This window comes from Sapajus apella, unplaced genomic scaffold, assembly GCF_009761245.1.
Source record: "Sapajus apella isolate SASKATOON/1434 unplaced genomic scaffold, GSC_monkey_1.0 scaffold29, whole genome shotgun sequence".
NCBI lineage: Eukaryota > Metazoa > Chordata > Mammalia > Primates > Cebidae > Sapajus > Sapajus apella.
In genome coordinates, this window is record NW_022436969.1 from 4,813,603 (window position 1) to 4,885,691 (window position 72,089).

Below are 72,089 nucleotides of genomic sequence, written 5' to 3' on the forward strand. Positions count from 1 at the left end.
TTGTCATCCTGTATTGTAATTAGTGCCCCAAAGAGAACTGGGCTATGCATTGTCTTCAACAAACGTAAGCCCATATCTCAGTTTTAATTGTCAAAATGTCAGTTTAAAGGGAAACAGATTCTTCTTATGAAATGAAAAGACTGACTTGATTTCATCAATAAATGCAGAATCTTAATTTTATCAATGAATGCAGAATAAAAGCAGGATTTCTCCGTTTCTCTCAAGAAATCCAGTCTCTAAAATTTACTTATTTAAAAAAAAAAATGAATTTAAATTTTAGCACTTGGCTCCTGGAAAAGTTTCACCATATTAAGCCACTCCAAGATTTCAATGTCAAAACTTATCACAAAGGACTTGAGTTTTATCTTGTTGTTCCAAAAGCCGATATTATGGAAACAGTCACAGAACTGAGGAATGAGAGCAGCTGAGATTTCTCCAGTGACCTGCAGTAAGGAAGACTTGAGAAATTCATATATAGATTATTCAGCCCTGTGGTGTTAGTACGTTGTGGTTAAATCATTCATATTCTTTGAACTCTAATAAAAAATTCTCATCAAACAATGACATTTTCATCTCATCAAAGTTTAATCACAAGACTATTGTAACTCTGATTTTCTTCACCTCCGTTCAAATTGAAAGTAATTGTCAGACGTCACTTAATTCTAACCATTACATCCATTCTTATCTGTTCTAACTCACATTATTATGGTCCATTGTGCTTTCTAAGAGGCATGTCATGTTTTTTCTATTATTCAAGCAGTTTTAAAAGAACTTTGTCACATACTTACAAATAGCATACTTACGGTTTATTTTTTAAAATAATTTGAGATAACACGTTAACATGAATGGAAAATGTTTTCTTGAAACACTACGAGACATGAAGGGTAATAAAGTCTAACTATTGAATTGTTTAATGTGAAAAACCACTTAATTGCCTGAACTTTTGACTGTTTCAAAAACATTCTTAGCAACCCCCAGAATTATGGACTTAAAATGCACAAAAGCAAAGAGGAAAATACAGCTTGTTTAATTTTCTTCCATTGATGTTTGATGGAAAAACTCTCTGCTCTCATCCTGAAATATCCTGGGATCTGGCTTAAGAAATAGGATAGTTTACCCAGTGGAGACAGAGAGGATTGCCTCCTTCCTGGTGGTGGCATGTGAGTCCTCATCACACTTCCAAGGTATATGGAAAGCTAAAACAAAATCCAACAGGACTACAGGATTTGGGGATAATATGCATGCTGTATTTTCTGTTTTCCACAATGGACCTGTGATACTTTTAGAACCAGAATGTAAATGAATGATATTAAAAGAGACCTAAGAGCCCCAATTTAAGTATATGGGCCACAGAGGGAAACAGGATATAATGTGGGACCTTTTAGATAGTAATGCTTCTCATGTTTAAATCTATTTCAAAGACCAGAAAACTTCAACTAAGGCAGGGGTCTTAAGCTCAAATTCCTACAGGGGTAAGTAGGCAAGCCATGGAAAGGAGTCAAGAAGGCCATGGTGAGGCTGGGACAAACAGGGGCAAACTCGGCTCTACAGATTTTTGCCGCCTGAATTCTTGGGTCCATTGTAGCCTGATCTGATTTTTCAAACTTAAAATTAAAAATTGTATACGAAGTCTTCAATTCTATAATTTACCAAATCAAAGACCTCTTAAATTCTTTTTGCCTCCATGCTTATTTTCTCTAACTTGGTTCAGGACATTGCAATAGATAACTCCATTAACCTCCAAGCTCAGTGGTTCTCAAGACAGGGTCCCTTGCCCACCAGGAAATACTCCAAAATGTCTGGAGACAATTTTGGTTGTTTCAATTCAGAGTGAGTTTCTGGCACCTAGATGGCAGCAATGCTTCCAGACATTCTACAGTACAAAGAGCAGTCCACCACTCCCAACAAAGAATTATCTGGCCTAATATGTGAATAGTGCTGAGATTCGGAAACTGTATTAGTCCATTTCATGCTGCTATAAAGAACTGCCTGAGACTGGGTAATTCAGAAAGGAAAGAGGTTTAATTGACTCACAGTTCTGCATGGCCAGGGAGGCCACAGGAAGCTTACAGTCATGGCAGAAGGGGAAGCAAACACATCCTTCTTCACATGATGGCAGGAAGGAGAAGTGCCAAGGAATGAGGGAAAAGCCCCTTATAAAGCCATTAGATCCCCTGAGAACTCACTCACCATCACAAGAACAGCAGCATGGGGGTAACCACCCCAGGATTCAATTACCTTCCACTGGGTCTTTCCCATGCCATGTAGGGATTATGAGAACTACAATTCAAAATGAGATTTCAGTGGGGACACAGCCAAACCATAACAGAAACCCTGCAACTGATCTACCTGCCTTCAATTTTGCTTCACACCAATTCATCTTCACACTGCAATCAAGGTTATCTCTTAAAAATGAAATAACCTTCCTTTAGTAAAACCTGGGAAATACTATTTATTTTTCTATCCAGATCCCACACACATACTTACTTGCAACAAGAATCATTTTGCTTAAGAGAAAAATGTGTTCTCAGTCCCAGGGAGTCAATCCTTATTAGGCTTACTCAATGGGAATAACTTTATTGTCCTTCCCAGTGACTGATTTAGAAAAGGGCTTGAGAGTAACTCATTGACTATGATTTGAGAAAATATTTCTTACTTAAAAGGGGACTCTGATAGGTTTATTTGAAAAGATGGCCATAATAATGTATACCATTCCTATGTGTGTGTACCTTTGAAATACGACTTTGCTGTTTTTCCCATCATGTGGTTAAAATCTATTCCTAATTCCTTGAATTTGAGCTGGCCACTTGCTTCAACCAACAGAATGGAGCCAACTGGGTATTGTGGGATTTTGAGACTAGGCCCCACGAATTCTTGCAGCTTGAGCTCTCATTGCCTTGGAACACTGTTTTGAGATTGCTATGTGAAGAAGCCAAGGCTAGTCAACTGAGGGATGAGACCACATGAAGCAGGGAAGCCAGTTGCCTCAACCATGCAGCTGAGGCCCCAGATCTATAAGTAAGGTTATCTTAGAACCAACACCACCCCAGCTGAGCCACCAATTGACTGACTGCAGGTGAATGAGAGTCTAAGAGGAAGGAACAGAAGAACCACCCAGCTGAACCCAGCCCACTCTTCTGAGTCCCAGAATAATGAGCATAAAATGGTAGTTGTTTCTGCGCATTAAGTTGTGATTGTGATGTAGTAGGTTTCAGTGTAGTAATAAATAATTGATATAGAAGCATATGGATGTTTCTACCCTTTGGATGCTGTTGTATTTAAAAAAAAAAAAAAAAAAAAAAAAAAAAAAAGCAACATCTGGCTTTTGCAGCTATTCTGAGGGGCATACTTGGCACCTGAGAAGAGGAGGGTAGAAAAAAGAAATGATCCTGATCTTTTACACTGCCACAGAGAAGTTAACCACCCTACTTCTAGGCTTTTTTTTTTTTTTTTTTTTTTTTTTTTTTTTTTTTTTTTTTTTTTTTCTGAAACAGACTTACTCTGTCACCCAGTCTGAAGTACAGTGGTACAATCTCGGCTCACTGCAACCTCCGCCTCCCATGTTCAAGTGATTCTCCTGCCTCAGCTCCCTGAGTAGCTGGGACTGCATGTGTGCACCACCATGCCTGGTTACATTTTTGTATTTTTAGTAGAGAAGGGGTTCTGCGATGCTGGCAGGCTGTGGGCAGGTGATCTGCCCACCTCAGCCTCCCAAAGTTCTGGGATTACAGGAGTGAGTCACTGCACCAGGACTATTTATTTTTTAATAGACAGGAGCTCACTCTGTCACCCAGTCTAGAGTACAGCAGTGCAATCATAGCTCGCTGTAACCTCAAACTCCTGGCTCAAGTGATCTTGCTACCTCAGCCTCCTGAGTAGCTAGGACCACAGGCATGCATCACCATGACTGATCAGTTTTATTTTTAATTTTTCTAGAGGTGGGGGGTCTCACTGTGTTGCCCATGCTGACATCAAACTCTTGGCCTCAAGCAATCCTCCCACTTCAGCCTCCCAAAGTGCTGGGATTACAGGTGTGAGTCACCAGCCTAGACATCTTGTTATATGATAAAACACAGTAAAATGAGATCCTTTATTGTTTAAGCTAGTTTTGTTTGAGCTTCCTCTTACTTAAATGTCAAAGTGTTCTTCAATGTGAAAATGTTCTTTGGATTTTCATTGTCCTTAGGATACAATTAAAGCCCATTCATGATCTAGACCCTGCTAATCTCTAGCTTCGTATCTCATTTCTGCCCTTTTCATCGTCCCGACCACTCCTCTGCCCATCACACTGATATTGAACTTCTTTTGATTCTTCATATGAGCCATTATCTCTTTTTCTCTCTCTCCTGCCCCCACCCCCACCCCAAGGACTTTGACCCAATCACCACAATGCCATCACCTGAACTTTCATTTTCAAAAAAAAAAATGTAGTTCTTTTATACAGAATTTATCTTAACAGTTCTGCAAAGTTTGGCCTACTGGTAATAATGCCCTACTGTTTCTACTCATTTTTCCCTCCTCCCCTAAAGGCAGTCACTTTCACCTATCTTAACTATATATTTTGGTAATTACCTCTATGTTTCTAAATAATAGATTTGTGCTGCCACTTGCTGATTTTGTTAGCTCTGGGTTTTAGACATTTATCTATTGACTTGACACTATTAAAGAAGAAGATTTATTGTGTTTCTCTCCCTTGTTTCCAACACACAAATATATACATATACACTGAGCCATGCAGTTAACCCTGGTTTCTTTGCTTTTTTTGCACAGTTTTTCTTTTCCCTGAAGTTAATAATAATATTAATTTTTGTTTTCCTAATTTTTTATGTGTCTATCAGTTCAACCTCCAAATCCTTCATCAAACTGACAGAATGTTTTGCTATGTCCAAACATTAAAAAAGAAAATACTTTTCTCTTTTAATGTTCGGACATAGCAAGTATTAAAAGAGAAAAACATTTTCTTTTTTAATGTTTGGACATAGCAAATATTCTGTCAGTTTCACCTTCCTAAAGAAACCTCTCCGACAGCCTTCCTGCTCCAACCTGGACTGGTAGAGCTTCCGTAACTATCTGTCATCCTGGAATCTCCCGTCACCATCATCTTGGGGATTCCTGTTACCCCTCTCAAGTGTTTCTCTTATTCTCTACTTTCCTCCTTCTTTGTTTATCCTGAAAATTGATTTGTAGTTTTGCTGAGTATCAAAATTGAGTAGGCCTCTGGCTTCTAGCTGATGAGAAATCTTATGCCATTTATCTTTCTAATCCTGGATCCTCTCTCTCTCTATCTCTCTCTCTCTCTCTTTCTCTCTCTTTCTCTCTCTCATTTTTTTCTTTAGTGCACTGAAATTTCATAATGATATGTCTTGGGCCTATTTTCATTCATTAATTTTGCCAGGCAGTCAGTGAGCCTGTCAATATAGAACTCAAATTCTTTAATTCTGAGATATTTACTTGAATTGATCCTTACATCCTACTTTGCATTTTCTCTCTCTCTCTTCTAGAGCTTCTGTTATTCAGATACTGGGCTTCTTGCACTCTATTAGATGCTTTACTCAGACATCTGGTTATTCTTGCCTGCTCACATTTAAGTGGGGGACCAAATCCTCCAAGCATAAGTATATGTAGAACTTATGAACTGTGAACTTTAGGGTAACTGATTGGGCAGTTCCCCCAGCCATCAAGGTTGGGAAGCCTTTATGTCAATATTTGCAGGTCTTTGCTTACGGGTGGTCAGGTTCCTCAACTAGACCTTCTGCTCCCTGCATGGAAGGTGAAGGCCAGGCTGCTGGACATCTGGAAGCTGAATGTGGGAAGGCAGCTAGGAGATGCTTTCAACATCCAGTTTTGTGTATGTGCACTTAATCTCCTAATTTTTTATGATACCTCCATCTTCAACTGAGCCCAGTGTCTCTGGAAAAAATAAATCCACCTTTTTCTGTCAGGGGTGGGAAGATCTATTGCCTGGCTTTATGAAACTGGCAAGGTGACCTGGAAATCTGAGTACTTCAAAACTTTCCATCAATCCTCCTCATTTTAGTCCTTCTAAGTACCCCCACTTTTGGAAGTGCTATGTGCTACTTATTTCTGAGCTGTCAATCCTGAGGAGGAAAGTGCATTGGATTTCACCTTTTTCAACTTTAGCTTAGACTTCAGTTCTCTCTGGTCCTTCGCCACTCACACACCTACTTTCTAGGCTACAGAACTTTGCAGTTATTGACTCCTTTTCATTGTTCCCATCCTTTAGGGTTTAAGACATTTTTTAAAATCACTGTATAGTTGTTTTATGGAGACCTTGAGAGGGCATGAAACTGTTTAACTTGCCAACCTTGCACAGAAATCCTCTTATCTCTTCTGCTCTTGGAATAATGTTACTCCCTCTGAGAAACCCCCAAACCCAGGAAAAGTGCCTCTCCAATGTGCCCCCTGTTAAAACCTTGTGTTCCTCCCAAAAATATGTGGATGTGGGTGTGGATGAAACCAACACGCAAATTTATATTTGTCTATTTGTATCCCTGTAAACTTGTATTCAGTGATGATAATCTCCTCTATCTCTAAGGAAAGTTGGTGGATCCCCATCATTTTCTGCTTACATGCAAACAACAGTCCTATGATCACATCAATTCACAAAATTTGATTCACTAACTGGAATGTGTTCGCCCAAAATATTAAGCAACTCCTCAATATTTCTTTGAAGTGAAGAATTCTTCCTCCCTCCCTTGCTAAGGCCTACAGTTGGCAGCTGCCTGCTGCCAGGGAGGGGTGTGACCAGCTTCTGCTCTTTCCCTACTCTCCTCTTTCACACTAGATAGCAGCTCATTCAGCTATGGACAGGAAGGAAAGGAAGGAAACAGAGTTGCCAGATTTAACAAATAAAAATAGTGATTAGGTGGCTTTGAGCTATCTGGGTCTAGCGAATTATTAGAGCTGAACTCTTTCCCTCATGGGTTGGTGTTCTGTTTTTAATTTTTTAGAATTCTCATCCTTAGGGAATCTCATTACCTGTAGTTCTCAAGATGATAAGGGGATGCATTGATCTCTAAGTCCTACCATCCGTCCTCTTCCTTTGGTCCACAGGAATTAAGATGGTTCCAGCTCGGCCCTTTCTTCCATGAAAAACACTCACACACGTCTTCTGGTGAACTCTAGGCACCCACGCTAATCCCTGTGCAGCATCAAAGCAGCTTGTCATCCTTTCTGTCACCTTCTGGATTTCCCAAGGAAGAGTGAGACCCCAGGGCAAGATTCCCTAAATTCCTAAAACCCGCAGAAAGCTCTCCAAGTGAACCTATTAAAAGATTGAGGGAAAGAGTGTGGTGATCTCTTCCCACCCTACCCCTTTGAATAGAAAATTAGAGGCTCCTAAGTATCATTTCCTCTAAGAAAATCTTCCTCAAACCCATCCTTCTGCTCTGCAGACTTATACAACCTTCATCTGGATGAGGGGTCCAAATAGAAATCCTATGTCACAGGAAACTTGTTTCACACTGACTTTGATTTCTCATGTCCATTATGTCAATGTCTTGATCAAAACAAAGACAGAAGGGGTTCATTTTCAAAATTCTTTTTTATTTTATTGCTATTGTCTCCACCTGCTAGTCTATAAAACTCATTAAGGATAAGGATTAATAAAAACGTCTCTACAATCCAGCACATGCATAGCACATGACGGCAATCTATAAATATTTACTGATTGAAGACTGAATTAATGAATGGGTTGGTCTTTACTGGTTTTCCCCAATAGGCTGTTATGCAACAAATGGTCAATTGCTTTTCCTCTCCCTGCTCAATAGCGGTATGAATTTTAGCTTCAATTTGCAGATGTAAATTAAACAGAAAGAACAGAAATGCTAAGTCTTGAGGCAAGTTATTAATGAAGGTCTTTAAAATACCTTTTTCAAAAGATTTTAACACGGAATCAATGTTCTTCTATTTCAAGTAGTTTAGGTGTTGCCCTGAGTAGAGAGTCAAATGAAATACCCAACTGCTGAGATTGCCCAACATCACTATTCTATAAAAATACAATTTAGAAAGTCTCATTTGTAAAAAGAAATTGAAACTTGGCCAGAGCAGAGTACGAGTCTGAGGCGGAGGGAGTCATGGCACGACAGGCATTTAGAAAGTTTCTCCCACTCTTTGACCGAGTATTGGTTGAAAGAAGTGCTGCTGAAACTGTAACCAAAGGAGGCATTATGCTTCCAGAAAAATCTCAGGGAAAAGTATTGCAAGCAACAGTAGTCACTGTTGGATCGGGTTCTAAAGGAAAGGATGGAGAAATTCAACCAGTTAGCGTGAAAGTTGGAGATAAAGTTCTTCTCCCAGAATATGGAGGCACCAAAGTAGTTCTAGATGACAAGGATTATTTCCTATTTAGAGATGGTGACATTCTTGGAAAGTACGTAGACTAAAATAAGTCACTATCGAAATGGCATCAACGTGAAGTTGCCCATTCCACTGAAGTTCTAAAATCTTTCATCATGTAAATAATTTCCATATCTCTCTTTCATAATAAACTAATGATAACTGATGACATTTAGTGTCTCCAAAATTGTTTCCTTGTACTGATATAAACATTTCTGAATAAAAATATATAAATGAAAAGAAAAAAAAAACTTGATTAACATAAATTAATTTGGCCAGGACTCTTACTGTTCACATTAAGTGAAACATGAAAAGTAAACAAATTATATCCTATTCTAAAATGTTATGATGCTATGATATGAACAGTGGAAAATAATTTGAACTTTTCAAATACTTCCAGCAAAATTTTGCAATCTCTAGTTAGCATTTGGAACATAATTTATATTAGAATTTCCATAATAAATGGTTCCCACAAGAATATTGAATTTGCTTTTATTATTCAAAAAGGAGTGAAGCAGTCTACACAGGATCACAGGGAAAATTTTGGATCACACAATGTTTACCTGAAGTAAATATCACCTAAAATGTGTGTTCTTTCAACTCTATTATTATGGAATTCATACATTTATTATATGTGCCCCTGCCCACTTCCTAAAAGGATTTGAGGTAGATTTCAAGTTTTAGAATAGATACCTGAGTACACAGGACAAAGATAAGAAATAACAAAGAATATCGACAGAAGGATGATTGTATATACAAAGTCAGAGATTAAATATTTGCTGCACTTCGGCACTAAATTTAGCTCTAAAATTTCTGGTAAGCCAAAAGAAGAAATGCAGTAGCCTATATTAAATCTACCATAAAGTAAAAAATATTTATACCAGCTCTTCAAGAGTTACTATTTTAGTTTTTGTACCAAATTCCAGGAATACTTTGTCCTATGAGTCCTTATAAAATAATAGCTAACATATATTGAATATCTACTATGTGCCAAGCACTCTCCTAAACTCTTCATATGTATTAATAATTTAATCCTCATAACAGTACTTAAAGGTAGATTACTACCGCTGCTTTACAGGTTAGAAAACAAAGGCACAGAGAAATAATTCACTCATGGTTACAGCTCAAACGAAGCAGCAATAACCTGGTCCCAGGCAATCTACTTTCAAACCCCTGCTCTGAATTGCCACACTGTGCATAAAATCCTCATCAGCGGCTCCACAGATGACCTAGAAGGTCTCCATTTCTTAAATCAACACTCAAAAAGAGCCAAGGGCATAATGTTGAACTTAAAGCATTTTCACTATTAAAACTTAGCTAACAGAACTATTGGAACTTAGCTAACAACACACAAATTGTTCATTACTCAGTCCACTATAGGAGTAGAGAACAGCAAACCTAAAGGAATCATTATTAAACTCAACATTTATTGAATGCTTACTATATAGCACGCACTGTGCCAAATAGCTTAGATGCATTATACAATGCAGCCCTCAATCAAGCTTACAAAGGAGGTATCTATTTACCTATTCACTCAAAAATATTGGCTGCATACCTTCTATGTGACAAATACTATGCTAAACTGGGCCACAGTGGTGAAAAAACAGGAGCTAATAATGATCTCAAAAGACACAATTATGAACACCACTGTTCCAAATGTTGAAATCCTGAAAATATTATTATGGAAAAATAATTTTTAAAATCATTTTAACTATATTTACTTACATTTTTAAAAGGAATTTTATTTGAGAAACATAAAAACATGAAAGAATACTTCATAGGCCACTCTGCATAATAAAAGAGGCAATAATAACATAATATTTTTGCAAGCATAAACACTCAGGTATACTAATGACAGTCACATGGGTATAATAGTTATAAGCAGACAAACCATATTCATAAAGAAATAGATAAGTGAATATTCAAGTTTTAGAATGGATATCTGAGTACACAGGACAAAGATAAGAAATAACAAAGAATATCAAGAGAAGGATGATTGTATATACAAAGTCAGAGATGAAATATTTGCTGCACTTCAGCACTAAATTTAGCTCTAAAATTTCTGATAACAAGTCAAAAGAAGAAATGTAGTAGCTACATTATATCTACCATAAAGTAAAAACTATTTATAACAGTACACATGCATACCACTATGATAATTGTGTGCCCTCAACTTTATAACTACAGTCAGCTGAAATACTATGACAGACAACCTAAGTCTTCTGAAGAAATCAATCAAAACCTGTGATGGGTTGCCACCACATCACCACCACACATCACCCAAAGAGCCAAGAGTTCAAGAAATCTTATATTTCACAAATGTAGATGGACAAAAAGGACATCTCTTCATTTACTGAAGAAGTTTCAATGTTTTTATGTCCATGCACAATGCTGACACACAAAGCCAGTGCTGTAACAATGAACCTTGTGGAGTTAAATTTGCAAAAAGAAATGCATAAAATGAATGAGAACTCTCTGAAAGTCTTCAGTTTATAGCTCCAGTATTGAAATGATGCAAAGATGAAATACATAGCATAGTAAATTGTAAAAAATAATGCTGACAACTTAAAATAGTAGAAAACAATTTGAAAAAAAGATAAAAGCTAGAAAATAATACATATTTTTAAAAGTGTATCACAGTGACAAATTATGGGCAGTTGCACAGAGCTAGTCCACAAAAGCTGGTTGACTTTCACAATCATTAACTTTATTTTGAAGTCTTGCATCCACATCTGGTTTTTTTGTTTTTTGTTTTTTTCTTCTTTTAGGACATGACTCTCTTCAGTGAATACATTCACATTCATTTTCAACATGGCTCTCCCCTTTCTGGAATTCTTCTATAACTTGATATACATTGATATCAGCCTTCCTATTAAGTTTTCCCATCTTCTGTGCTCTGCTTCTATGTTGTTTTGAGCGTGCAGAAATCCATTTTACATGCACTCATATACAGACCAATATGTCGGAAACAATACTGTGATCCAACAGCAACACCGTTCCCTAAGTGTGCTCTTATCTTACTGTGCATATAATTATTTTCTAACCAGTCAGTAACTTCTCCAGCGTCTTCAGCCAAATGTGGTTTTAATTTATTAAAATTTCCTGCAATGTCATCAGGAGGAAGAAATGCCAATGCTCAAAAATGACAAATTTTTAAACTAAAGTTTTTGTCCTTGCCATATCTTATAACCAATCCATTCATTTGAATTTTCCACCAAATGCATTGAGCTGAATGGGAAAGACAAGCTTCACTGTAAACAACTAGAAATTCACCTTTAGTAGCTTTTAGTATACCTAATTCCAAATCTGTCATTATGGTTTGAGGATTCCATTGAAATTCACATTTCCTGTGACTGTGATTTTCAGGATTTTAGACATTAGGGATTTTAGACTTTTGGGAGTTTGGTCTTTCAGAATTTCAACATTCGGGATTATGGCTTTCAGGGTTATGATCCAAACCCAAACAAAACAGGGTAGTGCTGGAGGCATTCATAAATTAATCACAGATTAAACAGAACTACAATAGAGATGCTCGAAAAAAAGGCACAATGTGTTATGATATCATTTTCATGATCATTTTGAAGGGGCATTTGAAATGCTATCTGAAGGTTGTATGGGAGGTAAGTAGGTGAAGGGGGAGGAGGAAAAGGCTCTGGGACCTGAGGATGCGTGAAAAAGCCCAGAGAGAACAAGAGTGAGAGTAAAAACCACAGACAGAGATTAACTTGCCCAGCACCAAGAGCTATTAAGGGAGAACGTCTGGATTCAAGTCCAGGTGTCTGCCACATCCAAGTTCAAGCTGTTAACCCTCACGTTACGGTGCTTCCAATGTCTGAGTGTGTCTCTCTTATATAACTTTTGAGAGCTAAATGGCAGTCAGCTCAAAACTGAGTTTTTGAATAGCACCTACAATGTACACATTGTAGGTGTTCTTTGGTATTTGACAAATATCTCTCCATTGGAGCTGCATCATTCTTTCACTTAATTTTCACTAATTCAATTACATGCACTGGCACTAAAAATTTTTTTAATGTATAGTTAATAGTAAAAATGGCTTCACCCAGCATTCCACGCTGAGTATGAATGTCTTAGAATGAGAGTGAATAGGCAACATGAATCACTTATCCTGTCAGTTTCACCCCAGCCAGCCTCTCCTGGGGAAAGTCTCTCATTGAGAGATCCGGGGCTGCCTCTCATTGAGAGATTCAGGGCTCCGGGGGTTCTGGACACATATTTCTGCAACATTTTCCTTAACCATAAACTGCATTTCCAGAACAAGCACTGTTCTTTCCACCTACACACCCTAGTGTAGGCCTCTGTGCCCTCTACCTGGGGGCGGTCCCTCCACTCTGCCTCTGCCAAGCAGATTTTTTGAACTTTTATCCAAGGGCTACTTTTTCTCATCACTGTTCATGCTGTCTTCATTGGTCTGCACAAACTTGCTGGGTTACGTGTTTGTTCCCACACTAGACCTTGAGTTCCTCAAAAGCACTATTGATGCTCCAGAAGCGCGTCGTCCTAACACCAAGCAGATAGCAGGTCTTCGATAAATGTTTGTCAATTGGTGAGAGAAAAGGTATTTACATTGATCATCTGTTTCTCCAGGGAATTCATGGCCTTTGTGTGGGCTACAAAGAGACTCTGAGCACACCAGTCATGTTAACAATGGGCTTCCTTTTCCTAACCAGAAAATATTCCAATGTTGAAAGGAATTGCTTGTCTGTTAACAAGCCTATGATCAAAAGGCTCACAGGTCAAATTCTAGAGTCTAGTTAGAGCCTGAGAGACAGTACCCACCAGTGTGCTTCCCATGTAGAGGCTGGGCACACCCAAGGCACTGCACCCCCATACCAACCACGGCAATTCCCAGGCTGCAGTGTGGGAGGGGCAGGCACCAGAAATGACAAGGCATTGCCTGGGACCATAGAACAGAAATTTTGGAGCTTGTGCTAAGAATGGGCACTCTGGCCAGGTGTGGTTCACATCTGTAGTCCCAGCACTTTAGAGGCCAAGGCAGGAGACTCACTTGAGCCCAGGAGTTTGACACCAGCCTGGGCAACGTATCAAGACCCTGTTTCTACAAGAAAAAAAAAATTTAAAATTAGCTGGGTGTGGTGGCACGTGCCTGTAGTCCCAACTACTTGGAAGACTGATGTAAGAGAAACACTTGAGCCCAGGAGTTCGAGGCTGCAGTAAGCCATGTTTGCACCACTGCACTCTAGCGTGGGTGGCACAGCAAGACTCTGTCTCAAAAGAAAAATAGAATGGGCACTTTTGGATGAATTTTATGCTTAAGGACATCTGCATTCTGATCTTTTAGAAATCAAGGTTAAAAACAACGCACTGAGAGCTGAGCTGACATGTCACCAAGAGAAAGAGAAAAGGAAAATAACTTAAGCTTTTAAAATCTTTCTTCTCACAATGGACCAAGATGTGGAAGGAAGAATGCAATCTTTTCTAGCAACTGAAAGACAGAGATAGTGAGAGGTGGATCCTGGCCCTGGGGCAGGAGGAAATGTAACCAAAAATCTGGGCCTCGGCTGGCAGTGATGTTTGCATTTGATTCAGCTACAAACTTTGCTGTTGCTGAGTTAGAATCAAGGAGCTGACCAGGCCTCAAGCCCCATGATCCCTTGAAGCTTCTCCTAATGCAGAAAATAGTCCAACCTGGCTGGGTATCAGCAAGGACCGCATCACACAGGGGAGGAGAAAGACTGGAACCAGGCCAGGTGTGGTGGCTCACGCCTATAATCCCAGCAGTTTGGGAGGCCAAGATGGGCAGATCACCTGAGGTCAGGAGTTCGAGATCAGCTAGGCCAACATGGTGAAACCCTGTCTCTACTAAAAAAATACAAAAATTAGCTGGGCATGGTGGAACGTGCCTGTAGTCCCAGCTACTCGGGAGGCTGAGGCAGGAGAATTGCTTGAATCCAGGAGGCGGAGGTTGCAGTGAGCCGAGATCACACCGCTGCACTCCAGCCTGGGCAGCAGAAAGAGACCCTGTTTCAAAAAAAAAAAAAAGACTGGAACCAGGCAGGAAACCTCCTGCTCGAGGCCCTGGGCAGAAGAGGCAACCCCACAGCAGTGGGCTAGGTCTGTCTCCCCCAAGTGGTTTAGGTCTGTCTCTTCCATGTTGGTCTAGGTGTGCCTCTCCACATGGTTTAAGCATGTCTCCCCCACATAGTTTAGGTGTGTCTCTCCAGCGTGGTCTAGGTGTGCCTCTCCCGTGTGGTTTAGGTGTGTTTCTCCGGCAGGGTCTAAGTGTGTCTCTTCCACATGGTCTAGGTGTGTCTCTCCCATGTGGTTTCAGCATGTCTCTCCTGCCTAGTTTGGTAACCAACACAATATCATCTTGTACACTTTTTTGAAGAAATAGCTGCCAAGATTCAAATTTTGGGAAATTTTGTATAAAAATTAGATCTCTAAATTCTTAAAAATTAGGAAATGAGGCCACACTGGACCTCCATCCTCACAGGCAGCCATCAGTTGGAGTCCAGTTGCTTGTGGTCCCTTTGTGTGAACTGTGACTCTGAACACACACGCTGTCCCTCACTCCACACTGCCTCTTCCACCAGATCCTCTCAACTCATGTACGTCACCTGCCAGGTCCCTAGAAGCGATTGAGATCGTGTTCACAGTGACCAGGAGGCAGTAAGGCAGGGCTTTAAGCATTCAGTTAGAGCTCTGGTGCCACCAAAACATAAATGAACATTTGGTTCTGTCCTTTTCCCCTTTGAGAAAGAGTTTATGAAATTGATTTGCAGGTGCAACAAATATATCTAAGTGCAGACTAAAACCAAGTGGAGAAACTGGAATCCCTTTCAGGGATGGCTGCCCTAAATGAGACAAAAAGGAGAAATTCTTCAATATGCCAGGAAGAAAGGGAAGAGCAGGAGTGAAAGGGTGGAGCTAGCAGACCGGGGCGGGGAGGGGGAAGGCTGTGCCCTATGATGTGACTCCTCCCGGTGACCCACCAAATCGTCAACATCTCCCAAAAAAGTGAAAGAACGGTGGAAGTGATCAGGGGACAAAGAAAGAAGGATGAGAAGGAAAAGAAAAGGAGGGAGAGGAAGTGTGAAAGGACAGGCTAGCTTGATATAAGAGCTTCTTCTAAACATAGCTAACAGAGGACGAATTATGCATTTAGGGTTTCACTAAACCTAGCAGAGCAGCCAACATCCATGCAGGAGCCCAGAGACAGAAGGACACACAAAAAGACAACTGTAGAAACTTGCAGAAATTAAAATGAGGCTTCTGGATTCTCATGGCCTCGGAGGTAGTGTTTCCAGCCAAGTTTAAGTCAAGCTGAAAAGCACAGGGCGTCCCAGTGTTACCCTGACTCATAAGGCAGTAATTCTTATAAAGGAAGCCTACTCTCCACTGAGCCTCAAGGAGGCTCACAGGGTCGACAGCAGGTAAGAGAAAATCAGTGGATAACAGTCTCTTAAACTATTTTGTTCATCTCTAAACAGTTTCCAACATTTCATGAAAAATTCCTTTAGCAATATTAGAAAGCTTTAGATTCATAATTCTCCCCTCAACCCACCAACACACACACAAACGCACACACACATTCCTTCTCTAAAAACAAAACAGCAGTATCGGCAACCATGTCTCTTTTGGAATCACAACAAACTTATCTCTGTATATTCTGAAAGGATTACAATGACTTGATGGGGAAATTTTTTAAAAGAGAAACATAAACCTGATGTAGGATAATTGCACCACTGGTAATCTCTTGGGATTTACATTCCTTTTTTTTTTTTTTTAACTTTTCAACTGTTTTGAGGACGCATTCCCCAGAGGCCAGGTGTTTAGGATCAGGAACTGACTAACCGACAGTCAAAATGATGTTGAGGACAATAAGCAACAATAGTCATCAGAAGAAATAACTGTGATGATAGTAATAATCCTGGAGGTGCCGTCAGAGCCAAATGTTGCCATGGAAACTGTGAAAATGAGAGGGGGTGGGAGACATAGAAAATCTTTTACGATGGAATGCTGTGTTCCTGGAACTTCTGAGAATGAGCTCATGTACTGTATCCCAAAGAAGATTCAGATAAATATCAATGTTTCATGATTATACAAAACAGAGTTAAGGACAAAATGACTTATCAAGATAGGAAAGGACATGCTGGGGCAATGGGTATTTGGGGTGATGGGTATTTGCCTTCAGGGTCTGCCTCAGAGAAACAGCTGCACACCATCTTTTTAGAGAGAATTCAGACCAGCTGCACTGCAAGGAATGTACACAACAAAATGAAAATGTTTCAAGCATGGTAGTTCTTTTCCATCTGCACAGCTGTCCAGAGCAGTTCAAGTTATAATAGTGGCACATGTCGCTCTTTAAGGGACAATATAGAAGCTTTCTGAGTCCCAGGATTGAAATCTGAACAGCTATAAAAACCTCTCCAGCTATTTCCAAGAACATAAAGAAAATGTTGGTGCAGAAAGAGGTCAGAAAATCCATCTGGATTGCTTTTCAGCTTGACAGTTCTGTCTCTGGGGTATTTTTGTTGTTTAAAACTGCTTATCACAATGTTATATAATTATATACAAAATTATTCTCTGATTAGGCCACACCCTGGCTACTAAAACTTGCAAAGAGAATCACTCTCATTTCTTGGGATCGCCAGCCTGCCTACATGTGCGCCACTCTCAAGCAAGCCCCGGAGAAGCCCTTCCAGCCATGGTGCTCACACCCCAGAGGACCTCCCTGCGTATGATAGCTTCATCAAGCACAGCTCGCCATAAGCACCAGAGATGAATACATAGAATAATCAGTGATCTAGAAGTTCCTTCACAAACAAGAATAGTCTTCCCTTCTGGTGGGCTGATACTTTGTGTCAGCGTAGAGTGTTCTCCATTCTGCATTATTCCTACATGTGAGACAATAGCTACTAATTTCTCATCCTTTTCCTTGTGATGGTAGAGGTATGATATGTGGTCAGCAGCATGCAAGCTAATCTTTTAATAATACAGTAACTAAAAGTATACATGTTTTTATTTTGCTCTTCTTCCCAGAAATTTAAGAAGTTAGAGGGAATATTATGTGCTTACAGTTCTCTAACTCAAAGTGCATAATACAGAATAATTCTTTCCAGTGACACTCTGAGTTATACATGTCTTTTAGTGAAAGCCAGTTTAAGCAGCCAGATAGAACTGCACTTAAATCCAATTCCAGCTTTGTCACTTGTCAACTGTGGGAACTTCATCTTTCTAAACCTCATTTCTCTCCTTCATAGAAGAAGGATGATGAAATTACTAAAGATATTGAGAGGATTAAAGGAAAGTACATATGTCCCATGCCTTGTCCATAGTAAGTGTTCAGTGTTTTTATTATAGGTGACAGGTGGATACCTGGTAATTTGTTGTAAAACATTTGTTCACCCTAATGGAAAGAAGAGTAAGGCAGCATGATACAAAACTAAAGAGTTTTGTGCTGACAATGCCTTTTCTAGCCATGAGAAGTCTCTTCCACTAGAGCCACAAAACCGGCTTCAGAGGGTCTGCAGACTAGGAAGTAGGTGGCACCCAGAGGGTCAGCCCAGTGTGGAGGGGGGAGCCTTCTACCCTTCCTGCAATAACCCCTGGAAATCTCCAAAAAGACACAGCATTTCAAGTAAGACATTGTTTTTAAAAAGAAAAAAAAAAACCCTCTACAGACAAGAGCCCACTCTCATTTGTTGGTGCCCCAAGGCATCTGACAACAATAACAACAAAAAAAAAATAGCCGTCACCCCAGTTTAGAAACATTCTTAAACCACAGACCTGGCTCCAGGTTGCTTCTGAGGTCTCACAGAGTGATGGCTTCCTCGGAGCCCTATTCCGCAAACAATCTAGAACGCAGGCCTCAGCCCTCTTCATCACTAACAATTCAGTTTTCACACTTATCCAGCCAAGTTGCAAGAAGAACCCTGAAGTAATCTAAAACACATATCCAGTTATCAAAGTTTTTGGTCCTCAAGTCACTTTGATTTTACTAAAAGCAATCATTTGAAGGACATCTTGTCAGCTAGAATCCCAAACAAACAGAAGTGCGTCGAGTGATTTGAATTCTAACAGTTTTCCCTTGGAACAAGCTTTGTAGTAAAGGTTGTGATGCTGAGAAAAGATAAAAGGGAGCACAGCTGCAGATACAGTTCAGGATGACTTAAAAATCAAATATCATCATAAAATGCTAGAAGTTTAGCCAGACGAGCGCACAGGAACATCGCAGTCCTCCCTTCTTTCATTAAGATTTCTATTTCATATACTCTGAAGGTTGATGTCAGAGGGTGAACAAGCACCGAGGAGCCCCTTGGGGAAGGTTCAGAGGGCTCCTGGTCAAGGTTGGCCCTATCATTAGGTAGAGCAGGCAGTAGCCTAAAGCCAAAGACTATTAGGAGCAATGAAAACGTGTAGTGACTAGATACCCTTTGGCTGACTTCAGGCTTGCAGGCATCACAACATTTTCCAGTGTACCTGGGGCAGTAAAAGTCTTCATCTCCACCTCTCAATTCAATCGGGGACATACAGTATTGATTTCCAACATTAAATTATACCGAGAGTTTTTTTGTTTTTTTTTTTTAACTATTGTTGAATACAGCTATTTCCCATTGTTTATAATGCATATCTCTTTTAGGAAAAAAGAACAGAAAAATAAATGTGAAACAGCTACATAATTTGAGATACCATCTACTCAAAAGTCTTGTAATAAGCAGATTTTGTTGATTTATACATTTCTCTATTGCCTGAATAGATTCATTGAATCTGCAAAACAACACTGGATTTTAAAGTGCATTTACTTAAAGACAAGGGGCATTATTGAAGGGCTGCCATTCTGTATGTTGATACAGCTGTTGAGCTACAAGAACCTTCATACTTGATGATAATAATTCAGAAACTGTCTCTTCACCAACCTCTATTCAAGTAGGAAAGATTGGAGCTCTTGCTGCCTTCTATAAAACCTGCTGGTTAGTACCATGGAATACCAAATTCTCACAACTGCTAGGCCACTCACTAGTACTGTATATCCATACAGTTCTGTCCCAGACCCTGTCTTGTATGCCTAGCAACATGTGAGGATTTCTACTTTTTTTTTTTTTTGAGACAGAGTCTCGCTCCATCGCGCCGCTGGGGCACAGTGGCGCCATCCCGGCTCACCGCAACTTCCCTTTTCCGGTTTCAAGCGATTCAGCCTCCAGAGTAGCTGCGACTACAGGCAGGCCCCACCACACCCGGCTAATTTTTTGTATTTTTAGTAGAGACGGGGTTTCACCATGTTGGCCAGGATGGTCTTGATTTCTTCTTAATCTCGTGATCCACCCACCTTGGCCTCCCCAAGTGCTGGGATTACAGGCGTGAGCCACCAAGCCCTGCCGAGGATTTCTATTTCTAAATCCAGTAATGCCAGTTGTACTTATTACTGTCATTATGCAGTTTCATTAAATATTATTAAAAGCAATTATGAATATGAAGAACAAAAGATCTACCTCTGAAAAAAACAAATCAAATGCTTTAAAAAGAGACTATAAAGTCAGCTCACCTTAAAAAAAAATACCGTCATCTTAAGTTTGAGCAAGACAGCCGTAAAAGGTTGAAAGAGGAAATCAAATCATTTCAAAATGGGAAGAATAGTAGTTTTAGATTGCTTTGTAAGTTTCTCTAAGTTCTTCCTTCGCCTAAGAAACAAGTTTCACATGGTCAGTGTGGGTGTCCAACTTGTCTGTGAGAGCCAATAAAGAACATGAATTAGAAGATCCAAACTCAAGGACAAGGCCTTTTCCTGTTTCACAAAGCTGGTGAATTGGTATTTTTTAAAGATGGAGTCTTTCTCTATTGCCCAGGCTGGAGTGCAGTGGCACAATCGTGACTCACTGCAGCCTCTGCCTCCTGGGTTCAAGGGATTCTCCTGTCTCAGCCTCCCAAGTAGCTGTGATTACAGGAGGCTACCACCATGCCTGGCTAATTTTTTGTATTTTTAGTAGAGACGGGGCTTCACCATGTTGGCCAGGCTGGTCTCCAACTCCTGACCTCAAGTGATCTACCAGCCTCAGCCTCCCAAAGTGCTGGGATTACAGGCATGAGCCACAGCACATAAGATTTGTGTAAGCTATTTTTATAATTCTCTATGTTAACTGACTTTTTTGATTGGGTGATCCACTAAGGGTTTTATTTTAGTCAAAGGAGTAATTTCATTTTGTTACACATAAAATGATATTTTGGGATGATATTGAGGTAGTTTCTCCTTTTTTATTGTCAGGGCCATCTTTACTTTGAAAGATACAGGACTATGTATATCCTTGCTTGTGATCTTCCCAATCAGTAGCATCTGTTTCTAGATCAGATAGCATACAATTCCTTCCCCTGCTAAGAGTTTTGTGCCTCCTGCAAAAGATGTAATAAAAATAAGACTGAATATGGTCTTTTAATCTTGGAGTCATAAAAGAAATGTTGAGGGGCAGGGGCTCAAATTGCTCCCAGATGAAACATCACAACTTGAAAAGTGATAGAGCATGTGGTTTTGCATGTGTGAGGCTTCCTCTTGGAAAACAATAAAGGCAAATCACAGACAGGATCAGGAACACTGATTATTGCTTTGGTGTAATTTATTATACCTTAGATTCTGGAAAACAAAACATGGTAACATGCTTCACTCTTTTCATGCAGAGAAGCTGTGACTATTTCTCTATAGATGATCAGAGCCTGGACAATGGTCCCGAGATTTCATGCTACCATTATGAAAAATGCCTCAACCACAAATAGATTTCTAAGTAGCCAGACCTAATGGGCCACCTTTAATGATTAACAGAGCTAAATCTTGTTGTTTTAAACTTAAGGTAACTGGAGCAGGTCAACCATATATGATCTAATCAGTGTACTCATCAGAGAAGAAGCTGATGTATTTGCTCTAATATATGTCCCTGTGTCAGATATATGTGCCAGTGACACATCAGAAAATTTTTTGTTAAGTAGCTAATTGTTAATTAACCTAATTAATTTCATAAATTAATTTTACCCATAAATAGCATAAAATTTTTATGATATGCTTACAGATTATATTTGATATTCAGATTAGAAAATATCCAGGTTAAACCACTTCTATGCAAACACTTCCTAAAATGAGGATACTATAAGACAACCTTACTTTTTCTTGTCTTCATCTGAGGATGCTTTCTTTTTTTATATATCTATCATCCCTCTGGTGATACTTAATTGTAAGAATTACTGCAATCATTTATCTTAACTTTACCATCTTTGTCAACTATTTTCTCTCTAAATTCTAAAAAAGTTCCACCATGAAAGGTGAGCCACCTTGAAATTACACCATTATGATGAAAATTTTCAGGATCACCATAGCTTACTGCCATAAGACACAGTCAGCTTTGTCTTAGCAGAGTTCTAACAGGAAATTAAGATTATACTTGTACTACAGTTCACTTTTAAGAGCTGGTAACCACCTGGGACTCCATCAATCCTGACTTGCCAAAAAAGAGATATCAGAGAAAAAAGCATATTGGCCACTTCCTTATTTTGATTTTAAACTAGAATTTACTTGACAAAATGTAATTCCAATGCAAGCATTCTAAATGGGAAGTTTAACTGATAAATGTAGTTGTGTTCTCAAGGTAGAAAGAAGATAGGAAGGAAGGAAGGATAAAGGAATGGAGGAAGGAAAGGAGGAAGAGATGGGGAGAGAAGAAGAAAGGGAAGGTGTGGAAGAAAAAAATGGCATATTTTCTATAAAGAAATTAATTTTTTTTAGACATGGTCTTGTTCTGTCACCTAGGCTGGAGTGCAGTGGTGTGATCATAGCCAACTGCAGCCTTGAACTTCTGGGATCAAGTATTCCCCCTGCCCCAGCCTCCCGTGGCAGTGAGATTACAGGAATGGGCCACCATGCCCAGCCATTGTTTTTTAATTATTATTTTTAATAAAACAAGGAAAAGAGACATGCAGCCACAATTGAAAAACTAAAGCTTTCTTGAAGTAATGACTACATAACATTCTCAGAGAAAAATTCTAAGAGGTGTGGGAGAATGTAAAATTGTAGGGAGTTATGAACTATTCCCCATCCACCATCACTCTCTATCAACAGAGGGTTTTAAAACCCGTCTTCAGTTAGAGCCTAGACCAGAGGCACCTCAAAGAGCTGGAAACATTGGTCATCCTCTGACCATAGCACAAAATTACAAAGGGTGATCAACAATGTAACATTGATAAAGACATAAATGTTGGGTGAGTTTAAATAGTAGGTACTATGTCACTCTTTTTTCCCTCATACACAGCATCTTCAATTTTAAAAGTCCATAGAATACAAAGACAGGTGCATACAGATGTTAACTGCAGCATATGTAGCCAAGAAAAAGTGAATAGTACAAAAATAAGCATCAATAGAAAAAAGGTGAAATAAATTGTGATACGTCTGCACAGTGGAATAGTATATAGCCATTTTTATTTTTTAAAAAAAAATACTAAGAAAATTGTTGTGTATGTGTGCTGCATATGCAAAGAAAAATAGACAAAAAGATATATAGAACTATAGGAAATATAGCAACATAGGAAAGAGTTGGAAGGGATATATACCATATTTAACAATGACTACTTCTGATGGAGAATGATATCAGAAAGAATGGATGAGGAATACTTCCTACTTCTTATTTACATAATTCAAATTGTGTAGGATAGTATACTTTCTTTTTTGTGATATCTTAGTATTTTTTCTCAAATTTCAAATATATTTTATGTTACTATTCCTAGGAATACTCTGGGTATGAACCACAACTTCCACCATTCCGAGTGTTTTTAGAATGGAACTTGAAGAACCTTAGACACAATCAGGTTCCTTTTATAGAATCAGCAATCCCCAGCAAAAGACAATACAAGAATTTGTGAATCCACCTAATCTCTCAGGGTCCCCAAAAGGAGAAACTGCCTAAAACAATTCCTGCAGTTCGTAATTGTGTCAGGCTAAAATACCTATCAGGTGCATTTCAGAATTGAGAGCTAGAATATCAAAGTTTACATTTCCTTCCCAAGATAATATCCCATAGAGAATTTTTTAGAAGCCAGTCACAGAATATCTTAAAAAGGTGCATTGCTTATTTAAATTAAATTTTGTGAATTTCATGAGTAAATAAAAACACTCTCAGTATGGTAAAAGAAACTGTGCATACTGCATTTAGGAATTTTTTTTATCTTGCCAACTCCCCAAAATCATTTGAGAGCAGTATATGTAGACTGGGAAGTGAAAAGACTCAAGAAAGACTGCAAAATAGTACTTTCCAGTGCTCATGCCCCGGCAAAAATATCAATTTGAACAATTATTCACACATAAAAATACCTTCACAAGAGCTAAGGAAATCAAGTGAGTGATTACAGTACCTGGGTGTGGCACAGAAAAGATGTGTTGAAGAAGGTAGGGCAGGCGTGGTGGCACATGCATGTAATCCCAACACTTTTGGAGGAGGAGGCAGGCAGATCATTTGAGGTCAGGAGTTCAAGAACAGCTGGGCCAACATGGTGAAACCCCATCTCTATTAAAAATACACAAAAAAATTAGCCAGGAGTGGTGGCAGCCACCTGTAATCTCAGCTACTCAGGAGGCTAAGGTAGGAGAATCGCTTGAACCTGGGAGGCAGAGGTTGCAGTGAGCCGAGATCACACCATTACTTTCCAGCCTGGGTGATAAAAGCAAGACTTCATCTCAAAAAAATAATTAAGTAAATAAAAGAAAAAGAAAAGAGGGTGGGAAGGAAAGTTCACATTACCCACCCATGACACCCTCCACAACTCCAGGCAGCACAGGATCAAGAGAGATACCCTTCGTTTGGGGGAAAGAGAGGAAAGTGAGCACCAGACTCTGCCTCGGACTCCAACCCTGAGCCTGCCCTAGTAAAATCCAGCACTGGGCAGCAATGGCTTCAGACTCCAGGCCAGTCTGGCAGGCTGAGCCTCCAGACTTGCCTTGGCACCAGGGCAGATCCTATATCCCCAGATTCCAGACCTGCCTGGGAGACTTAGTCCCCAAGTACACCCTATTTACAGGTTGACTTCAGTGTCCCCAGGCTCTGGACAGGCCCCAGTACCAGGTCAACTCTCCCAGACAGGCTCCAGGCTGGCCTCAAGGCCAGGTGATCACTAGTAGCACCAGGTTCCAGACCACACACACATGACTCTGGATGAGTTGACTGGTAAAGGGTTTGCCCAGAAAAAGCCAGTCTACAAAGATTCAAATAAGTCTCTACTTCTTCAAATACACAGACACCAATGCATAACCACAAAGATCAAGAACAATCAAGGTAACATGACCTCACCAAAAAACAAATTAAAGCTTCAGTAACAGACCCTAAAGAAATGGGGACTTACAATCTGCCCAACAAAGAATTCAAAAGAATCGTTTTAAGTAAGCTCAGCAAACTTCCAGAAGATACAGAGAAACAATTTCACAAAATCAGAAAAATAACAAATGACCAAAATGAGAAAATTAATAGAGATTGAAATTATTTTTTAAAACCAAACAAATTCAAAGCCAAAAAATACAAGGAATGAAATAAAAAATGAAATTGAGAGCATCAACAACAGAATCAATAAAGAGAAGAAAGAATTTGAAAATTCAAAGACGTTATTTGAAAATGTATGGTCAGAGAAGAAAAAAGAAAAAACAATGAAAAGGAATAAAGAAAGCTTACAGTATTTATGTATCAGCATCAAAAGAGCAAATATTCAAGTTATAAGAATTAAAGAAAGAGAAGAGAGTGATGAAGTAGAAAGCTTAAGAAATAATAGCATAAAACTTTTCAAATCTGGGGAAAAACATAAATAATAAGAAAAAAGAAGGTCAGCATTTTTCAATCATATTCAATCCAAACAAGTCTACATGAAGACAAATTAAAATCAAATTGTCAAAACTCAAAGATACAAAGAGAATACTAAAGGCAGAAAGAAAAAAGAATGAAATAATAAATACATTCCAATAAGACTAGCAGTGAACTACTAGTCCATATAGGCCAACAGAGACCATACAGGCCAAGAGAGAATGGGACAGTATATTCAAAGTGCTGAAGGAAAAAAAAAAGAAAAACTGCCAACCAAGAATATTTAAATGGCAAACTGTCCTTCAGAAATGAAGAGATAAAGACTTTCCCAAACAAAAGCTGACAAGGTACATCACCACCAAATCTGCCTTATAAAAAATGCTAAAGGGAATTCTTCAAGCTGGAATAAAGTGATGCTAATTAAAAGCACATAAAAGTATAAAATTCACTGGTAAAAGTACATGGTTGAATTCAGAATACTCTAATACAGTAATGGTGGTGTGTAGATAACATTTAATGTCTATAACAGTTTAAAGAAAAAACTTATTTAAAATAATAATATAACAAAAAATAAAACAAAATAGTAACAGCTACAATTTAAGGATACACAATACAAAAATATGTAAATTATGATATCAAAAACATAAAATTGGGAGTGGGTGGGATAAAAGTAAAGAATTGTATATGCAATCCAAGTTGTTATCAGCTTAAAATAGCCTGTTATAAAGTGTTTTATGTAAGCTTCCTAATTACAACAAAGTGAAAACCTACTATAGACATACAAAAGACAAAAAGTATGAAATCAAAGCATACCACTAGAGAAAACCACCTAATCACAAAGGAAGACAGCAAGAGAGGAAGAAAGACGCAAAGGATCTGTATCTATATCTAAAACAACCAGAAAACAATTAACAAAATGGCAGTAGTATAATCTTCAGTATAAATGGATAAATTCTCTAATCAAAAAAATATTCAAAGTAGCTGAATGGATCAAAAAAGACCCAACTATATGCTGCCCACAAGAGACTTACTTCACCATTAAGGACACATAGACTAAAAATGAGAGAATGAAAAAAGATCTTCTATGGAAATGGAAGCCAAAAGAGAGCAAGAGTAGCTATATTTATATCAGATAAAATAGATCTTAAGTCAAAACTGTAAAAACAAACAAGGTCATTATATAATGATAAAGGAGTCAATTTATACAGGAGATATAACAATTGTAAATATATATGCACCCAACATCAGAGTACCGAAATATATAGAACAAATACTAATAGATCTGAAGGGAGAGATAGACTGTAATACAATAACTTTTAGACTAGACTAAATAGACCTAACAAATATGTACAGAACTTTCCATCCAATAGCAACAGAATACATATTCTTTTCAAGAACACATGAAATATTCTCCAGAATAGATCATATTAAACCACAAAACAAGTCTTCTTGAATTGAAGAAGACTGAAATTATATCTACAATGTTATGAAGCTAGAAATCCATAACAAGAAGAGTCTTGAAATTTTCACAAAAACATGGACATTAAACAACAGTCTCTTTAACACTAAATGGGTCAACGAAGAAATTTAAAGGAAATTTTTAAAATATCTTGAGACAGATTAAAAGGACACACAACACAGCAAAACTTATGGGATGCAGCAAAAGCCATTCTAAGAGGGAAGATTATAGCAATAAACACATACATCAAAAAGAAAAATGATCTCAAATAAATAGCCTCATGTTATGACTCAAGGAACTAGAAAAAGAAGAACAATAATAAAGACCATAGCAAAAATAAATGAAAGAGAGGATAGAGGCAGGCAGGCAGATCACCTGACATTGGGAGTTCAAGGCCAGCCTGGCCAACATGATGAAACTTCATCTCTACTAAAAATATAAAAATTATCTGGGCCTGGTGGTGTGTGCCTATAATCCCAGCTGCTCAGGAGGCTGAGGCAGGAGAATTGCTTGAATCTGGGAGGCACAAGTTGCAGTGAGTCAAGATTGCACCACTGCACTGCATTTCAGCCTGGGTGACAGAGTGAGATTCCATCTCAAAAAAGAAAAAGAGAGAGAGAAAGAGAGAATTGAGAAAAATTAGAAAAGATCAACAACCCTGAGTTGGTTTTTTGAAAAGATAAACTCAGAAAACATTTAACTAGATTAAGGAAAAAAGACTCAAGTAAAATCAGAAATGAAAGAGAAGACATGACAACCGATAGCACTGAAATACAAAAATTATTATGCACAATTTTATGTCAACAAATCAGATAGCCCACAAAAAATAAATAATTCCTAGACACATAAAACCTATCAAGATTAAATCATGAAGAAGTAGAAAAATCTGAACAGACCAATAAAAAGCAAGAAGACTGATTCAGTAATAAGATGTTTCCCAACAAAGAAAAGCCCAAGACCTGATGCTTCGCTGTTGAACTCTACCAAACATTTTAAGAACTAATACCAATCCTGAAACTCTTTCAAAAGATTGCAGAGGAGGGAACATCTCCAAACTCATTTTATGAGACCACTATTACCCTGGTTTCAAAAAAAAAAAAAAAAGCCAAACAAGTATACAAGAAAAGAAAATTACAGGTCAACTGCCCTGATGAACATAGATGCAAATCCTCAATAAAATACTAGCAAACAAAATGCAACAGCTCATTAAAAGGACTATTCACCATGATCAAGTGGGACTTATCCCTGGGATGCAAGGATGATTCAATATACACAAATTAATAAACGTGATATACCACATTGACAGAATGAAAGACCAAAAACCTATGATCATCTCAATAACTGCAGAAAAAGCAATTGACAAAGTTCAACATCCCTCCATGATAAAAAGCTCTAAAAAAAAATAGGTATAAAAAATATAGATATTTATCAAAAAATACATACAAATAGCCGAAAAGTGTATGAAAAGGGTTTAACATTAATCATCAGGGAAATGCCACTTAAATCCACAATGAGGTATCACCTCACACTTGTTAGAATGGCTATCACCAAAAACATGAAGGATAAAAAGTGTTGCAGAGGATGTGGAGAAAATAGAGTCCTTGCACATTGTTGGTAGGAATGTAAATTTGTACAGCCATTATGGAAACAGTATGGAGGTTACTCAAAACATTTAAAAAACAACTACCATATGATCCAACAATCCCACCACTGGGTATATACCTAAAGGAAAGGGAATCCGTATATTGAAAAGACATTGGCACTCTGATGTTTACTTCAGCATTATTCCCAAGAGTCAACATATGGAATCAATCTAAGTGTTCATCAACAGATGAATGGATAAAGAAAATGTAGTATATACATAATAGAATACTATTCAGTCTTTTTTTTTTTTTTTTTTTTTGAGACGGAGTTTCTTTCTCTCGTTACCCAGGCTGGAGAGCAGTGGCGCGATCTCGGCTCACCGCAACCTCTGCCTCCTGGGTTCAAGCAATTCTCCTGCCTCAGTCTCCCGAGTAGCTGGGACTACAGGCATGCGCCACCATGCCCAGCTAATTTTTGTATTTTTAATAGAGACGGGGTTTCAGCCTGGCATGGTGGCTCACACCTGTAATCCAAGCACTTTGGAGGCCAAGGCAGGTGGATCACCTGAGGTCGGGAGTTCAAGACCAGCCTGACCAATATGGTGAAACCCCGTCTTTTAAAAAATAAAAATAAAAATAAATAAAAAGAGACAGGGTTTCACTATGTTGACCAGGATGGTCTCGATTTCTTGACCTCGTGATCCACCCGCCTTAGCCTCCCAAAGTGCTGGGATTACAGGCGTGAACCACCGCACCCGGCCTACTATTCAGTCTTAAAAAAGAATAAAATGCTGTCATTTGGTATAGCATGGATGAACCTGGGCATTATGTTAAGTGAAATAAGCAGGGAACAAAAAGACAAATACCATATGATCTCACTGATACGTGAAATCTAAAAACGTCAAACTAACAGAACAGAGAGTAGAATGGTGGTTTCCAGGGGTTTGGGGTGGGGGTCAGGGCTGGGGATATGCTGGTCAAAGGATACAAAATTTCAGTCAGACAGGAGGAAATAAGTCCAAGAGATCTATTGAACAACATGGTAATTATAGTTAATAACAATGTGTTATACTCTTGAAAATCACTGAGAAAGTCAATTGTAAGTGTTCTTACCACAAAAAAATAACAATGTGAGGTAATGTTATGTTAATTAGCTCAATGTAGCCACTCTACAACATATATATATTTCAAAACTTAGGTTGTACATAATAAATATACATAATTTTTGTCAATTAAACACATTTTGAAAATAGAAAAAGAAAAGTCATATATATAGCTATATAATGGAGAATAAATTCTTCAATGAAGGCACCATTTGGAAATAAGGAGAGCCCGAGAATATGCTCTTAATCAAAACTTCTTGTTATTGTTTTTGAATTTTCTACTTATAAGGTAACTTCCATAACAGCCCTGCAATAGAATAAGTATGAGCAGAGTCAGTGTTACTATGTGTCATATTTATCAATAGTCATGCATGTTGTCTCAGAAACATCCTCTTTTTTCATAAACTAACTTTGATGTAATTTCTACATTATCAAAAGTTAACATAGAATTAATTTCCTATACCTACAGTACTCCATTTATTCATTCAAAAAATGTCATGAGTGCTTACCGCCAATATTCCAGGAACTCTGACATGTGAAAATTCTCTGTAAAGTGGAAAGTGCTATTCAAATATCAATGCCTGTTTTTCAGTCTGAGCAGCCATTTCTGTCTGCTGCCTCCTTCAAGCAGCTACTGACTACTCTCCAGAGAAAAAGAGTATCTGATAAGTCTTACAGAGGTGATGGAGAAATTTCAGCCACTTCCACCGTTTATAACAGAATCACATAATATTCGCCATTGTACCCACAATAAAGGCAACAGGACTCATGTAGGTGACCTAACAGGGAAGGGAATGCTGGTTAGGCAGCACCACCTAATGGCTGCTGGACAGAACCTGTATCCTCTACCTTGAGAACATGGGCTGCTTTATCACTGTTTTGTAGATGGGTTTTAGATATAGGCAGACTAGGCATTACACTATTAATTTTTACCAAAGTCAAAAGAGGCACATTACCTGGACCACCTCTTTAAATGCTGGTGGAAATGTGACTGGACAATGTCAGGCATATCAGAATCACTAGTAACCACTTAGCCTATTCAAAGCTAACAGATTTAGGACATCACGACTAATAAGACGGCATCTTGGTTTTCCATTAAAGGCACTTCTTTTAATTCCTGCTACAGACAAGGAAAGAAGAAATAAAAGCTACTAGAATGAACCCTGCTATAACTTAGCATATGTCTGGAAACGAGCTTCAGGGGAAATTCAGTTGGGATTCCCTTTCTCAACCATTAACATCCATGATCATAACGATTGAGACAAGGACTGACGTTATCCCGCACCCCTACTCCCCACTTCCCTCTTCTCATTGTTAAACATCAATGTAGAAAAATGCTTTCTTCAGCTCTTTCTAGTCTAACCATAAGTTATTATCACCCAGAAACAGTAACGCGTATTTGTGTGCCAAAAAGTACAAAAGACTGCTTTTTGTTGGAGTGATCCATAAATTCTAACTTCATTACTTCCACATTTCTCTTCTGAAAACAAAAAGAATTATTCAATCAGATAAACACACCTAACTTTATGCCTCTCCCATCCCTCTCACTGTTGCTGAATCTAGTCTTCGTCTTCAGGGCTTTCCATTCCTTGATCTTTACATTATCACTGAATCCTCTACTACTTCTGTCCATTTTCTCAGTCACACTTTCAATAGGATGGTGGTTTTCCAGGACCCATTTACCCACCTTCAAACCCTCCCTTCTCATTTTTAATTTCACATTCTTCAAGCCAGCCATTTTGCTTTTGAGTCGCATTTTGAACACAGAGCATTACTGAGGGGGAAGTTCACATAACTGAGAGACTGGATCTGCACATGTCCATCCCATCTCATTCCACCTCATCTCTGTCCGCTGAGCCATTTCATCAACTATGTATACTGATCCCTATTGAGATTTTCTGTATAGCTCTTTGAAAACTTATCCACCCTTTGCAAGACCCCACCAAACTATAGCCACATTATCTGGTACTTACTTCACTGAGCTGCTAGATACTTCAGCTTGAACTTCTTCAATTATTCTCTCTTAAGCATCCAATCTCCCTACTTCTCGTGGTTTTTCCCTTTTAATCACATTCAACCAGAAGTGTCCTCCAAGAGTAACCTTTTCCCTCAGGATTTTACCTCATGCTCTCCCTCCTTGTGTACTTAATAAAAATTGCCTCTCCTCACATCTTCCACCTCTCCCTCTCCCGGGGCATCTTCCTTCTTTGGTTTAAAAATACAACTCTTCCCTTGAACCTTTTTCATCATCAAGATGAAGTCCCATCCCGCTCCTCTTCTTTGTTGAGCTTCTGGAAAGGATAGCTGTAACTCACCGTCACCACGTCCTTCCATCTCTGTAGCCTGCTTATCACTGACTATCGGGTTTTTCTGCTATTCCCCAGGGGCTTTTGGGTTCTCTGAGGTACCAGTAACCTCCTAATTACCAAATCCAAAGACCTATCATTGGATTTTCCCTTTTGTCGCTCCTCAGTATCCAGCCCTGTTATCATCTTCTTGATGAAACTCCTTTCTCCGTTGGTTTTCAGGAACACATTGTCCTCCTACCACCCCAGTCATTCCTCCCACTGCCCCCACATCCTTTGCCTTGAAGTTACCTCCAACGTAACCGTGCGCCCAGCACATGGGATACACAGGGAGCAATGCAAATAAAACTTCCTGCCCCACTTTTATTTATAGAACATTCCAGGGGGAGACAGAAAATAACACAGCAATTAGGCAAATCATTTAGCATGTTAGAAGGTGAATCAGGTATAGGCCGGGCATGGTGGCTCACACCTGTAATCCCAGCATTTTGAGAGGCCAAGACAGGCAGATCACGAAGTTAGGAGATCGAGACCATCCTGGCCAGCAGGGTGAAACCCTGTCTCTACTAAAAATACCCCCCCAAAAAAAAATAGCTGGGCATGGCAGTGGGTGCCTGTAATCCCAGCTACTTGGAAGGCTGAGGCATGACAGTCACGGGAACCCAGAAGGCGGAGGTTGCAGTGAGCCGAGATCATGACACTGCACTCTAGCCTGGTGACAGAATGAGACTCTATCTCAAAAAAAAGAAAAAGAAAGTGAATCAGGTATAATTATCTCTCTTACAGATGACAAAATGGAAGCCTAAAGGGAATGAATCATTTGCTTGAGTACATGTAATCGATATCAGGATTACTCCAATCCAACACCCTGACTCCCATTACCATGCTACACAACATCTCCGATGCCCAAGAAGAGACCTCTGAAAAAGAACTTCCCTCATAGAAAAGGATTCTGTGCAGCAGAGCCTAACTTTTCCCCTAAACTTTCCTTAATGCATTTTCCCTTTTAGGACCCTGACACCACAATACCTAGTCTCGATGGTATGTTACTCTCCACACAAAACTCCAACCCCAAATAGAAAAGAATCACCTAAAGTTGCCCTTGTTTTTCTTCACTCACATAAGAAAGACAGACTGAAATTGTGAAAAACGTCCACACCTAAGGAAAAATGTAGCTTAAAAATATGAAGAAAATACACAAATGATACAAAAAAGAAACATAAATATGGTTTATCTTATGAAGTACAGGTTTCTAATTTAGGCATAAATACCTAAGTGACTCATCCTACTCACCCATTCCATCCTTCCCCCTGCTTTTGGAAAATGTCTATAAATAGTTCTCCAAGGCTTTTGTGTTGTCTGCTTCAGGGTGGGGACACAGCAGAAGGCATGCTGAACTCCCACTGTAACCCCACGATCCAGTCCTTGCAGATACAGTTTATTAGCTCCCCCTCCTATGAAACAGTTCTCATCATGCTTCCACTCCTTCACCCAGTCCCCATTAAACTAATGGTCCTACTAAATAAAGTCTACCAAGTAGAAGTTCTCAATAGAATGACAGCTTAACTAGGTAAGGATCCATAAAAGTTAGTTTAATTCAGTTAAGCAAACAATTATTCAGTTCCTATTATACGCCAGGCCCTGATCCAGAGTAGTCATTTAATCAATATTGGTTGAATGAATAAATGAATAAACAAATAATTAAATAAATGCCTTGCCATGTACTAAGGCTACACAGGTGAATGAGACATATCCCAGCTCTCAAGGAGCAAGTTCACCTCTCAGGCTGAACATGTACACACTCAAACTTTAGCATACTCAAAAATCCTATTCATCTTTTCTCTCTTTTGAGACAAGGTCTCACTCTGTCACCCAGGCTGACATATTTTCGTGGTCCAGGCTCACTGCAGCCTCCACCTCCCTGGGCCCAGGTGATCCTCCCACCTTAGCCTCCCAAGTAGGTGGGACTAGAGGCATGCACCACTAATTTTTGTAATTTTTTTTAGAGGGTTACACCATGTTGCTCAAGCTGGTCTCAAACTCCTGGGCTCAAGTGATCCTCCCACCTTGGTCTCCCAAAAGGCTGGGACTAGAGGTGTAAGCCACCACGCTTGGCCTTCATCTTCTTATTGAAAGTAAACTTTGTTCTCTTTTCTTACTTCCCTTATGTTCCCAATCTCGTTTAACCTCAGAGTCATTCATACTTGCCTCTCCAAGGGTCCCCACATCTTCCAAGGCCATGGCCTCATTTTCCTTCCCATGATCACTTTCCTAGATCATGATCTTATCAGCTTCCATCTGAATAATTGCTGTACCTTCCTGACTGGACACTCCAGCTCGCCTGTCCTGTCCCCCCAAACCCATGCCACCTACTCTCCACCTTGCCCCCAGAATCATCGTTCTAAAACCTAATCATCTCATCAACTTTCTTGTTAAAAAACAATGATTGACTTTTCATCATCCTCTTTTGCGGTAGTCACACCATCCATGATCACACAGCAGTCTCCACCTCCAATCTTTCTTAAACCATACTCCTTTGTCTTACCTGACCTCCACATACGCTTAGCCCAACCTCACTGGGTTATTACCTGCTCCAGAGCAGGCTCTACATCCTACAGCCTCTGTGCATACATCTGGGTCATCCCTTCCGCCTGAAATGCCCTGACTGTGGGCCATGCCTGTTATGGTTCTATACCTCCTCCAAGGACTGATTTTAATTCTTTCTACTCCAAGGCATCTTCCTAATTGGAATGCCCTCTTTCTACTTTATTTCTCTCAATGAAATCCATTCATACTTTCATTATGGCATGTTTCACAGTCTTTCTAATGTTAGAATCACTATTTGTCTCTGTGAGATTTTGAGCCCCGGGAGATCTTGGAGTCTATCTAACTCATCCATGTCATCCCCACAGTGCTCATACCAGCTGTGGCTGAACTGGCTTGTAGTAAAATATTTTGTCTGTAACTGAACTGAGCATACATAGAATGATGCTAATAAGAAGTGACTGAGGTTTAAACCCAATTTAAAATAGAAAAAAATAAACAGTGTGCTTTGCATGAAGAGGAGTTAGTACCCTGGTCATGAAGTCTCTCAATCTCATCAGTCTTCCAGGAAATACAGTCTTCTGGGAAACCCCATAATTTTTCTACAAATGCAAAGTCAGATTCACAGGGGAGACTAGTGAGAGAGTTTCACTAACTCAAGTTTAATTCTTCACTACTACATGTACAACTCAAAGCACATGCCCTGCAGACAGTAGGTCAACAAGAGCAACACTTAAAGATGACCTTAGTAAAGGACAAACTTGCTGGAAAACAATACAAAAACAAACTTTCAACTCGTCCAATGCCAGTTTCTGAACCATGCCAAAATATCACCTCTCGAAGATGAGAAGGGGTAAAAAGAAAGGAATTGAGACTTCAAGAGTATTGAGACAAGAGGAGGACCCACTACCATCTGCTGGGACCCACCCAGGGATTTTCCTTGTTCTGCAACCTAATTTTTGCTTCCTGGACACCGATCTGCCACTTCACATCCTCTTGATTTGACCGACAATTCTGCAACCCATCCCTGGTCACACACTAATGGTTAGCCTGCGCTTTCTTGGATAACTACATGGGATGTGGCATCCCCTTCAGATCCCTGAATCTAGCTGTTAATCATATCTTTGATGGAAACAGAAGGATTTATGTCCCTGATCCCATATTCCTGAATCACCTCCAGCTTATCTGTCTACTGGTGAAAGAGACTCAAAAAGATGAATCTAGAGAAAAGATTGCCAGGAACAATGTGTGCTTGCCTGGTGTGTTCCCTCTATGTCAACCTCTACTTTAACCCACCAAGGGTGGCCTCAGCCATGGGACATAGGAAAATCTGAACATGAAAGGCCACTTCTACACAAAAGAAACATGACAAAAATGGACCATAATTCCTACTCACTGGATGCCCTGACATTGACATCCCTCATTCCTTGAATTTACAGTCACTGGTCAACTTGCACAGTCGAAATTAATTCTAACATAACCTCCTCACTGAGACTCCTAATGCTGTCAGGTTCTTTTATCCCACCCTTCCCATAATGCACATCTCCAGTCTTGCCCCACATGAATAATTTCACTATACCATTACTGATACCGGCATTCCAATGATTTAATCAGAAACAACGCAAATTTTTTGTTATCTGATTACTTTTGAGGGTTATACCATGTTACCCAGGCTGATCTTGAACTCCTGGGCTCAAGAGTTAGGAGTCTCAGTGAGGAGGTTATGTTAGAATGAATTTTGACTGTGCAAGTTGACCAGTGACTGTAAATTCAAGGAATACGGGATGTCAATGTCAGGGCATCCAGCAAGTAGGAATTTGGTCCATTTTTGCACAAAAAACAATTTTTTTTTGAAGAAAAATCTAAAGGACAACAGAAACTAATAGATATTTAAGTTTTTAGAAAATAAACTGCTAGAGACTGTCCCAGGATCAATCCATATTTAGCCCAATTTCCTGCAACTTCTCCATGTAAAATATTGTACAATGAGAATTTATAGTCTGACTGGCAACCCTCAGGCACTGTAAAATTCTTAATCATCAAAAATGCAATTATGCTCACTATACTGTAATTACTAAGGAAAGAAAGTGCACTCATACATTTTACAAAGATTTTCTAAAGAGAGGAAATGGTAGGTGGTGGGGGGAGAGTTTCTAATTAACTTTCAATTAATCAGAAATTCAAGTATAACCAGAAAACTCCACTTCTTAAACATTCCATGAGCACTTGCTATGCACCAAGCACTCAATTACTATAAATTGGTAAAGTGCAAAAATCGGCCATTTCCTAATTGATAGATGGAACCCTTTTCTGAAAATTCAATTTAACAGATGATTCCACTTTGGGTTTGTACATCAAGGGAGGTCATATGCAAGTACCCAAAGCTTTGAAATTTTTAAACATTTTGGGCGTCTAAATCCAAGTGAAACAGCAAGAATAGTTTTCAAGTTTCATCTTCTGAAATCATGAAGGGGTTCTGTTTTCCATAGGAATATTTTAACTGTAATGCAGGGTTTCAGGAGGGACAAACCATTTATGCTGCAAGTGACAAGCATACACACACACAAAGAAAATTCTGCAACTCGGACTAAATTAATGAAGGATATTTGTTGAGTTGTAGCTGAGAAGGCTGGAGGAAGATTCGGTGAGTTTGGACCCAGCAGCTGGAAAGATATTGCCCAGGGCTAAGTTCCATCTCTGTCCGTGGAGCTGACTTGCTCCTAAAGCTGCCACACTCCAGATCTCACATTCTCAGGCTTCTTCGGCCAGAGGAAGGGAGGAGTCTCTTCCTATAACATTTGGAAGAAGTGTTACATTTTTCTTATCCAGAAACCCCAGCAAATATCTCCTCAGGTCTCTATGGTCCTGATTTGTTACAGATCCTTCACTGAACCAATCACAGGACCAGAGCAGATGAGATGGTCCTGACATTGGCCAATCGGGGGCCACCCTGGAACCAGGGTAGGTTAAATCTTACCCAATCCCACATGGCTGAGAAGGAAGGAAGGTAGTTTCCCCAAAGGAAACTTTAAGAAGGAGAAAGGGAGAGTGATAGCTAAAATATAAATACATTAATGTCTAACTAGACCCTTAAATACAAAGCAAACTCTGAGGGCTTTACTCTTACTTGCCAGTCTTGGCATCAAGTCGATTGTAATTTTCCTATCAGAACTTTTATTTTTTTTTAACATGTTTATTTCATGGAACTTCCCTGCTTGAGGGGTGAGAGGGTGGAGATAGCAATTTAAAGCTCCCCACATTGTTCTAGCATTCTGGTATACTGGGGCAAAACATCAGAGACCCTGGGCATGAAATCTCTATTATCTCTTTGAAAAAAATAGAAACTAGTGGTCAGACCCTGGAATATATAGATCAAAATTTTCTAATAATACTAATAGCTGGCATTGGTTATGTGCTTACTATGAGCCAGGCACTATCAGCCCATTACATGTATTAAATCATCTAATCTTCACAGCAACCTCAGAAGTTGAAGTTACAGTACCCTTATATTACATATGAGAAAACTGAGGCAGAGAGAAGCTACCTTATCCAAGGCCACACACCTAGGAAATGGAAAGGCCAGTATCTGAACCCAAGCTGAACAGCTAGAGGAAGAATAGGTCATGATTCGAGAGTTCATGGCTTTATTCTGGAGTATAACTTGCCTGTTGGTGGAAAGAAACATTTTGGGATTTGATCATAAGCATGCTACTTAAATCTTCTCCAATCCAGTTTCAGGGGAATGCATTTCAATTCCTTGGGCAGGAGAACTATAAAATACTAAAAGTCCAAGGTCAGCCTCCTGCTGGGAGCCCAGCAAGAGTACCTTTTGCCACAGGAGTGATGGGCTCAACAAAGTATTAATAACAGCAGGAGAGGCAGGGCCAGCGTGGGCAGCACAGGTGTCTCTTCTTTGGGTGAGAAATCAGAGTGTATAGTGCCAGGTATAATAAAAAGAAACTGTAATGGTCTCCAAGGAGAAGAGCCTGTGCTGCCAAAAACTGTCAGGCGTGGGGTGGGGAATTCAGGGACTTTGCCCTGAGATTCTTCTGAGTGGAGGACCTGGAACCAAAGACTATCATTGCCCCCCTTATGTTTGTTAACTGCACTTTGCAATTTGTCCCTCTAGCCAGTGTGACCTGAGAAAGTAAAGATCACACATTACGGGACAAAATTAAAGGAAAAGTATTACATTAGCAAATGCTGAGAGTCCTAGCAATTACCATGATTTCATTTTTTCACTATTCTTTTCTACTTTTTGCACAAACATTAGAAGAAAAGAATGGAATTCTAGAACCGCATTTGTAACAAAACACACCAGCCCATTACACTAATTCTCCTGACCCACTGGAAATGGAGCGAATACAAAAGAGAGTCTTCAGTCCAAACCCAATGCAGGTTTTGACATGTACATGGTGATGAAAATCCTACAGCTCAAAGAACTAACGCAGCAGGGGCCAGCCAGCTCAGACACCACAGGAGGGCAAAGAAAAGCTGAATGAGCAGTCCATGCAGCTGAAGATCAAATGTTGAAACGAAGTGTCAAAGGTGCATTAAAATGCCTGCTGCCGGTTTCCATGCACATTGTCTTCTGCAAGCTTAAATGATTGAAAGAAAGGTCAAGGAAAGGGACCAAGAATTTCTGCCTTGGTGTCCTGGCTCACTTCCACCCAGTCTAAGTGACGGCTGGCTGCAGTGTGCCTGCCGCCTAATGGTGACACCAGTTGCTTTCTTATTTAAGTGGCTGATTGCACTTTTCGAAACATATAAATTTTTCTCCTTGCTCTAATTTAAGTGAAATGATAAGTGTATAAATTGCTTTGTTACAGTCCCAAACAGTAGCCCTGCCTGAATTTTTATGGCTCTAACGAAGATCCTGAGTATGCTTTTAAATATTAAAATTTAAACATCAAATTTAGATTAAATTTAGATGTAATGACAGCTTAAAAAAGCTATCAGTGCATTGCTATATTTAATGAATATAAAGCCCAAAACGGGCTGGGCTTCATTGACTGTGTTCCTTCCAACCCAGGAATTTCAGGTAAATTTCCTGACACCCTTATTTTCTCCCTGAATCCTATATTTTAGCTGTTAAGTGAAGGTGCAGCAAAGGGTTTTAGAACCAAACATTAAAGTTAACAGCCCTTCTTTAAGAAACACATTTTCTGCACCATCATTTTCTCTGGCCACTTATTTCTTCTCTGCATTTTACGCGCACGTTGTAACAAGATGTGTTCTTTGAAGGCGGTGCCCCCAAGTATGCCCTCTCTACGCAGATCTTACGACACACGGGTGAACTCTTAAGGAATTTACACCACATTTAGAATCAGGGTAAAATTACCAGAAAAAACAAAGAGCTAAAAACCCAATACCACACTTCATCAGGAAAAGTAATGGAAGGTGGGTATTGGTAAATCATTTTCTAAAAAATGTTGTCTGATGGAACAGAAAAAGCCCTCCACTGGTCGTCTGTGGTTCTGCAGCTCCGCCCCTTGGCAGGTGTTGAAAGTAAATGTTTTCTGCATGAGCCATCCTGGAACTTTTTATATATTAGATGTATATGTGTGTATAAAAATTTTGCTTTGGGGGATATTTTAATCTGCTTGACTGTAGTAATCATTTCTCTATGTATATGTATATCAAAATATCATGTGCATCTTAGCTATATACAATTAAAATATATTAAAAATGCATTTTTTAAAAAATTAAGTTTGAGGACATGGAGGATGACCAAGAGGGTGATGGGGCTGGTTTTTGGCAAGGAATCACCAAAGCAAAACTGTCAAAGGAGGTATGATGATATTCGCTTTCTACTGGAGGATTATCTATGCAATTGCTTTAATAGCAATTGTAACGGCATTAAATCTGGTGCCTCAAAGTGGTGAAGATGATGAGCTCAAAGGACATAAAATCAAGCAATTTAACCGCAAGTTGGCATTTTATCCTTTCACTTTCAGCTCTCCCTTGCCACACTGGTAAAGGCTAAATGCTCAGATCACTGCCAGTCATTTTTTAGATTCTAGATGTCTTGTAAACCAAGCAAATTACCCTACATGTGCAAGTTCCATGGTGACATCACACAGCCACATATTAATAAATGTTTATGCCACGTCCTCAAAGGCAGGAGAAACTATATTTAAGGAAAATAATACCCAGGTTAGAAATAATGGCTGGTATTTCCAATAAGTAAGAGGAAGGGGTGTAGGCGAAGAGAGTTAAGGTGCCGTGCGATGGCCTCTGCCTGCAGCTGTCTGCAGCCCAATGCGATTTGTTACCCACCTTCCTGAAAGAGCCTTAGGCTACCAGGGCCTGGGTGAGCCACAGAGGCTGAAGGGAGGACATGCTGGAAAAGGCTGATCATCTCATTGCTGTGTGCTTCTTCAAGCCAGAGCTTATTTTCCTGCTTTCCAGACAGGAAGAGTAGGCTGTTGGAGCCTAAGCTGTGTCTCACATGAGCTCAAAAAGCCTTTATCTTTGGCTCTGGGTTTATGAATTGTCAGCCACGTCAAAGGCACTATTGGGGTCTGCCTTGGGATTTTTTTTTTTCCCTTTTCAACCTTTTTGTTTTTAGCTTAGACTTCAGGACTTTTAAATTCAGGTCCTTGATAAATTCATAGTTATAATTATGGTCATCAAAGAGGCTTCTCACAACGGACAATAAATACATAACAACAATTCAAAGGGGGATAGTTCAATATCTAAAACCTAGGTAAGAAGGTTAGAAGTTTCTGGACCTGTGTTCCTCAAACATCTGTATGCATCTTCAACAGGGTGACTCACACCTTCCTCTGTTATAAAGCACTACCCTTGTGTATTGCTGCTTGGCTGACTCCCACTCCAAGAAATTCTAGTTATAAAGGGTAGAGCCTAGATATGAGCATTTTTTTAATTTCCCCAGATATACCTAACATATCATCAGGATCAATGGTCCTAATTTTATTTTATTCTACTTTGTTTTTATTTCTAATTAGTTATTTTTAAATTTCGTGGTTACAAAGCATCTCATGTACTCCATAAATACATATACATAGTAGGTACATATATTTATGGGGTACAAAATATGCTTTGATACAGGCATGCAATGCATAATCACATCATGGAAGATGGGGTATCCATCCCTCAGGCATTTATCCTTTGCGTTACAAAAAATAAAAAAATACTCTTTCAGTTATTTTTAAATATACAGTGAAATTATTGACTCTAGTCACCCTGTTGTGCTGTTAAATACTATGTCTTATTCATTCCTTCTAATTATTCTTTTTGTATCCTTTAACCACCTCCACCTCCTCCCCACACCCCTACTGTCCTTCCTAGCCTCAGGTAATCATCCGTCTACTCTCTGTCTCCATGAGTTCAATTGTTTTGAGCTTCAGATCCCACAAATTAATGAGAACATGCAATGTTTGTCTTTTTGTGCCTGGCTTATTTCACATATAATGACCTGAGGTTCTATCCATGCTGTTGCAAATGACAGGATCTCATTCTTTTGTATGGCTGAAGAGTACTCCACTGTGTGTAAATACTACACTTTTTTTATCCAATCATCTGTTGATGAACACCAGTTGCTTTCAAATCTTGGCTATTGTGAACAGTGCTGCAACAAACATGGGAGTGCACATGTCTCTTCAATTTACTGATTTCCTTTCTTTTGGGAACATACCCAGCAGTGGGATTGCTGGCTTATATGGTAGCTCTGTTTTTAGTTTTTTGGGGAACCTCCAAACTGTTCTCTGTAGTGGTTGTACTAATTTACATTCCCACCAACAACGCATGAGGGTTTCCTTTCCTCCACATCCTCGCCAGCATTTGTTACTGCCTGCCTTTTGGATACAAGCCATTTTAACTGGGATGAGATGATATTTCATTGTAGTTTTGATATGCATTTCTCTGATGATCAATGATGTTTAGCACCTTTCTATATGTCTGTTTGCCCTTTGTATGTCTTCTTTTCAGAAATGTCTATTCAAACCTTTTGCCCATATTTTAATCAGATTATTAGATTTTTTCATATGGAGAGCTCAGGTTATTTGATTCTTTTCCTACAGAGAATATATAAGGAGCTCAAGAGTTGCTTGAGCTCCTTCTATATTCTTGTTATTAATTCCTGTTAAGATGTGAAGTTTGCAAATATTTTCTCCCATTCTGTGGGTTGTCTCTTCACTTTGTTGTTTCCTTTGCTGTGGAGAAGCTTTTTAACTTGATTTGATCCCATATGTCCATTCTGCTTTGGTTGCCTGTGCTTATGGGGTATTGCCCAAGAAATTTTTCCCAGAACAATGCCCTGGAGATTTTCCTCAATGTTTTTTGCAGCCATTTCATGGTTTGAGATCTTGGATTTAAGTCTTTAATCTATTTTTATTTGATTTTTTTATGTGGTGACAGAAGTTTCACCATATAAACTCTGTATGTTTCATTCTGCCTGTACCATGCTGTTTTAGTTACTATAGCTCTGTAATATAATTTGAAGTCAGGTAATGTGATTCCTCCAGTTTTGTTCTTTCTGTTTAGGATAGTTTGGGCTATTCTGGGTCTTTTGTGCTTCCATATAAATTTTAGGACTTTTTTTTCTATTTCTGTGAAGAATGTCATTGGTATTTTGATAGGGATTGCATTGAATATGTAGATTGCTTTGGGTAATATGGACATTTTCACAATATTTTTCTTCCAATCCATAAACATGGAATATCTTTCTGGTTTATTTATTTAGGTGTCCTCTTCAATTTCTTCCATGAGTGTTTTAGTTTTCATGACAGAGAACTTTCACTGCTTTGGATAAGTTAATTCCTAGGTATTCAATTTTATATGTGGCTATTATAAAAGGGATTTCTTTCTTCTTTTTCAGATTGCTCACTGTTGGTATATAGAAATGTTACTAACTTTTTTATGTTGATTTTGTATCCTGCAACTTTGCTGAATTTGTGTATCAGTTCTAATAGTTTTTGGCAGAGTCTTTAGGTTTTTCCAAATATAAGATCATATTATTTGCAAACAAGGGTAATTTGACTTCTTCCTTTCCAATTTAAATGCCCTTTATTTCTTTCTCTTGTCTGATTGTTCTAGCTAGGGCTTCCAATACTATCTTGAATAATAGTGATGAAAGTAGGCATCCTTGTCATGTTCCAGATCTTAGAAAAAAGGCTTTCAGTTTTTCCCTATTCAGTGTGATACCAGCTGTGAGTCTGGCTAGTATCATATATGGCTTTTATTATGTTGAGGTATGTTTCTTCTATAACCATTTTTTGAGCATTTTTATCATGAAGGGATCTTGAATTTTATCAAATGCTTTTCCAACATCAATTGAAATGATCATATGGTGTTTGTTCTTCATTCTGTTGATATGATGTGTCACATTGATTGATTTGCATATGTCAAATCATCCTTGCATCCCAGGGATAAATCCCACTTGGTCATGATGAATGATATTTTCAATGTATTGTTGAATTCAGTTTGCTAGTGTTTTGTTGAGGATTTTTGTATGATTATTTATCAGAGATATTGGCCTGCAGTTTTCAGTTTTCTTCCTTTTCTTCCTTTCCTTTTTTCTTTCTTTCTTATTTTCTTTTGGTGTGTCTTTGTTTTTGGCGTCAGGGTAACACGGGTCTCATAGAATGAGTTTGCAAATATTCTCACCTCCTCTATTTTTCAAAATAGTTTGAGTAGCCTCCACTGCTTTTCAAGATAGTTTGAGTAGGACTGGTATTAGTTGTTTAAATTTTGGTAGAATTTGGCAGTGAAGCCATTGGCTCCAGGCCTTTTCTTTACTGGGAAACTTTATTATGGCGTCAATTTCATTACTTTTTATTAGTCTGTTCCGGTTTTAGATTTCTTTATGGTCCAATCTTGGTAGGTTGAATATTTCCAGAAATTTGTCAGTTTCTCCTAGATTTTCCAATTTATTGGCAAATAGTTGCTCATAGTAGTCACTAGTGATTCTTTGAATATCTACAGTATCAGTTGTAATGTCTCCTTTTTCACCTCTGATTTTATTTATTTGGATCCTCTCTCTTTTTTTCTTCGTCTGGCTAAAGGTTTGTCAATTTTGTTTAACTTTTCAAAAAACTAACTTTTTGTTTTATTGATCTTTTGTATTATTTTCTTCATTTCAATTTTATTTATCTCTGCTTTGATCTTTATTATTTTTCTTCTACTAATTTTGGGTTTGATTTACCATTGCTTTCCTAGTTCTTTAACATGTATCATTAGATTGCTTATTTGAAGTTTTTCTTTCTTTTTTGACACAGGCACATATAGCTATAAACTTTAGTACTGCTTTTGCTGTGTCATATGTTTTAGGATGTTGTGTTTCCCTTATCATTTATTTTAAGAAATTGTTCCATTTCCTTCTTAATTTCTTCATTGACCCACTGGTCATTCAGGAGCATATTGTTTAATTTCTATGTATTTGTATAGTTTCCAAAATTCCTCTTGTTATTGATTTCTAGTTTTATTCCATTGTGGTCAGAGAAGATGCTTCACAGTATTTCAGTTTTTCTGAAAATCTTAAGACTTGTTTTTGTGAGCTAATATATGGTCTATCCTCGAGAATAATGCATGTGCTGAGGAAAATAATATGTATTCTGCAGTCCTAGGACCAAACGTTCTATAATATCTATAGGGTCCATTTGATCTTATACTGCACATTAAGTCTGATGTTTCTTCGCTAATTTTCTGTCTGGAAGATCTGTCCAATGCTGAAAATGGGGTGTTGAAGTCTCTACTTATTATTGTACTGGGGCCTATCTCTCTCTTTAGCTCTAGTAATATTTGCTTTATATATCTCAATGCTCCAGCACTCAAATATATATGTTTGGGGACATATATATTTAAAATTGTTATACCTTCTTGACCCCTTTATCATTATATAGTAACCTTTACCACTTCCATAGTTTTTGTCTTGAAAGCTATTTTGTTTGATATAAACACAGTTACTCCTGCTCTTTTTTGGTTTTCATTGGCATGGAATATCTTTTTCCATCCTTTTATTTTAAGTCTATGTGTGTCTTCAGGTGAAATGTGTTTCTTATAGCAACAGATGAATAGATCTTGGTTTTTTGTCCATTCAGACAGTCTATGTCTTCTGATTGGAGAGCTTAGCTCATTTACATTCTATGTTAATATTGAAAATTAAGAACTTACTCTTGCTATTTTGTTATTTGTTTTCTGATTATTTTGTGGTCTTTTCTTCTTTCTTTCTTTTCTGTCTTCCTTTTACCAAAGGTAATTTTCCCTGGTAATATGATTTAGTTCTTCCTTTTATTTTTTGTGTATCCATTGTATATTTTATGGTTTGAGGTTACTATGAGGATTGCAAATACTATCTCATACCCCATTACTTTAAGCTAATAACAACACTGTTTACAAACAAATAAGCAAAAAGAAAACTAATAAATATTCTGTGTCAACTTTATCTCCCCACTTTTTAACATTTTGTTGTTTCTATTTATATCTTATTGCACTGTCTATGTGTTAAAACATTGTTGTGGTTAGTATTTTTGATTCGTTCATTGCTTAGTCTTTCTACTTAGGATAAAAGTAGTTTACACGCCATAGTTACGGTGCTATCATATTCTGTGTTTTTCTGTGTACTTACTATTACCAGAGACTTTTGTACCTTTAGATGATTTCTTATTGCTCATTCATGTCCTTTTCTTTCTGATTCAAGTACTCCCTTTACCATTTCTTATAAGACAGGCCTGGTGTTGATGAAATCCATCAGCTTTTGTTTGTCTGGGAAATTCTTTATTTCTCCTTCATATTTGAAGGATATTTTCACTGAATATACTATTCTAGAGTAAAAGTTTTTTCCATCAGGACTTTAAATTTGTCATGCCACTCTCTCCTGGCCTGTAAGATTTCCAGTGAAAAGTCGACTGCCAGACATATTGGAGCTCCATTGAATGTTATTTGTTCCTTTTCTCTTGCTGCTTTTAGAATCCTTTCTTTATCCTTGACCTTTGAGAGTTTGATTAAATGCCTTGAGAGAGTCTTCTTTGAGTTAAATCTGCTTGGTATCCTGTAGCCTTCTTGTACGTGGACATTGACATCTTTCTCTAGGTTTGCAAAGTTCTCTGTCATTATTCCTTTGAATAAACGTTCTATCCTTCTCTTTCTCTACCTCCTCTTTAAGGTTAATAACTCTTTAGATTTTCCCTTTTGAAGGTATTTTCCAAATGCTGTAGAAGCATTTCACTGGTTTTTGTTCTTTTTTCTTTCCTCTCTTCCGACTGTGTATTTTCAAATAACATGTCTTCAAGCTCATTAGTTCTTTCTTCTGTTTGATCAATTATGCTACTAAAAGACTCTGATGCATTCTTCAGTGTATTGATTGCATTTTTCAGCTCCAGAATTTCTGCTTAATTCATTTTAGTTATTTCAATCTCTCTGTTAATTTATCTGATAGAATTCTGAATTCCTTCTGTGTTATCTTTATTTTTTTTTTTGAGCTTCCTCAAAAAGCAATTTTGAATTCTCTGTATGAAAGGTCGCATATCTCTGTTTCTTCAGTATTGGTCTCTGGTGACTTATTTAGTTCATTTGGTGAGGTCATACATTCCTGGACAGTCTTGATACTTGAAGATCTTTCTCTGTCTGAGCATTGAAGAGTTAAGTATTTTTTCACAATAGATGCAGTCTGGGCTTATTTGTACTTATCCTTCTCAGGAAGGCTCTGCAGGTATTCAAAAAGACTTGGGTGTTACGATCTAAGCTGCATTTGCTTTAGGGGGCACCCCAAGCCAAGTAATGCTGTGTTTCTTGCAGACTTGTAGAAGTACCACCTTGACAGTGTTGGACAAGATCCAGGAGAATTCTCTGGGTTACCAGACAGAGATTCATGTTCACTTCCTTTACTTTCTTCCACACAAATGGAGACTCTCTCTCTGTTCTGAGCCACCTGGGGCTAGGGTTGGAGTGACACAAGCAACCCTGTGGTCACCACCATAAGGACTGCTCTGAGTCAGACCTGAAGCCAACACAGCAGTGGGTTTTGCACAAGTCCTTCTGTAACCACTCCCTGGCTACTGCCTATGTTCACTCAGGGTCCTGAGCTCTACAATCAGCAGGTAGCAAAACTAGCCAGGCCTGTGTCCTTTCCATCAGGGTGTAAATTTCCCTAGGCCTTGAATGGGTCCAGGGGTGCTATTTAGGAGCCAGGGACTAGAGTCAAAAACCTTAGAAGTCTATCCGGTGTTCTGTTGTACTGTGGCTGAGCTGGCACTCAAACCACAACATGCAGTCCTTCCCCCTCTTCCCTACTCTTTCTAAAGGCAGAATAGCCTCACCCCATGGCCACTGCCGTCACAGACCCATGAGAAAGTACTGCCAGACTACCAGTGACATTCACTTAAGGCCCAAGGGCTATTCAGTCGGTTGTGGTGAGTGCTGTCTGGCCTCGGATTTACCCTTCAGGGCCATGGGCTCCTCCCTGGCCCAGAGCAGGTCCAGATATGCCATCCAAGAGTCAAGTCCTGGAATCAGTAACCCCAAGAGTCCACTTGGTACTCCACCCCTCTGTGGCCCAACTGGTGCGTAAGGTACAATACAAAGTTCCCTTTAGTTTTCCCCCACACTTTTCTCAAGCAAAGGGAGTCTTGCCCCATAGCCACCACAGCTGGGAATGTGCTAAGTCTCATGTGAAGCCAGCAAACCTCAGAGTCTCACCCAGGGCTTTCGACATAGTACCTGCATATTGCTGCTGGTTATTCAGGGCCAAAGAATAACCTAAGGGCTCTTTAGTTAGTTGGTGATAGGTCCTGCAAAGACTGGGTTCTTCCCTTCAAAGGAAGCAGTTTCCTTTCTGGCCCAGGGTGTGTCTAGAAATACCATCTGGGAGCCAAGACCTAGAAAGGGAGCCTCATAACTCTAACCAATGCCCTATCCTGCTGTGGCTGAGCTGGTATCCGAGACGCGAGATAAAGTCTTCCCACTCTTCCCTCTCCTCTCCTCAAGTGGAAGGTAGGGAGTCTCTTTTGGAACCACAAGCTGTGCAGCCTGGGTTTGGGGAAGGGATAATGCCAGCACTCCCTTAGCCACCCCAGCTGCTAATTCAGCAGGTCATGTACCCCCCACAAGTCCACTGGCCCTGGGCCCAATTCAGCACTAGGACTCGCCTAGGAGTTGCATTCCTTGTGGTCTAAACTGTGTTTCAGGTTTACTTAGGACCCCCGAGCATATTAGCCTGCAGAGGCAAGACTTGTGGGGAACTCCAGTTCTGACCACTGGGATCGGTGACTCCCATCAGGGCAGGCCTGGTCCAAATGCTCCCTCCATTGGTGAGCATCAGCTGAGTTTCATCTGACATTGTCCTCTACCCTCAGGGCAGCACTGAGTCCAGTGGTCACAGTTGCTGTGTTCTCCCTCTCCTGAGCACGTACGAACACCCTCTGCATCACACCACCACTGCCAGGGGAGGAGGGAGCGATGACATCAGTGATTCAAGACTGTTTTTCTCACCTCTTCAGTGCCTCCTTCAGTGACATGATGTTAAACCCAAGTACTGTGAGGGCTCACCTGAGTTTTGGTTCTTCTGAAGGTGATTTTGTGTATGTGGACAGTTGTTAAATTGTCTTTGCAGGGATGGGGGCAGTGAGATGGTCAGCAGAGACTTCCATTCCACCATCTTGCTCCACTCCCAAGAGCCCTAGTTTTAAATGATTGGGTCTAATTTACATGCTCATTTGACATCCTTTAAGCCTAATGTGAGGGTTCAATAAGGAGTTATTAATGGTGAACTCCAAAGGGATCTGAGTGTGAACTCCCACTAGTGAACCTCTGAGTGGTCACAAGTCTTCCCTGACGTTTATGAGAGGCTGGCAGAAGAGGGGTACATTTCTTAACACATTAGCGACCTGGTGATACTAGCCTGTCTTCCTAATAGTTTTGTAATATTTTGCTTTACATTCTAAAGACAAAGAATCAATAGGATTTTCTGAACTGCATGCTGCATCTTTGTTCATCTCTCTCATCCTGAAAACAAAGGAAAAATTAGCAGGTATCACAGCCCTTTCCCAAAGGATTGTTAGTTTGAAAACAATAGCTCCAACTGACAAAATTAAAATCTTAGTGTGTTAAAAATGACAGTAAGTTAAGTTTGTTGAACCTCCTAATAATAGAAAATTGGCCAAACATCTAACAAGATCAGCCTTCAGGCCGGGTACAGTGGCTCATGCCTGTAATCCCAGCACTTTGGGAGGCCAAGGCAGGCAGATTACACGGTCAGGAGATCAGGACCATCCTGGCTAACATCATGAAACCCCGTCTCTACTAAAAATACAAAAAAAATTAGCCGAATGTGGTGGCACCGGCCTGTTGTCCCAGCTACGCGGGAGGCTGAGGTAGGAGAATTGCTTGAACCCAGGAGGCAGACGTTGCAGTGAGCCGAGATGGTGCCACTGCACTCCAGCCTGGATTCTGTCTCAAAAAAAATTTTGAAGGGTTGTCTTGGGAAGCAGGAGCCAATGCAACAGGGTCCCAGAGTTTTTTGCATGTATTCTAGAAATAGACAGTCCAGGCAAGGCTTCAGATCCTTGGACTGAACTTTAATGTCACAAACTGAGTCTCCTCTCCTCTTCCATAAAATAAGGTCAATACGACTGGCCCTACTGACTTCATAGAGTTGTCGTGGAGACCAAACTGATCTAATGGAGAGAAGAGGGTATCATCAAATATGAAGTCACTTCTAAATGACGAGCTTTAGTCTGGGGCAGTAAGAAAAGACACCACAGCTACCAGCAGATGCTGCCGACTTATCAGAGGCTACGCAAGACACTGTTCTAATTCCCTCACACATGTTTTGCAAACTATTATTATCCCATTACATAAAATGATCCATAATCTAGGTATTAGAAGCCAAGTTTATTCCAAGCGCTCACAGCACAGTTCAATAAATCTTCCGGATCGGTCTAAAACCAAATCAGATATGTAGAGACAGAAAAGAATGATAGTTGCAGTAGTGGTTGGGAATGTGAGGTGTAGATCAAAGGATACAAAGTTTCAGTTTTGTAGGATGAATACATTTAGAGATCTCATGTATAGCATGAGGACCCAGTTTATAATATTGTATTGTACACGGAAAACTTGCTAAGAGCTTATGTTTTACGTACTTTTGCCACAAAGAGAGAGGGAGAGAGGGAAGGAGGCAGAAATGCAGGAAGGCAGAAGGAAGGAAGGAAGGAGGGAAGGAAACTATGAGATGATGAAGATGTTAACAAATGTTAATTTGCTTGATGGCAGCAATCACTTCCATATGTATATGTATATCAAAACATCATACTGTGGACCTTAAACTTACAAAGTACAATAAAGAATAAACTTAAAAAATAAATGCATTAATCTGCATATGGCAAAATAAAAATAGCCTAAGTTGAGAAACAAATGAAAAAATTTCAAAATAACAGATAATAATTCATTTTTAGGAACATAGCAATAATCAGAGATACTCAGAAATATTTGCATCTTTTAATGTGTTTATCAACATTCATTAATACTCTATTATGAGACAAATATTGTCCATTCATAGTGTTGGCTACAAAATTATGCTACCCCAAATATGAAAATAATCAGTATGTCAAACATCATAGAAGTAGATGAATTTAAGATATATCTAAATAATGGAAAGTAATGTTTTAAAGAATATTAAAGATGTGAGAAAATATTTATGAGATAATGTAAGTAAAAAGCCAGCGTACCAAAAGAAATATACATGAGCAATCTCAATTTTGTTTATACACATATGATTGAACACATAAACATATGTACTAAAAATATTTTTCAGATTGCTTTACTGTGGGTGGTAAGATTATCTTTGAGTTCCCTTTCTTATCTTGTCCACATTTTCAATTCAACTACATTAAGCATGTGTTACCATCACAACCCCCAAATGAATAACTTATTTTTTCTAAACTTAAAAAAATCATGTATTTAATAATGAACAAAAATCGTTGCTCTTATTAAATATTATGGTAAAACCTCACTAACCCCCAGATTTGACATTTTTCCACATTATACTTTTTCCAAATTATATTCACTCAGCAAAGTTTAAAGAGACTCTCTTGTTTTTAAAAGACATTTTTATGAAATTAGCCATTTCTTTGTGTGTATTTAAGCTCTTAAAACTTCCTCTTAAGTTGGAGTGCAGTCATTCCAACCGAGGTCCTCTGGTTGCTATGACAATTTACCTCTTATCTCTGCTACCCTGTGATCCCATCGCTTTGGCGTTTGTCAGCATCTTACTTGAATTGTTTGTGTAGTGATGCAGAGAAGCTTTGAACATTCTTGCCTTTATGTAATATTCTTTAGTAAAGAACTAGTCCTTCGCAATGTGCCATTTGAAGAAAGTTCAGAGGGGGGAAGATAAATAATTCATAAGAAATAACAAGAGAACCATCACGCCTGTGTTGTTCTGAGCATAGACACACAGGCCATAGCCGAGTTGTAAATAGAATTTGAGTAGCACAGTTGTGTGTATTCTAGTTAAGAAGCAGCCTGGGTTTGTCTTTTGAAATACACAGAAAAATAATGTTACCATCCCATTACTTATGTATTCATTCTTTCATGAAATATTTAAAAAAACACTGGCTCTGCACAAGCCTTTTGCTATCTGTAGAATAAAGAATACAAAGAAAAACAAGACAGTCTCTGCCCTAAAGAAATTAACATTTGGGGTAGGGTGTGAGTTTTAGAGTGTTGCCACTGAGAAATGGCTGCCTGGCCAGAGACAACATTTTCCAGCCGCCCTCTAAATCCAGAGTTGGCCATATGACCCTCATCATTGGAATGAGGATGGATGTGCTACGTGTCATTTTCGGACAAGTGTTTTAAAGAAGGTGGTGCACCTTCATGCTTTCTTCATCTTCCATCTGCTGGAAGCTAAAGAATGCAGGCCCTAGGAGATTGCCTAGCGCCACAGAATGGAGGGAAGCATGACAGGTTTTAGGGTGTGGTGGTTTTAAAAAGGGTATAAATTCCTTTGATATACTTTTCTTTGAAAGCTGGAGTTTAATTTCCCCTTGCCCGAGTGTGACCTAAACTCAGTGACTTGCTTCTAACACATAGACTGCAGAAATAATGACAGTGCAACTTTTCAGAGGTCACAAAGGACAAGCTCCATCTCACTCTTTCTTGCCTCTCTGACTCTGGGGGAAGTCAGCTGCCCTGCCATGAGGACACTCAGTGAAGAGGCTTGCATGGCAAGGTATTGCTAGTGAGTTACCTTGGAAATGGATCCGCCAGCCCCAGTCCAGCCTGCAGATGATACAAACCCTGCCAATAGTTTGCAACCTCATGAGAAATCTTAAAGGCAGAACCACCCAGCTAAACTTCTCTCAAATCTCTGAGCCACAGAAATTGTGAAATAATGTGTTTTATTAAGCCAGTAAGTGTGATTGGGTGATTTGTTATGCAGCAATGGATAACTAATAAATAAAATAGGTAGAAAAACCTGAACTAGATTAAACTAATGCTGTCCTTGGATCAACATCTGGAGAAGAGCCTCCTGCTAACCAGTAATACCACATTGACCTATTATGTTAAATCATTAAAAGTTGGGGGTTATTAGAGAAGCTAGTATAACCTTAACTAATACAAGGAGATTACATATGTTTATATTCAACCTACCATGTACCATAATGTTTAGCACTTTAGGTACTCAATAAAAAATGATTATAATTATATAAAAATACGACTCACGTCTTAAAAGAGGTAAAAACCAAGTACAAGAGACATTTAGAAGATGGAGAGTTCGTCTCCATTTGTGAGAACAGAAACTTTTTTGTGGAACTGGTGACTTTTTTCTCTTCTTTCTTTTTTTTTTTTTTTTTTTTTTTTTTACAGGGTCTCACTGTGTTGCCCAGGTTGGCATGCAGTGGCTCAGTCATGGCTCACTGCAGCCCCAAACTTCTGGTTCAAGTGATCCTCCTACCTCAGCCTCCCAAGCAGTGAGGCCTGCTCAAGACAAAGCCATCATCACCTTTGGGAAACAAAATGACAGAGCCTAAGCTGTTCCTGTGTTTCTCACACCTATTCCTTCTTTCCATTCTGGGAAGAGAGGGTTAGCTGGCACATACCACAATACCTGGCTAAATTTTTTGTAGGGATCTTACTATGTTGCCCCAGCTGGTCTTGAACGCCTAAGTTGAAACAATCTTCCCACCTCAGCTTTCTAAAGTTCTGGGATGACAGGTATGTGTGAGCCACTGTGCCCACTCTAAAACTGGTGACACTTAAACAATGCCATGTCATGAAAAAAATTTGAGATAATTGGTGAAAGGGAGTTTCCACCAGGTGTAACATCAGAAGAACAAACACAAAGGTGAAAAACATGGAGAAAATCTGAGGGCTAATGGGTTATGCAATCTGAGTACAACATTAAATGATAAAAAGGATGAGGAGTCGAGATGGGAAGGGAAGTCAGGGATCGAATGCAGAAAGCTTTAATTACAAAGTATTGGGTTTTAACTTCAGGGTCATTAATGAAGATGGCATGAGTAGAGCTGCCCCTGGCCTTCATGTGCAAGACTGGTAGAGTGGGAAGAGTCTAGAGACATGGAGAATATTAGAAGCCTACCAAAGCAAGCTGTGACAGGTCACTAAACCTCTCTTCCCAGAATGGAAACAAGGAACAGGTGTGAGAAACACAGGAACAGCTTAGGCTCTGTCATCTGGTTTCCCAGAGGTGTTGATGGCTTTGTCTTGAGCAGGTCACAGTATTTCTCTTTGTGAGTAAACTCTGTGAGCATGGAAGAAATTTATTCTCTGCAAAGTTAAACCACAAGAAAATGAGACCAAGATAACGGTCTCATTAGCATCATGTTCTAACCAAATGAGCCAAGTCTTTTAGAAAAATCATACCTGCCTCTCGGGCTCATCTAATAAAAGAAAGCCAAATAATTACACAGTCTTGCTCATGGTGAAACCCCCAAGAATCAGCTGTTCTTTAGAGTAATGGACCCCAGGGAGTGAGAACTTGATAGGCAGAATATACCACATTGTCCCTAAAAGTTCAATCTTACATTTGGCCCAGCTAACAGAGGTGATTTGTTCACTTTAAATAAGCAAGTTAAGTCCCTGAGAAAATGGAAGCACATCAGGCAAGATGAAAAAACATCATCTCAGGGTTAAAGGAAACTTCATGCCTCCTCTCACAAAGCCTTTTCCTCAAATATTTTCTTGTCTTCCTCTGGCTTTCCATTCCAGGTCCTTCTCTCACCTACATGGACCTTTATTTACTTTTGCTGACATGCACGGCCTTTCCTAAAATTCTTCCTAAAGCCTCGGTCTTTCTGGAAGATGGACTCATTTCACCCAGTGATGCTTCCTTCCCTCTCTATTTCTGTCATAAAGAATTATCTGCCAGGCCTCTCTCATCTTTCTTTTGAGGGCAGAAGCCATCCCAACCCACCCTTATGGATCAACTGCAGGTCTCAGAAGAAGATGAGAAAGTTGCTGGTATATTCCAGCTTGCTTCATTAAAAACAACTCTAGGCACTACAAAGTGTGTGTTATTAATATGCATATGTGATATCTTTGAGGCAGAGCTGCCTTTAAGGTGCATTTTCAGCAGGACAACATTTTCCCACGCGAGGCGGGAAACAACAGTGCATCATATGTGTGGGAGGGAAAAGCCTGCGGGCTGTGTACAATACTATTCCCTTTGTGTCTCGCTTCCCTCTCCCCCTCGCCCCCCTCCCACCCACTTTATTAATGGTTTCTGCAATTACTGGTAACAGTGCATTGCCAGCAAAGAAAAATCGGTGACTGTCTGACAGATTGTCGGAAGGAGGGGCAAGAGGGGTTGCCTGTGAAGAAAGGAGGGCATCGCGACAGCAAAATGGAGTTTCTGAAGCCAGGGTCCTCTAGGATGTGTGGAGGTCAGATATCCAGGTGGATACAGGATCTGTGTTACAGTATTGACACTTTATAAATAAAAAGGGAGCTCTTAATACAGAAAAGGTGACCCTGAGAGCACATCTGATCATATCTAAGACGACGCACCTCAAGGGATTCCAGGAAGGCTGACACGGGAGGCGCCAGGAAATTTGATTGAGCATATTTTTAACATCCGTTATAGGTTTAAAAAGATACATTTCACATGGAATGCAATGGTTCAAACATCCAATAGATTTGGTCTTCATTAAATGTACTACTTGGTGTACAACATAAGGATTTCATATTAAGGCTAGAAATGGTAAGGGTACCTCAACAAGAAATATCACATTAAATAAGTAAACAAATATATATTTAGTCCCTAAGAAAATGCTGACAAATGTCGTTAAAGCTTGGCTTTTTGGTTAGTAGATTTGACAATGGAAACATTAGCCCAGCTAAATACAGCTGTATTCTTAGCCTAGCTAAACACAACTGTAGTCTTTTCAACATGTAGAGCAGAATGCTATAATTGCACACATGTTAAAATTGGTTTGAATGATTTTGCCCATCAGAATAACTATATTGCACCTAAAACCAAAAGCTAATATTGAGATTCAGTTTAAGCGTATTTCTATTTATTTGCCTTTTATTGGTTTACAATGTCCATCAAGCAGATGTTACGTTTTTATATTTTGAAAAATGTTTTGAAAGAGAGCTGTTGGTTATAAGGAGATATTTTGTTTAAAATGGCAAATCTTCACTGTATTTTGGGCCTGTAGCATTTATATCTCATCCTTTAAGTAAAATATTTGGTAATGATGGTCATAATAACATATGATATTTTTCAAACTACTGTGCTTACAGTTTTTAGGATATGTGTGAATATGTATCTAAAATTGAACGAGCTTCATTTGGTTCCATTACAAAGTTTAGACAAGTTAAAGAAAATGTGGCTAAATCTCCAACAGGACTTCGGTGATTAAAATTCTTTATTTTATTTATGGATGAATCTTAAAAGAGGATCTGAATACCCAGGTCATGGCAATATTATTAGTATCTTCTTTCCTCTTCTCTCCAATTCTCTAGCTTCCCAAATCTGTGATTACAGACTCCTCAAACTCCAGCAAATTCTCTTACTCACACTCTTTTTTCACAGATACCTCTTTCTCACTCACACACTCTCCCATCTTGTGCATAATGCTCTCTAACTGGCAACAATCCCCAGAGCCCACAGTCCCTCCAGCAGAGCAGTCATTCTTACCACTTCACAAGAGAACAAATCTGTCAGTCTGTATGGTCCTCATCCTGTCCTCTCCTCTCCTGCATAGGGGCTGTGTTAATATCAACATGTCAATGTGCTTGTTCTCCATAACACACAATGGCACACACACAACTGTGTTATATGTATATATACAAACAGAGAGAGAGAGTGGGGGGGAGAGAGAGAGAGACCTCCACCAACCTCCTGCTGTCTGGTTTGGGGCTTTCTCAGATGCTCCATTCTGTAAATCCCATCAAGCTCCAAGATTCTGTTGATCTAAATTCTATGGAATCTCTAGTAAACTCAGATCAAGTCTTCCCATGTCAGGCACCGAGCTTAGCCTGGGGATGAATGTGATAAAGCCCCTTCATTGGGAGATAACCAATAAATGTGGTTGCAAGGATATGGGAAGCAAAGGAGAGACAATGTCACCTGCTAAATCTGGGGGCTTTACCTAAGTACAGGCATAAAAAGATGTCATTTTGTGCCCACTAGACTGTTAAAAAAAAATGCTGTCTGACAATACCAAGGGTTATAGAGAAAGCAGATCAGTAGGGAAATCTCATAAATGGCTTCGAGGAAAATTGGTAGATCCACTTTGGAAAACAGTTTGACATTGTCTTACAAAGTTGAATACCTACAGACCCTGCTTCCAAATGTATATACCCCAAATAAATGCATACACATTTGGTGTTTCATATCAGCCAAATATAACAGCAAAAACATGTCAAGTGTCTGTCAACAGGAAAGGGAAATAAACAATTATATTTCCACATCATGAAATATTATGTAGCAGTGAAAATTAATAAGCTACATGCCACAACATTAATACATTTGGAAACAATTTTAAGCAAAGAAAAGAAAGCACCAGAAATCTACATGCAAAATGATGGGAATTTTTAAATAGAATTTAAAAACAAATGCAACTAAAGCAATATATTGTTTAAGAATATATACATTGAGATAAAACTGTATTTAGGAGGAATCAATGGGCCGATAATCATAAGTGTTAGAAGAGTAGTTACCCACTGAACAGAAGAAGAGTTTGGAGTAAGAGAACACACAGGATGGGAGTTTTAGTAACATTCTAACACTGGAATTGGGTGGTGACCATGATCATTCCATTTATTTTTAAGCTTTGTAACTATCTATCATTTTTTTGTTTGTTTTTTTAAAGACAGGGTTTCACCATGTTGGTCAGGCTGGTCTCGAACTCCTGACTTCAGGTGATCCGCCCGCCTCGGCCTCCCAAAGTGCTGGGATTACAGGCGTGAGCCACTGTGCCCGGCCACTATCCATCATTTTTTATACAAAAATATTTGTAAGTACAAAGTAATCAAATAAAATATTAAAAATGAAATTTTCTTTAAAAAATTAGTATATAAAAATACGTCTGAAACAGTAATTTTATTTAAAATGTATCATTCTTGTCCTTTAAAAGGATGTTGTGTTAGGAAATGTTGAAATTAAAAAGTAAGAGCCTTTGAACTTACTTCCAACTTTGAAAAGTCTGATGGGAGGATGGATACATCAAACTGGAACACACATGAAAGCAAACATCATAACAGGGCGTGACAGATTGGCTCCTTAAGCTCATATTCAGTGCCTTCCATGTTAGGCACCCAGCTAAGCCTGTGAAGATATTTCAGTAAAAATCTCCTGGCAGGGTTTTGCAGCCATGCCCTCCACCAAAACAGCAGCCTCCTCATGACACAGGGTCAGTTCACTCTTCCAGGTGGCCTCTGGAGTGATCTGCTGCTCTTGAAAAGGGAAGAACAGATGTTTTTAAAGCCTACATCTCTTCTCTCTCAGCCTTTCAAGTTTCAGTCTTTCCAATTCAACTCCAGCATTGGGAGAGTGCCTTCCACACTCAGGGCAGCCAGAGACACAAAAGCATGCAAGTTCAGGCCCACCCTCAGGGAAAACACAGTTCAGAAGGGATACAAACTCACAAGGAGCAACTTCTAAGGCTAAGTGAGAACTGAATGCTCTTGGACATCCAGAGAAAGAGAGTCCATCTTCAGGGAAATCAGAAAATGCTTTGTGGGAAAAAATAGCATTGAAAATAGGCCTTGAAAAAAAGACCTTTGACTCTCCCCCAAACTTGTCTAATTTACACATGAAGATTCGAGGACATCTGGATTCTACATGTCACACCCTGGTATAGGAATGAGTTGCCACCACAAAATTTGACTGAGAGGGAGAAAGCAACAGAGAGAGAGAGAGAGAGAGAGAGAGAGAGAAACAGAGAGAGACTCTTAATTTATCAAAAAACCTCAGATTTCTGCTTTCCAAACTCACCTACCTCTCCTCTCTCTTACATAATTACAGACACCAAGCATCTTCTATCTACACAACCTCTTCATTCTCTTTTCTTCAGCTCACCCTTCCAAGCACCCTGGCATCTAGAAGCCTGGCACCTACTGAGCTGTTCTTTCATTAAAATGGTAGAAAAAGTTACACTTCAACCAAAAAAAGTTAAGGAGATGGGGCAGGAGGAGGCACTTTGCCATTGGCTTTGTTTCCAAGCATTGGCCTTTCAGTAAAATTGCCAGCCCTCCAATCTACAGAGGAAACACCAAAGTGTCCACTAAATACCAACCCAACACTTGAAAAATGTGTCAAGCTTTATTCGTACATAAAGCTTCTACCATTAATGTACAAAAATGCCTTACTAAAAAAGGCCAAGAGGAAGAGTCATTGAGTAGACTGACTGAAGAGAAGGGACAGAAAGGGACTTACAAATCAATCTGTTACACAGGGACCCAGGTGTAACTCATGGAGTCCACGTGAACCAAGAGATACTAGCACGGACTGCCTGTCACGGTAAAAGTAATAGAGCTGGATGTGATAAGGGCATTTATTAAAATGACGAGAATGGTGTCTATAATTTAAATTGGTCTCACCTCAATTCACACTATATTTAAAGTTATGTAAGAGGAGTTGGGAAAAATGCCCTAAAAAACTATGTACAGAAAAAAATCATTTGTGATTTATTTGCATATCTCTTAGTCATTGTGGACAAAAATAACAATGTTAATTTCCTAAGGAACAAAAATGTGACAACTGAAAGCAGTCATCCAGATATCCTGAGGACTCTGAAGAACCCAGATAAGAAAGGTAAGCATTTTGATTATTTGAGCTATTGAACTGTAGGCATTTATGCTGCCCTGTGTAAGATGCTGGCATAGATTTCCTGATCCAATTTGTCTGCTGATTATCCTAGTTTTCTCATTTGTATTATCAGTTACCCCCCAAAAATTGTTTCAAATAACGTCTAACACAGAATTCTTGACCCAGTCTTGCAAAGAAATACTATAGAAACCAAATACCCTTCACAGAAGAAGAAGTTGTCAAAAGATATCTCTCTTGTTTTGTGGGGAGGCCCTTTACCAGTACCTCCACAGGAAAATGGTAATTCAGAAACAAGAACGAGATTCTGTTCAAATCAATTCAGCAGGAATTTGTCAAAGATTCACTTGTGGCCATCTACAGTGCTTTGCTATCTTTAAAAAAACAATAGCAAAACTTCCATCCCTAAGATGAGATATTTTTTGTTTGTTTAGAAGTTCTGTGATTTGGCTGCAAATGGGCTTCTGTAAGTGATAACTGTTACATTTTTCTGATAGCCCAGACATCACCCAAGCTCATGACTGAAGAAAGTGATGCCTTTGCATCCACAACATAGACTGACATACAGCCGGGAAATCCCTGCTCAGAAAGATGCTTGTCAAAGACACATAATAGATCATTCCATCCAGATTCTAAGAGGATTCCAGACTCTGCCAGCATTAATGAGCAAATGAAGTTAACAACATTGTGTTGGTTTCAAGGACTTTTTAAAGGAATGCATGATCCCAATGGACCTGGTCATCACAGGACAGAATTTTATCTTGGATACATAAGCTATGACTTTTTAAGGTTTTATTTTCATATCATAAAGTGAATGAACATGAAGACTGTAGTAGCAGAGTACAAATTCAATAGTCAATAGAGGAAACACTTGAGGGAAATGATGGAATCTGAAGGAGAAAAGCCCTAGGACCAGGTACAAGATGAATGCTATGGAAAGAAAGGATTTCATCTATGGGAAAACTTTCTAAAGTTGTAAAATCACTTAAAACAGAATGGGCTACCTTATTAGGTGGTGAACTCCTTAACACTAAAAACATACAAGAGAACGCCGCCCTTGTCAGTGATGCTATGAGATCATTCTCACATTGGGGAAGGAGTGGGTACCAAATGCCTTTCAAAGGCTGGAAGAGTCAGGGTCTCCATCATATGTTCCATCCTGGCTCTCAGAAAAAAGTGCTGCACGTGCTTGGATAAGCACAGCCTGTCAAACCAGGAGGTGTTAAACCATTATTCCAGAGAGCATGTTAATTCTGAATAGCACAGGGACCCTGGAGATTAGTGAATAATAAATAAAGCATTTCTTCTTTTGTTGGTAGCGTCTGTCCCTGTTCATTAACTCTCTATTTCTGGGCAGCCGAGGGGGACTCTGGGAGGCACAATGCCTTTGGGTTTTCTCACCGCTGAGCAGAGCCACTCAACAGCTTGGAGCATGCTGTCTGCCCTCCTCAAAGGAAAAATCTAGAGTCTTTTCACTTGTACCATCTGCAGCACCCTACTTTTCCTCTCTCTCTCTCCTGATCAATCAATATAATACACATAATCTAGAAACATATTCACACCCCGCCCATTGGTGTTCCTTTGTAAGTGACTCAGGTCTAAAAGTCTCAGACTGGAAAGATAACTAATTATGGTGGTTTTTAAACTATTCATTTTACATTTTCAAGCTCATAGTACAGAATGTCATTTTTTTCATTGATTTTAATTGAAATTTTAAAATTGGATGCTTTTGTTTGCTCCTCAGAAAGCAAAATAATCTGTTTTTCACCACAACCATTTTGTGTTTTAATTGATGAAAAATGACTGAATGTAAGAATTGGGGAAGGGCCATCTGGCACATAAAGAAAGCTCATAGCATCTTCCTCAGCGGCCTTCATGTGTCACTCCTAACATCTACCTCTCACCCACCATCGCACAATGGTGTCACAAGTTATACTCAAGCCGCTCATCCCAGGGCCTCTGGCAAGCCTGCATGCCGGCAGTCTCTCCCCAGCCTTTTGGATGTTGATTCTTCCTCTGCAAAACTCTCTCTCCTGACTTCTGTACCACTGAATTATTCTGAGTCTCTTCTTATTTCTCTGATGTTTCTATGCCTCTTTTGCTGATTTCAAACTCTCTTTTCTTCTAAATATCACTTTCTCTCTTCTTTCCATATTCCTCCCTCACCCACAAGTCCTTGTTACCTCATTGAAAGTGAGTCCCAAAATTGTATCTTCATCCCTGACCTCTCTCTTCAGCTTCACACCTGTTTGTCAATTGCCTGCTGGATACCTCCACCTGAACTCCCCCAGCCTTGGAATCACAATAACCATTAGTCATGTAATTGTCCTAGGTCAGTTCCCCCAGGGCTTCCTCCACTGGAAACAAAGGAGCCTAACCAAAGTACCGCCAAGATTCCGCCTAACTACAGTGATTTTGTCAAATATCCAACTCATCCTTTTCTCCCATAAATAAGCTCTTTTCCTTGCCTTCCCTTCTGCTTGACTTCCCCCAACCATGACTGGGCTCAAACCGCCAGAGATCTCCAGGCACAGTTAAAAACAAGAAAGCAAATTTGAACCAAGTCTCACCTCCAGCGAAGGGTCTTTTTACCTTACCCACCTCAGTATTTCCCAATCTGCCCCGAGGCTTCACCTTCTCCTAGACAGGATACTCCACACTCACATGGAGGGGGTTTGCTCACCGTTCCCTAAATACCCACACACCCACCCACCCTGTTTCACACTTGGTGGCTTACCTCATGCTTTTTCTCCTCTACAAACATTTCCTTTCCCTTCCAACTTTCTCTGCCTGTTGAACTCACACCCACTTCTCAAGGCCTTTCTTAAATGTTACCTGTAAGTAAACAATTTCTCACCCCAGCAACAACTGTTTCTTGGACACTATTCACTAGGGGTCCTTAACCTCAATTGCACATTGGAATCACCTGAAAAGCCTTTCTAAAATCCCAGTCCCCAGGCTGTACCCCAGACCAGTGAAATGAGAACCCCTAGGAGAAGGACCCTGGTGCTGGTGTTTTTAAAGCTCGCCAGGTGATTCCAACCTGCAGTCAAGGTCGATAACCACTGCTTTGCGCCATTTGTCACTTTCTTCCTTGTGGTCGTAATTACACTGTATTTGTCTTATTCCCAGGACTAAATTTGAAATTCCTTGAGGGTACAGACCACCTTATCACATCTGCTTATGCCCTGCAGTCCTTAGTGAATCAGAGCTGCAACAAATATTGTTGAACTGAATTTAGAAACGTTAACCAAAAACTTCCATTTTAGATTTTGCAAAGAATTTTAGAAGAGGCATCATATTCGTGGAGGACTGATTTGAATTATTTTTAATGTGGTTCTGTCTGCCATTACCAAGAATATTCTAATATGATTATAAAATCAGAATAACTCTCATTAAAGACCAACAACCTGCAAATAGGTGGTCTTTGCTTTTATACTTTTGTTTTTGAACTCTTCACAGAAAAGCCTTCTGTGATTCTTTGAAAACCAACTGCAAAATGTGACTGCGTGAATGTGCTCATTTCTAACTGAAATAGACAGAAGCAGTCAGTAACATGTACAGTTATCTGCCTTGCCTGGCTCTGGTACAGAAGGTACCACAAGCAAAACTGCAATGTGAACTTAACACAGAGCACCTGACCTCTTTTCAGGAACTGCAGAAAATGAAATGAAAAATGAGACAAGGAAGGCTTGCCAGCCTTTCATATGGCTACAGTTGCTAAGGAAACTGCTTTCTTAGCTTCAACCTGTCCGGTATAGCCCATTTCATGCATTCTTCTGGGTTTTTGAAAATAAAAATATCAAAGAGGGAAAAAATGATAGGGAATAAAAGTCAGCGTTGTCGGGGTGGAAACAGAGCCTTGCACTGTTTCTCTCTGCTACGGCGTTGCTGTTTCCCAGTCACCTAGAATATTTGCCACCTGGCAAAACCCTCCTGGAACTAAAATCATAGAATTAGCCAATAGGGTAAACAAAGCAATAGGAAGCCCTATTTGACATGCAGCAGTAGCTAAAAAACTGCTTTCTCACCCCAACTGGGCTCTCTTTCCTGCTGGGAAAGTAGGAGGCAGCTCTTAACACAACAGGAAAAGTGCCTCAGCTCTCTCCTGCCCCACATCTCAGGAGAAAGTGCTCCAAGTTTCTCAGCACCATGAATAAGACCTGGAGTTCCACCTGTGAATCCAAATTACACATATGAGAAGGTGCAAGCCGGAACTCCACTCTTCAAGTCAAATGAGCATAATAGGCCGGTTATAGGCAATAGAGAAATCAATAAGGAGGGCCAGCTTACCTAATTCTACGTTTTTTGTTTTTGTTTTTGTTTTAGAGAAAGGGTCTCACTCTTCTGCCCAGGCTGGAATGCAGTTTCCAGCAGTAGAATGCAGTAGAATCACAGCTCACTGCAACCTCAAACTCCTGGGCTAAAGTGACCCTCCAGCTTTAGCCTTCCAAGTAGCTGGGACTATTGGCACATGCAATCATGCCTGGCTAATTTTCTTTACTTTTTTTGTAGAGATGGGGTCTCGCTATGTTGCTCAGGCTGGCCTTGAACTCCTGGGTGCAAGCGATCCTCTCAATTTGACACCCCAAAGTGCTCAGATTACAGGCATGAGCCACCATTGACCTAATTCACTACCCAATTTACCTAATTCTAGAACCTCACAGAGGATGTGGAAACAGAAGAAAACACACAAGACCAAATGATGTGTAGGAAGATGTCACTCCCTCAAGAGCCAATTAAATGAGCAAATATTTCTCAACATCTACTGAGGAGGTATTATATTTGGGTAACAACTAACAGAGATTCATTTTGGAAAGTAATTTGGCAGTAAATACTACTGTACTTCATAAAAGTAATGCCACTTTCCTTTTTTCCCTCATTTTCTATCAAAACTTGTTTTCTGGGCTTTCAGTGAGAATAATCTACTTCCTTATCCAATTCCACTTAAAGGTAGCATAAATAAAGGTTACCTATACAAAAAACTGTAGCACTGTTTGAATTGAAGGGAAGGTTGGGTGGTTGGGAGACAGGTGAGCAAAAGTCTTTTAACTTTTAATCATTTGCCCTTTTGGAATGTTGAACTTTGTAAATGTTTTTAAACAAATAAATAGCACTTTAAAATAAAATAAAGTGCTGCTTACTTAATTAAGAGCTGAAGTGTCCAAACTGAACTATAGTTTGAGAATACGTAAAATTAAATGCTGCTTGTTTACTTAAAGGCTAAGAGGTCCAAACTGAACTATAGATTTTTAGGGTATCTTTGAGAAAATTTATATTGACTTTTTTCTCAAATTTATAAGATTTTCAAAGAACCCAGATAATTATCGAATGTATTGTCATCTAGTTACTAATCCTTTGAAAGGCAATTATTTAAATAATTTTCTTCGATAATATATAGAATATATCTACCTCCTATATTTTTTAAATGTGGAATCCTACTATAAGAAGTTCTAATCAGACTCCTGGGATATTACAAATTAGTCAGAAATAATGTCCTAAGAGCTAAAGATATTTTTTATTTTCTCAGTCCTTAAGTCAAAAATCATTTCTCTTTGTGGCTTTGAAAAGGAGCCAGCATTCATTATAAGGGAAGTGAACTCACTACAGTCAGAAACTATGAACTGACTGGTCTAATCATAAGTAGATAACTCTGACCAAGTAATCCAAGATCTTCCACCTCCTCAGTGAAAAAACAGGAAGCACAATGTGATGACGGTAATGTGAAAAGACTAATTAATGACCAGTAGGATTCTCCCAGAGCATGAAATCCATCCACACATAGATTACATTTGTGTTGTCTTGATTTTTCAGGTGAATGAAAAGATGCCAGTGTGTTCTCTCAGATATGTGTCTCCTGATGGGGGGAAGTTTTCTGTGGATGTCACAGCCAGAGGCTAGTGTATTCTGCTAAGCCCCAAGATTACTGTGTCAGTCACATAGGACCTCCAGAGCATTCTTAACACTTCTAGAAACCTGCTCTGCAAAATCAATAGGTCAAAAGGATTTCCTGTATCTCAAAAGTGTGACAGTAAAATACACAAGGAATCCACTTGAATAACAATCTTAAGAGCATACCATAATGTGGCTTAAACTCTGATTCCTGCCGCTCTGGCTTTCATCTAGGAATAGCAAGAAGGATGCATGAAGCAGGGGAGGAAGTTGCAGTGTGTAGTACTTCTCCACGGACATCAAGGTCCCCAACCCCTGGCTGCACATCAGAACCATGCAGGGGGCAGGTAAAAACACCGAAGCCTGGCACCTGCTACAGAACAATTCAATCAGAATATCTAAGTACAAAGCTCTGATGCTTCCCAGGTTGAAAATCGCTAGTTTATATGAAGAATAACTTCAAAATGTGATTAGTCAAAGGTAAAATTATTTCTGAATGCAAAAGCCAGCTTAAGAAAGTACTAAGATGTTAGTTGTTGGGTTCTGGTTACAAGGTTAAGTAGGGGTGTGTGTGTGTGTGTGTGTGTGTGTGTGTGTGTGTGTGTGTGCGCGCGCGCGCGCGCGCACGCGCGTAACACAATAGTATGTTCCTTGTTCTTATTGTTCTTTGTTTGTTTGCTTGGTTGTTTTTTTGTTTTTTCATTTTTTGTTGTTGTTGTTTTTATAAAATTGCCTTAGCTAATAAAATCTTGGGATAACCTAGACATAGAAAGGCATACATTAAAGAAGCCAAAGATGTAGCTTCCCATTAGGGAATGCTTTTGTTGTACGGATGCCAACTACTTGGCCCTGCCTGAAGAATGCAAACTCCTATATGAAACCCTGGCCAACCCTTCCAGAGCTGGCTGCAAGATTCTACTCCTTGGGCCATGAAGCATTCTCTCTTCCCCACAGCATCAGTTGGCAAGGACTTTGCTCTCTCAGGTCTCATGGCCAGGAGCTTTTTGTGCACTCCCAGCAAAACTTTTCCTTGAAGCCTTCCTCATTTCCAGAATGAATGCGTATATGCGCTCCACACATATGTGTTTTGGCAGGGGAATGATCTCCTTTAGGATTTCCTTTGAGGACGCATTTAAAGTACTGACTTCAGGCAGGGCCAAAATGACCTGTGAGCAGAGGCATCTGTAGGCAGCATATGTGTTCTTTCCACCTAGCATGAAATTTGATACAGCATCTTTGGGTCTGAGAAAAAAGAAGGTGGAAGGAGAGCTGAGGAATGTCTTCATTTCCTTTCCTGTCATTAAGCCCTGCCTCGCCTGGGCTTTGTCAGCTCCAGGCAGACTCCCATCTCCAATGTAAGGCCAGGCTGCTTTGATTTTGCTTCGATTGGGATCTAGCTCAACCTTGTTATATGCCAAATACCCTCCGGGGTGTCCTACTTTTTGGGATCTTCTCCGGTGTCAGAGCTCCAGCGACTCTGCCTTTCTGTCCTCTAGGAGAAGACTCCCCACCCCCACCTCCACCCTTCCCAGGGAAAGAGCTCTGAGGCTGGTTTGCCTGCTATTTTAAAACGCTGTGCAAGAGCATTTTTCAATCGCAAATGAAAATTATGAAAACGTGAATTACTATGACAAAAATAATACCAGCCAGGTTTGCAAATAAATGGGGCATGCTCTGAATTTGATCGAAGCAAACAAAAAAAAAAGATTCAAAAATCATTTGAAAATTGAGCTAGGGGAAAAAAAAATCTCCTTTCTCTGCCCCTGTTAGGAGTTTACTTGGTTTCTTTCCTCCCTCCCTACCCAAATCCAACTTATTCGCATTTCTAGTGATTTCTCAAGTCTGAAAACCTAGCGGAAGTGGAAGTAATTTTTTTTTAGAAGCAAATCATATTTCCAATCATATCAGCTCCAGAAAGAATTAAGGTGCATTGGGATTTCATGGTTTTGGAGTTACACAGACTTGGGTTAGACTCTCTCTTGATCTGTCACATAACAAACATGTACCTTGAGCATTACTCTTAATCCCTTAGGACCTCAGTTTCCACATTAGTAAAAGAAGAACAATGCCCCAGGGGGTTGTCATGAGTACCACATGAAATAGCATGGTATATTGGTGTTCACTAAACATGTCTTTTGAAGATGCAAATTGGTTAAGAATACTTTAGACTTCAAATTCCCTCCTTTGAACTTACTGGTTGTGTAACCTTGGGCAAACACTTTAACCTCTTTAAACCCCAGTATTTTTCAAGTATCAACTGGGAATTAAAAAATTAGTTCACAATTTATGATACATTTGAATTGCCTAAAAAGTCACAATTTTAGAAAAGCAAAATTTTAAACCACTTCCAGATTTATAATTATAATTTCTTTCTTTTTCTTTCTTCTTTTTTTTTTTTTTTTGGCAGAGTCTCACTCTATCACTTAGACTAGAGTGCAGTGGCTTAATCTTGGCTCACTGCAACCTCCATCTCTTGGGTTCAATCAATTCTCCTGCCTCAGCCTCCCAAGTAGCTGGGATTACAGGCACCCACCACCATGCCCAGCTAGTGTTTGTATTTTTAGTAGAGATGGGGTTTTACCATTTGGCCAAGCTGGTCTTGAACTCCTAGGATCAAGAAATCGCCCTCCTCAGCCTTCCAAAGTGCTGGGATTACAGCACCCACCAACACATCCAGCCTATAATTACAATATTTTTCTATTAGCATGTATATAGCTCTGTCTCAAAATATATGTTTTACAGGTACATGAGAAATTGACTAAAGAGCGTGGTTATCTGCCCTCATATGCTAAATGTGTTTATGTTTAGTTAGCAGGTTCTTTTTATATGGAATGTTTGTTTTGAGTGTCTGAATAAAAGATAACTTTGTACTGGACAATAAGACATGGCTACAAAATTGTTCCGTCCCCAAGTCTAACTACACCATGTAACCCTACACAAGATAATCCACTGCTCTACTATGGATTAGGACTTTGATGAGGATCTTAGTAGTAAAAAGTCAACAAGAGAGAAGTCCCCATTGGAATTAAGAATTTTCGTGAGCCAGTAGGAATCCTGTCTTCTTCTGATAGACAGGAGCCTGGGAATGGGGGTGTGGAGAGAAGGGAGAAATGGGCATGGCAGGAGGACTGCACTCCAATTGGGAGACAGACCAGAACCCCACAGAAGGTGCAATCTCCCTGATCAGACAACACTTGAGACCCAATCTGATCCCATGACTTCTGTCAGCAGAGACACAATAATGACAAGATATGGTCCAATTTTACCTACACATCAGCCACATCCAGTCCATCAGGGAGTATGCTGAAGAGATAAGAGAATCTGGGAATAGAAGCAGGAAACTGGCAGCCAGCTGGTGACAATTGCTTCTTCTTTTTCTTTACTTACTTTTTTGGTGTTAAGAGTTTGCAAATATGAATGGTTAGTAAATATGAATGAATGAGATAAAAGTTTGCAATATGATGGAACATGTGGGTTCAAGAATGAATTTCATAGGACTTCAGCTTTGTATTCCACAAAGTAGGTATTTGATAATTATTTTCAAGATATACAAACAGCCAATAAACATGAAAAAATATTCAACATGACTAATCATTGGGAAAATGCAAATTAAAACCACAATGAGATACCATCTTACTTCTGCAAGAATGACCATAAAGAATCAAAAAACAATAGATGTTGGTGTGGATGTGGTGAAAAGGGACCACTTTTACACTGCTGGTGGGAATGTAAATTAGCACAACTACTATGGGAAATAGTGTGGTGACTCCTTAAAGAACTAAAAGTAGAATTACCATTGGATCCAGCAATCCCACTACTGGGTATTTACCCAAAGGAAAAGAAGTCACTATACGAAAAAGACACATGCACATGTATGTTTATAGCAGCACAATTCACAATTGCAAAAATACGGAACCAGCCTAAGTGCCCATCAACTAACAAGGATAAACAGAATGTGGTGTATATATATATATATATATATATCCCATGGAATAGTACGCAACCATAAAAAGGAATAAATAATGTATTTTGCAGCAATTTGGATGGAGCTGGAGGCCACTATTCTAAGTTAAGTCACTCAGGAATGGAAAACCAACTATATCATATGTTCTCACTCATAAGTGGGAGCTAAGCCTATGAGGACCCAAAGGAATAAGAATGATACAATGGACTTTGGGGACTCAGCAGAGGAAGCTTGGGAGGGGGGAGGGATCAAAAAAACTGCATATTGGGTGGTGTGTACACTGCTTGGGTGACAGGTGCACTAAAATCTCAGAAATCACCACTAAAGAACTTGTACATGTAACATAAAACCATGGGTACCCCAAAAACTATTGAAATTTTAAAAAGAAAAAAAGTAAGTTAAAAATGTTATTATTATTATTTTCAGAAGTGAACTGAGAATGAAGCGCTGAGTTTCCCAGTTTCTGAGTCAGTGGTGCTCAACTCATCCAACCCACTTTCTCTCTACTGCATGCCCTTGGTCACCCATGAAGCATGTGGACATATGCACAAACACACATGCCTTTAAGCAGCACCACTCAAATCACAACTCAGCAATCACCTACTTTGCCTTTCCTACAAGGCTAATGTAATTTCAGGGACCATCTACCTCCACTCTCCCACAGTAAAATGCTAGACACATCTGCAGCTTCCACTTTCTGTGATATGTTTATTAAAGTAGGAACTAGCACTTGCTTATTATTCTTCCATAAGGCTAGCACTATGCCTGAAACACAGTAGGCATTTATAATAGCAAGGGAGGGAGGGAGCCAGGAAGGCAGGCTGGCAGCAGGAAGAATTTTTACAGTTCAACTAATACTAACTTGCCCCAACTTTTGTTATTATCTTGTTTCTTTTTCTCATTTTTTGCTCTGATTCCAAGGTCCCAGGGGGAAAGAGTGATCCAAAATTAAGATCAGATACTTCACTGCTCAAAATACATGTATTTCTAGAAGAAAGTTTATAGATATAAAAATAGATGCTATATTATCCATATGCATATGAACTATAAAAGTCAGAATTCTATTAAAACTTTACCACAAAGAAATGGCTAAGTAAATATGGTACATCTACAAATTAGAACTGTGCCACCTTTTTAAAAAAAACTGTATTTAGAAGAATATTCAATTGCATGGAGAAATTTCCACAAAATATCTTTAAGTAAGAAAAAAAGCAGATTGCACAACAAAATGTGTAATAGATCTTCCAATTTTGAAAAAAAAGACCAAAAATATATGAAAGAATAAAAGGTATACATCAGAATGTTAAAAATTGGTATTTCTGAATAATGAATTATAATTCATTTTTAAATTTTATCTTTACGCCATTACAGATCTTCCCCAAATTCATGCAAAATTTATATTAGTATTAAATATATAATCAAAAAAAGGAAATTATTATAAGAAAATAAAAGCCATGTGAATACTAAATGGGAAATATGAATACTAAGTGAGAAAGAAATTTAAGAAACTCTCTGCATGCAAGTCAAGATTCCCAGAATGTGATGGTTAGCACCAGATGTTGTAAAAGCAGGAAAGATTTTTAATTATTGTTTTCCAGATCAAAATTTCCAGAAACTACCATTGCTATGTGAGTGCTCTCTGATTACTCTGTACAACAAACCAAGCTCTTCATTTTTCTGCTCATTTTCCAACCAGGCTGATCATGATCTCTGGGGAAATACTCATGTCTTTATACTTAAAAAAGTTCTCCTGAAAACTTAAATGCTACCACAGCTAATTTTGTTGCTATTGTTTGCTTGTTTGTTTATGAGACTTGTACAAATAAAGACCCACACACAGACAGGAAACCATAAAACAGCGACTACACTGTTTGGAAGCTCAGGGAGACCTATCTCCATGTATACCACGATAACATCTGTTTCTAATTGAAATGATTTATCAAAGTGGCCATCAGCAGGAATGGGTCAGCAAGTGCATAAATCTAGCACAAACACTTTCAGCTCTGAGCTTGGAAGCATAACGTCTGGTCTTGTTTCTGACATTAACAAGACAGCAGCCAGCTGGCTGAGCCTATGGAAATCAGTTACTATCTCAATAATTCAGTTTCCTCATCTGCACAGTGGAATTAATATTAGATATTCATTGCCAATTTATATCTGTGGTCACAGCGATGCTTCTCTTTCATTCATTTGTTCTTCCAATAACTACAGATGGAGGGCCTTCCATGTGACAGGCATTAATCCTCCAGTTCCCCTGTATACAACCTTATTCTTTATCCCCATAGACAGGCTGCTTGAGCGTTCCTCGGCCCCCATTAGCCTTTGCAAAATGCACCTTGATGCATGGCCTGTGCCTTAGCCCACTAAGGTGAAAATGAAAGAAGGGGGAGCACAGGAGAAAAGCACCATGGGTGTCTGACGCTTGTCAGGTGATATGGTTTGGCTCTGTCCCCACCCAAAATCTCATCTTGAATTATAATCCCCATAATCCCCATGTGTCAAGGGAGAGACCAGATGGAGGTAACTGAATCACAGAGGTGATTTCCTCCATGCTTTTTTATGATAGTGAGTGAGTTCTCACGAGATCTGATGATTTTATAAGTGTTTGGTAGTTCCTCCTGTGTTCACTCTCCTTCCTGGCACCTTAAGAAGAAGATGCCTTGCTTCCCCTTCTGCCATGATTGTAAGTTTCCTGAGGCCTCCCTAGCCATGCAAAACTGGGAGTCAATTAAACCTCTTTCCTTTATAAATTACCCGGTCTCAGGCAGTTCTTTACAGGAATGTGAAAATGGACTAATATACTAGGTATATTACAATGTGACAGGT

The 72,089-nt window shown here is 39.2% G+C and overlaps 1 pseudogene; it reads left to right on the forward strand.

Moving 5' to 3' along the window:
• The first annotated feature begins 7,937 nt into the window (after positions 1–7,937).
• On the forward strand, positions 7,938–8,610 carry LOC116561383 (annotated as a pseudogene).
• The last annotated feature ends 63,479 nt before the right edge of the window (positions 8,611–72,089 follow it).